The sequence below is a fragment of the Myodes glareolus genome, chromosome 20, assembly GCF_982192425.1.
Source record: "Myodes glareolus chromosome 20, mMyoGla1.1, whole genome shotgun sequence".
In the NCBI taxonomy this organism is placed as follows: Eukaryota; Metazoa; Chordata; class Mammalia; order Rodentia; family Cricetidae; genus Myodes; species Myodes glareolus.
Window position 1 is genome coordinate 46,753,119 of NC_142045.1, and position 68,686 is coordinate 46,821,804.

Below are 68,686 nucleotides of genomic sequence, written 5' to 3' on the forward strand. Positions count from 1 at the left end.
TCTGGAAGAGCAGCCAGTACTTAATCACTGAGCCATCTCACCAGGACCAGACTAACAGCTTCTCTCTACTTCTCATCCACTGAAAGCTGCAAGTGCAAAAATACACATATAATGTCATCAACGCTGCTTCCTGAGGGGAGTGTGAGGCGCTGAGTGAAGATAGTGTGGGGAAGAAGGGAGAGAGACGGTTTGCACATGCTTAGAAGTTGGCTTATGCTACCTCATCAAGAACAAATAAAGTAATTTTATTTGCTTATTTGCTCTTAAAACTTTTAAGACCAGCTGCAGCAGATTGCAGGGGAAGCTCGGGGACCCGAGAGTCGAAGGGCTTCAGTTTGAATCCTGCTCGACTATGTACCAGTTGGGCGAGTTTATTCAATTTGCTTAAGTTTCCAGTGCCTTGGGGCCCTCATAGTAAAACAGCGATGACAGAACCTGGAGAGACAGTTAAGAGGCAAAGAGCGCAGGTTGCTCTCCCAAAAGACCCAACATTAGCGCTCCCATCAGGCTGTTCACAAGCACCAGGGGTCTGAGCTCCTCTTACAGCCTGTGTGGACACTGAAACACTCTCTCTGACACACACACTGAAAAATAAAATTAGTTTTTAGAATGGTGATAATAGCTGAGTCCAGAAAGGTGAAAAGGTTGGGGAGGACCGTGTGCAACAGTGGCCCCGGCTTATGTAAAGCAAACACATTTTATAGCTGGAGATTTCAACCCTTCCATAAATTATACATAGAACCCATAGAGCTCACCCCTTTCCCAAGAATCAGGACACACGAAGGACCTGACTGGTGGCCAAGAACTGAGTATTCAGGTATTCAGCAGTCTCGCCATCAGGGCCACAGCTACTAGAGGCGTCTTTGCATCCAGTTTAGACTCGATTAGAACAGAAGTTTTATACAGCTGCAGAATTGTTGGGCTGCAGCTTTGGCTTCACAATATGTGCAGCTGCTCCCCTTCCACCTAGATCATTCCATATTCGCCTCGTTTGGATATCTTCTCCCTTTAGGAAGCTGAGAGCGAGGGCAGGTGCTCCATTACCTCTTTCCCTGGATCGTGGTCAGTGGGGTGGAGGTGGCAGAGATGGGAGGGAAGTTTGACAGTGGGCACCAGCTTCCAAAATTTCTCTGCATCAGCAAACAAATGGGAGAAGAGAGCCGTCAGCAGGCACAGGCAGGTATTGCTGCTGCTTCACTGAGCCTCTCTTGTCTCAGAAATCCTCACTGCCAGTTTCATAGCCCATCCAGCCCAGCGGTGCTGGGCGATGCCGTAGCTGATTGCTTCAGATATCCCAGGCTGGTCTCCCTGGGTGTGAACCCAGCTCTTTGCCAATTTGGAGTAACGAGACAATACAGAAAAAATTTATATATCATGTCAAAATATACATCGTATATTGTGTGGCACGCACTGCATATGTCTGAACACATGCACATGAATAGTGGAGGAGAAGACGAAGCATCGCCCTGACTTCTCCCAGGCCTCTGCTTGCCGAAGGTCTTGTGTAAGGTGGATATGCTTTTCAGGACAGAACTGGAGGTGAGCAAATAAGATGGGGCTGTGTGCTTGAAGTGGCATGGCACATGCCAGTTCAGGAAAGCGCTGGTGAGAAAGGTGCTGCAAGTGCTTGCTTTGAATTAGGAACTAAATTACCTTTAGAATTAAGGAATCGGAAGATGGATAGCCCCAGTTACTTATTTGATGAAACAGAGGAGGGCCGATGGAGCTTGTCTCAGCGTATTAGGAAAACAACCTCTGGGCTCCCGCTGACAGGACACTTTCTCCACGTGCTATTAATTAGATCGTGTTATCAGCTAACAGCAGGGAGCAGACATCCTTTGCATGTTAACTAAAGAGCACTCGCCATTTAGCTACTGGGGCTTGCTCAGTCTTTAAAACTGTCTTAATCATTAGTGAATTAGTTAAACTATAACATTATGAGATAAAAATGATGACTGGTGTCACTCGGGAACAAGTCTGAACTGGACTGGTTGTCAGATGTTCTCTGTACAGTCAGCGCTGACCGTGCGGACAGCTCAGCAACCCGGCTGCCCGTGGTTGTGCAGTATCTTGAGATCAGTGTGTTGGGGAGGTAGGGGTTAGGGGGATGGTCCCGGGGCTTCATCTTCCATCCTCAATCACCCGGAATTTTACAACATATAGTTGTAATTCGTGTATGTAGAGGTCAGAGAACAACTTTGTGGAGCGCGTTCTCCCCTTCCACCTTTCCGTGGCTCCAGGGATCAAACTCAGTACACCAGCCTTGGGTAGCAATCACTTTACCGCTGAGCTGACTTCACCAACTCCATCTCAGCATCTTGGCAGCTGGCATATTTTTCTCCTGCCACTAATAACCCATATTTAATAAAGTACACACACAAGGCTTAATTGATCTATTTTGACTTATGCTTTTAATCAATGACTACCAGTAGAAAATGTGAAGCATGTCTTACAAGACCTGAGAAGATAATTATATCATAACTTCAAAAAACATTCCAAACAGGCTGATAACCATGAGCATAATTTAAATGTAACAAAGAAAGAGTTAAACTATATACATTAAGAGAAAAGGAAAGGGATTTTATTCTATAGCAACCATTTCCTATTAATTCAGTTTCTGTTAGAACTAAACACCTTTTTCTCAGTTTAATTTAGAATGAAGTAATAGAACTTTTATTATCAACTTCATAAACTGTCTTTAAGGAGAAAATGAATTAAGGAGAAAATAGGTGTCACCATATTTACTGGTGAACTGGCTGCATGGTCAACTTGGCTCCTTTAAGTCTGGCTATCATTAGAACTAACAAGAGCAAGTCCATGAGGCCCACAGGGAACTCAGTGGCTGTGGCATCCAAGAGGAGGGCACACTCCACACATCACAATGATGAGAGCTAATGCTCCTACCCTCTGAGTCCACATAAAAAAATTACTACTCTCATTCAAACTAACTGGAAGTCAAACAGTTTAAAAAGTCAGAGTAAAGAATAAAACTATTTTCTTTTCACATAGAGGAAGGACACACCCTCTGCTCCATTTAAAGTGAGTTCTGTGCTGAGTCCCTGCTCCATCAGAATAATAAACTGAAAGTCATTTATTGTTAGTAAAGCTCCAGTGGTCCCTTTCCTACTTCAAAGATGTTTAACACAAAAAAGGCTATTGGTTTGGCTTGAAGCCCTCTGAGGAAATAGTGTGGCGGTGGAGGCAGGCTGACACTGAAGGCCTATCCTCTACAAGCCACCCTGTGCCTTGTATCCCCAGGGGCAATTTACCACTACACTGCCTCCGAGAGATCACCAGAGCACCCCACACATATGGAGTGGGGCAGAGATTGTTCTGTGGTCCCATGGGGAGGAAGAGGCACCATGCTTTGCTGATCAAAACCTACAAAGCAGTCAAAAGTCCAGAGGATCAAAGCCCAGTCAGCCAGAAGAACAGCTTTGGAAATATCGATCTACTCAAGGACTGTGGGAAAGCCAGGGTAGTGGAGGCTTAGTAGGCGACTCCTCTGAAACACGGGCAACAGTGACTTGGGTAAAAGCCTGGAAGTGAACAGCTGCTAAGGCCACTGTTACTGCTACCACCTCCTGGTATCTATGCTTGGGCAGACATCAGGGGTGGGAACTGAAAAACTGAGGGTTGGAGAGCACTGTGGACAACACAGGACACAGCAGAAAAGAGAGGACACTCAAAAACCTGCTTGTCCTCCTGGCCTTGAATGTTCTGTGCCAGGCAAAGACCTTTGGAGCATGGGTAGGGATCCTGAGAACAGCTGGTGAACAAAGATGGGGTGCAATGGGCACTGCTCCCCATGGGAGGCAACACTGGGCTGAGGACACCAGCAGTGCCACGTCTTCCGGATTGCTGAGGAGCAGGTGAAGAACGGGCCTAACATGGCTGCCCTGCAGAGGGTCTCTGGATTTGCAGAAAACACTGCACAGCAATGATAAGGTACAGCTAGAATCACAGATCACCTCTGCTCTCCAAAGAAAAATAAAGTCCACCAGCAGGGCTTTTCAGGGGCGGCTTCTGTACTGGGATCCTTGGATGGACTGTGTCTGGCCAGGTCACTGTGTGGCAGGCAGAATAGCTAACTGGCAGGTACCTTGGGAAGGCTCTGTACCCACAAGAGGTTGGGGCAAACTTTCCCAATAGGGAAACTTCTTGGCCAACATCTAAGCTCCGTGAAGAGGCTGGAGCCACAATACTCAAACTCCAATGTGCCTGACTCCTTTTCTCCTACTCCTGGTTCAGAATACCCAGGAGCAGAGATGCTAAGCTGACCTGGGAGGATCCCTGGATCCTGTTACATAACATCAAACTGGAGAAAACAAAAGGGCCTAAGGGGTTGAAAAACAAAAGAGCAGTTTACATCAGACACTGATTTTTTAAAGTCTTTTTGAGCTCAGGAAACTGGAGGCAGATACCACACAGAAAGCCCAGCTTGGCTGTCTGTCCTTTGGTCTGTCCTGAGCAGTTCTGAACATTTCATATATAAATGGGGTGGTACCACTTATGGTTGATCTCTTTCCTACAAGTTGGGCAAGTGTTAGCATTCTTAAGGGAATCACGGAGGCACTGACTACAGAAGCCGTGGCCACATCCTGTAGAAACAATGAGGCGCCCATTCTGCACAACCTCAGTATCCATCCATGCAGATTGGACAACTGACAGTACCGAGGGCCTGAGTCCTGTAGCTCCTTCATCCTTGGCGCTTAGAGGAGTGTGGGTAGTCACACACACGTCTTTGTCCTAGACAGTTCCTCATCATCACTGCTCACCACGCAGCTGTCAGCATGGTCTTGGCATAACCTCCTCCCATTTCTTCCTGGCCTTCTCCTTTCTTCAACAATCACAACAGCGTCATTGTGACTGAGGTCCACAACCAGAGGCTCCAGGGACTCACAGGTGAGGTCCACGATTTCATCACCAGCATTCACGAGTTCTGTGGGTTCTGGTTCCAAGGAAATCTCAGGGGTTGAAGTTGTTCCCCGAGTTCGCTTCTGGGTTTGTGTAGAACTTACTGTTCCACCAGGCCACTTTCTTTGAGGATTCCTCTAAGGCCATTGTATTCATTGTGCTCTCTGGCTTCAATCCACAGAAAAGGAAGTGATCTACACCAAGGTTTATGGGGAGGTGGGATGTTCTCAATCTCTCATGCCCACTGAGTGCTCATCCCGTGGCTTGGAGTCAATTAGCTGTCCAATATTTCCACGTTTCGGAGTTGGTGTGATCAGGCAGACGCCACAGTGGATGTGCTTGAGCAAGGACGTACCCCCTCCACCAGCCGCTAAGGAGACCCACTCAAGCAGGACTCCACCACCTCACAGAGACCCACTTCCGCTCTGCCGGCCCTGGCCCGCACTTCCCGAATACTATTTCATTTTAGCAATAAGAACTATACATCTATTAATAGGCAGGTTAATCACAAGAATACACAATCTCATTCCTTTCCCTCATATTTCTTTTCTGTAATACTTGCCTTGTTCATGCCTTGTGTATGCCAGACTTGTACTAAACAACTGGGTCACACCCCTAATTCCCCATATTGAGATAAATTTGTAAAACAGCTGAAGATTTGATAAATTTAATTTTGTCAAGAATTTAGGTTTCATATCAGCTGTATTTTGCAATAACCATACATACTAACACAATCCAGAAAAAAATGGCTTAACACTTTTGTCTTTGTAGACACAATAGGTTTTTTAAGTTAAAATTATAGGTATTTTTGTTGCAGTTATTCATAATAATATGCAAAATAGTTTTAAAAATTTACTCTTTTGAGACAAAAGATGCTTGGGGAAATGGAATGAAGGTGGTGATAAAATTCAATAAAGTTTACAGTGACAGCAAATATACAGAAACAGATCAGAAGTAAAGCTGATTTATGTGCATGCATTTCTCGTTTGTTTTTCAGTCACTGATGGTTATATTGCTAATGTCAGAATTCCATTGAATAGGATACAGTACTTACTTTTATATATAATTATTGTGCACATAAACCATGTGTACATGGGGGGGAATCATACCACAACTTTGTTAGCTGGCTCTCCCTTTTCACCTTCAACTGACCTCTGACAATAGAATTCAGATATTCAGATATTTGACTCATGGGGCAATTCTATTATTTTTTGTTTGTATGTTTGTTTTTTTTGTTTTTTTTCGAGACAGCATTTCTCTGAGGCTTTGGAACCTGTCCTGGAACTAGGTCTTGTAGACCAGGCTGGCCTTGAACTCACAGAGATCCGCCTGCCTCTGCCTCCCAAGTGCTGGGATCAAAGGTGTGCGCCACCACCGCCCAGCTGGCAATTCTATTCTTGAGGTGTCTTGTCAGCCCTGAGCACAGTGATTTGAATGGCAATCTATAACATGTGCTGAGAAGCTGCATCCTGTTGCTCCTGTATACATAAACTGAGGGATTGTAAAATCCACTAGAAGCCGGAAAGTTCTGTCTTACAGCTCTGTCGGTTCCACTGGCTGTTCTTATTTACAACCTTGAAGTCTTCTGGTTGGAATTTCAGTCCCATTGTGAGAGTGCAGCTGACGGCACATAGCAGCCCTGTCCTCCAGACTCTGCACAGTTCACTAGCAGCCGGGTCCTCCAGGCTCTGCACAGTTCACACGACTCTAAAAGGCTCCCTGCTCATGATGCGTGTTCAGAGAAAAAGTTACTGAATTAAGTGTATGTCAACAAAAGGAGTCACTCATTTCTCCTCCACCACTCGTAGCCTTTAAGACAAGTTTTGTTCTGACTGATGACTAAAGAACTACCAGGTGGAAGCAAAACTGGGGCTTTTATCCCTAAAATAAGAATAAGGAAAATATTTTGAGAAAAAAATACAGAGTAAACCAATATAATTTTTACTTTTTTATTAGTGTGGGTATTTTCCATGTAAACGAGAGCAGCACCAACCATTCAGAAACGTAGTTGTGGCCAAAAATAGTAGTTATCTGTAAATTTCTCACTAAAGACCAATTTCATCTTATGATAATTTTAAAAATGTACAACAAGTTAGAAATCAACACACTGTTAGAGAGATGGAGTGGCTCTCTTTCCTCCTCATATTCTCATTGCAGAGCTTTAGTGAAAATCATAAGCACATGGATCTCACATTGTCTACATGTGCAACAAGCTGGCAAAGAAATAGTTGATGCATTTTATAATTTTTAGGAATTATCAACAAGGTTTGATTTTATGCAGTGACTGCAATCCATATATATATATGTATATATATATATATATATGACATTTAAACACAATATGTAGTATTTTACTTTGTATTTACTATTACCCAAAGAAATAATGTTGCACATAGACCCTCTAACATAACTTAGACAAAAAATATATTTTAAAAACAAAATAAAAACTCTTACAGGCTAACTTGGAAGTATTATACTTAGATTTAGGAATTAAAGTCCATGGTATTTTATTATTGACTTGTTTTGTGGTATTTTTTTCCTTGATGTAAGAAAATAAATATTATCTTGAACTTGTGAACTCCATTTATTTGAAAGAGCACCTGGAGCTGCCTTCTATGCCGCAATCTTTATCTCGACAGCAATCTGTGGACACCAGTTCTGAGTACCAGTGCGGTCACTCCTCTATGCTAGGTCCTGTCGTTTTGTTCTTGACCCCCAGGACCCTTTGCTGAGGTAGGAACTGCTGTCGTGCCTGCCTTCAGTGGACGGGGACGTGAAAGGCATGCGAGCACGGGTCGTGCACTGTCTGTCTTAACTTGCCATTGGACATAAGCTCCCTACAGTGTGTGAACAAGGTCTCACTACAGCTAGGAATGTATGACAGAGTGGACCGTGCCCAGGAAGCCTGGGAATAGAAATTTAGACCAAACCCTTTCCTGCGTGCCTAGACAGCAGACAGTAACCAGGTGCAACAGTTACGTGGCCAGACCACGAAGTCTGGCCGTACTGCATATAAGGTGAGAGAAAATCACATTTGTGAAGATTGCAGAGCATGAAAACACCACTGTAAAAATGATACCTGGAGACTGGAGGTTCAAAATCACATCTAATTTTCCTGGAAATTAATGTAAGTGGTGCCCGCTTTGTGATTTACCATTGAAAACCGATTGATTTTTTTTTAAAAAATTATGTTAACTAGTATATTGGTCATCAATGTATAACGCTTTATTAACTTTCTATTTCCCTTTAACATTTCTTCAGCACATGCTTAAGAATGATCATTGATACTGATGATTCTGCACCCTCACATAGTATTAAATTGCATTGGCAATGAGCATTCTCGAATGTTTTTCTCAGCGTTATTCTCTAAACATAATTTAGGGTCTGTGGCGGATGCTCCACTTTATCTAAGGCCTTCAGCATCTTTTGATCTGATCATGTGCAATGGTGAATGGGTAATGCCCATCTTAGCTAGGGCACAACGTAGGGCACTTACAATTCAATGAGAAAGAAAACTTCAATATTGGAATATCTAGAATTTGGGGTTATTTAAAAATAACTAGTTATAACTTACAAGTGATCTTTGGGATTTCTTTGAAAATCTTTACTACTTTATTCCCCCAGAGAATGGGTCCAGGGACCACGGTTTGCTAGAAAGCACACTCATCTATTTAAGAATATTAAGCTCCTGTATCACTTACTGGAACTGTGAACTCTCCAGAGGCTGCCAGCGTCTGAACGAGGTAGAAAATAAGAGCCCCCGCCTCAGCACAGAGATCTTCATTTTTGTTCTGAATTCACAGCCTAGCACAAAAATCTGAGCTTCTGAAGCTTCCTTTTGACTGCCTCTTGACATTTCAAGTTGAAAAAGAAATCACCCAAATTGTCCCCAAAGGAGAGGGAAAAAAATATAGAAAGAGTTTCCTGTTGGTTTGGACTGCATGTTATACATGAATAAGTCTGACCAAGAGAAAACAAACAGAACACCAGAAAGGATTAAGCATAGTGCTACTCACCTGTAATCCCATAGCCTGGAGGCAGAGGCAGGAGGATTGCCACAAGCTGGAGAATAGCCTGGTCTACATAGGAGTTCCATATCGCAGAATACTACACAGACCTTTACTTAAACAGAGAAATGTGGGCAGGGAGAGGGAAGGAGTAAGAGAGGGAGAGAATGAAGAAAAGAAATGTGGTCAGTGATCTTTCTCACATGTCAGAAGCTTCTTTTCACTGCGTGCGTTTGGTAGCATGTCTGCAATCATGGCACTTAGGGATTAGGAGCAGGAGTTCAAGAGCCATCTTAGATTGCATGAGACCTTGACTGGACCCTTCCCCAAATGAAAGCATTAAGTGCTTTTTGTCAACATACACACATCGCTCCATCCACCTGTCCGTCCGTCCGTCCATCCATTCATCCATCCATCCATCCATCATCCATCCATGAACGATTGGTCTCCTGCATTACTTTGTTGGGAAAACAGCTCAGAGACAGTTTAGTGACCTGTGTGTCCCTAACTGTAATTAGGGACAGTATTTTCAATCTGTCCACACAGGTGAGGGCCCTTAGAATGTCCTGGCCACACTGGTTACACACAGCAGATGTTAGTGCCAACAACAGAGTAGTTTATATAGGACCTATGCATGGTAAAGACAGAGAAAGGTGAAAGGGAATGGCTGTTGCAAGCCAGGGAGCCCAGTTGGTGTTTCCAGAAAAATTAAAGAGGGGTTTTTATTAGGTCTGAAAGTCAATTCCTTTTGAGACATCATAATTTAAAAATAAATTAACAAATAGAGCAACATGCTACTCCAAATTTCCCTGTGAGACTGATATTATTTATTAGAGTTTGGAGCCGATATACATAACACCTGACTCATAACCCATTATGTGTGTCTTATAACCCCTCAGACAAAGATGCTAGTCAGCAATTAAAAAAAAAAGCATAGCACAAAGGACTGAAGCAGAGAGAAACAACATGGTTTAGATGCTAGTATTAGTGGCTAAGCTAGGCTCTGCAGCAAGGAAACCCTTGAGTGCTTAACTGCAAAATACATCAAACAAAGGAACTACACTGTTTTCTCTTAATACAGGAAGATTTTGGTAGCTATAAAAATAGTTTTTCAGCACAAATATAGTTTAACATACTCAGCTATTCTATATAAAAATACAGAAAAATAATTTTAAGTAAAACACAAACTCTAATGCAGTGAGAGAAGCTGAGGAACTGTAACAAAAATGTCAGTTTGAACAGGAGCCTTGCGGACTCCAGCCATTCACCCTCTAGCTGCAGCGGTGTGACTAAGGAAATTCCAATTTAACCATGTTTATTTAACTCTGTTGATATCAGCTGTAGCTTCAGGTTTCTTAGTCACGCGCTTTAGAATGCAGTGATTTGTCAAAAGCACTTCCGTTTCAGGTTTAAAAAACCAACAGAGCTGGGTAGAAACCCGTCTTCCCCGTAGAGCATCAAAATAGCAGCCCCTTTGGTTTACTTATTTAGGAGTTTTAGCGTCAAAAAAAAATAGATTCTCTGAGTTAAAAAAAATACTTTCTTTGGTAATATTTGTTGACATTTCCGATCAGAGTCTGTACAAATTCTTCAAAAGGTATAAAACAAAACTCTTGGGTGTAGATGTACACTCGTGAAGGAATCGGTTAACAGGGAACACATGGTTCCCTTCTTGTCTGTTCCTGGGCTTGCACGTCATCCTCAGGCGGTCTCTGAAGCCCCCAGGAATTCCATTTGTACAGCCGCTTTGGCGGGTGGGGCCGAACTACTCTTCTTCCGGAATTCTGCAGAGATTTCCTTTGGTTTCTGGAACTTTAAAAAATGTAAACAAGGTGAAGGCCAGGACGATCCCAGCGAAGAGGAAGAACACATAAGGCCCGCAGAAGTCCTGCAAGGAGAGCAAACAGTGGTGGTTAGCTGCTGGACAGTCTGCCCGGTCCTGGGGTGGGGGAAAGGCTTGCACCGTGTGGGCACTTACCGCGATGTACTGGAAGCAGAGAGCAATGAGGAAATGGCAGACCCAGTTGCTGAAGGCAGCCAGGGCCAGAGCAGTGGGGCGGGGTCCTTGGCTGAAAAATTCAGCAACCATGAACCAAGGGATTGGACCTGGTCCAATCTCAAAGAAACTGACGAAGAGGAAAATGGCTGTCATGCTCACATAACTCATCCAGGAGAACTTATCCTGAAGACAAAGAGAAAGTCGTAAGTGGGGCAGGTGACTGCTGGCTGTAGCCTCCTTGAGTCTAGCAGCTTCTGAGTTCTCTCAGGCTGAGATCAGAGGCGAGCACAGCTGTGAACCGAGACCCCTCCTTCATTTCCCGGCTGCCCGAACCCGAATAATCACACAGAAACTATATTACTTCCAACACTGGCCAATGGTTCATGCATATTTCTAGCTAGCTCTTACATCTTAAATTAAGCCATTTTTATTAATCTGTGTATTGCCACGGTGTTGTGGCTTACCGGTAAGGTTTTTCTTAGGCAGTACATGGTGTTTCTTTGACTCTGCCTACTCTCTCTCTCTCCCCCTCTATCTCTGTTTGGATTTCCCACCTGGCTTTATTCTGCTAAGCCATTGGCCTGAAATAGCTTTGTTCGTTAACCAATAAGAGCAGCACATATACGGAAGGGCATCTCCACATCACACAACTCTCTTCCTTGTGTGTTTGTTTTTCCTCAAATTCAAGTTACTCTGGTTTGAAACAAGTTGATCCAACCCAACCAAATCTTGCTTCTGAATTTGGAGTCCCTGCCCAGCCAATCCCTTGCATTAGGGCTTTTGGGGTTTTGTTTTATAGTTAATCTTTCCCTGTGACAAGCAAGAAGATTCAGAATGCATAAGTCTTCCTACCAAGATGGCCAGACAAGGTTTGACTCCCTAGGTGCAAGATGAGCATGTAGGTAGGAAGGGGGTGGGGTCAGGTACGGCCTGTGGTTACACAAGCAGGCAGCCACCCATGCAGCTGCCCCAAATCACAGGTGCCATCCTGGTACTTACATCTCTCACTCCAAGAACATAGTTCCCTTTGCTTTACATTTCCCCTCTCCCTTAGTTAGGAAGTCAGTCTCATGCACTTGCTGTGGGCAGAACTCTTTAACTTGGGAGCCAGAGATGTTTTCCTGTGGTAAAAAAAAAAAAACAAAAAAAAAACTACCAGCCCAGGTACCACACTTACCAGCAGCACAAGTCCCACAGACATGAAGATGGCACAGAAAAACATCCCAATCATTCCAGCTAGAAACAGGGACCGCTGCCCGGCCTTCTCTACAAGCAGTACCTGTGGGAGTTTACACATCGGCTCAGTGTTCTGCTGTCTTCATGCTTGCCCACTTGCCCACTAGGGAGTTTGGAATGTATGTAGTGGGGTGAAGGCAGTACTGTGGCCCCCTTTTACAGACATGCAACAGATGACGGTTGTGTGCCCTGGCACTGCTAGTCTCGGGTGACAGTGGGAATTAAACATTGGTTTCATTTGGCCATATGGATTTGAGAAGTTCAGTCTTGGTATAGACCAGAGTGTTCCCAACACTCTAGGGCCATCCCTCTGAATACAGTAGTGAGAGGCTGTACATCCCGGTGCCTCCTAAGAGAATATCTCTGCCATGAAACTGTGAAAGATCTCCATTTACCAGGGCTGGGGTGGTAGCTCAGTAGTAGATTACTTTCCTCATATGCACAGGCCCTGGACTCAACCCCAAACATCACAAAAGAAAGGAGAAGATCCTGCTGTGCTACAGAGAAAAAGGTGACCCAGTCTCTCACCTGCTGACGTAATCATTGCAAGAGTCCCTGTGCCTCAGACACCTGAGACAGCACAGCTGTTCAGGTGTCGGCCATTCTTACCCAACCTCTCAGGGCTTGGTTAAGTCAAGTTATGACGGTTTACCTGCTGCTAAGTGCATTTGATCACTGTACAGAGAATTTGGTCAGTGCACCAAATCAGTGAGCTCTGTATATCCAGGGTGTGCTTGTATGTACCTTTTGTGGGGGTGAACTGTGTATTTGGAAAGAGGTGACGTCACAGCAAGACGTTAGAGTGCTTCTTCATCCTGACCGAGGAGACCTGCCAACAGTCTTTGAGCTATGGACCTCATATGGATCATCATTTTCTGACTAGTCTGACCCATGGGATCTTGTCAACACTGCACACATACACACACACACACACACACACACACACACGAGTCTGACCCATAGGATCTTGTCAACACTACACACACACACGAGTGTGACCCTTGGGATCTTGTCAACACTGCATACACACATACACATACACATACACTAGAGTATAACCCATGGGATCTTGTCAACACTGCACACACACACACACACACACAGACAGACACACACACAGACACACATACACATACACACGATTCTGGTCCATGGGATCTTGTCAACACTGGACACATACATACACACACACACACACACACACACAGTTTCCCATCTTGGTGAGTAAACCGGCTGTGCTCATCCAGCTGAGTAAGCCAACAGCAAACCAGCACCAGTAGCATGCAGCGCTCTGGGCCCGCAGACATCTGTGGAGCACTTGTCTCTGCCTGCAGTAAAAGCCCTTTTCATCTCAGAGGCCCTCAGATCAGTGTTTTAGATCACTCTAGAAATGGTGACAAGCCAAGAGCCTACATCTAATTACTAAGAAGAAAGCAAGAAAAATGTTCCTATGTGTTTCTTAAAAATTGTTTTATTTTACATGTGTGGTGCTTTATATGTGCTTTTATGTCTGTGTACCACATTCCTACAGTGCTTACAGGTGTGGGGGGCATCATATCCCTGGGAACTGGAGTTAGAGGTGATTGTGAGCTGCCATGTGGGTGCTGGGAATTGAACTCAGGCCCTCTGGAAAAGCAGTCTGTGCTTTAACCACTGAGCCATCTCTTCTCTTATACATTTGATTCTTTCAAAGCAGGAGGAATGATACATGATGCTAACCTAGCATTATCAGGGTCTGAGAGAACAGGAACATTCCCACAGGATTATCCGCACCTTCTGCCAATGAAAAGTGCTAACTGGATAATAAAAACTAAAAACATGTGTGCTGGATATTGAGTTACATTCTCCCCCGGAAGCTATGGCACTCCAATGCACATGACCAGCGGAGAACCATGGCCAACCACTGGGACATCTGCTGGATCACCGTCCTCGTCTCTGCCCCAGTCTGTACATCCCTCAGGCCCGTCTGTCTTGCTGGAGCTAGGCAGCCACTGCTTTGCTCCAAGAGCCATCCTGCCTCAACCTCCCCATTTTTTCTTCCTGTTTTGTTCTTTTCTCAAGCTCATAAGCACCCCTCCATCAGCTTATCACTATGGATGAAAGCCATAGCCATAGAGCCTGGACATCATTCAGAGTACTATTGGGAGCGTCTCTGTTTCTCAAGTACTCAGGAAAAATGGGTTAGATGATCTATGTTGTTCCTGGGAAACAAAGCCACGAGTGCTCATTCTTTCTGCACGCATCAGTATGGACATTGTTTTCAAGTTCAGGGACACAAAACCAGTGTCCTTTGCTGTGTTTTGATATGGTTTGGTTTGCTGCAGTGTCTCGCTGTGGAGCCTTGCTGTACTTGGACTTGAGATCCACCTTCCTTTTCCTGCTGAATGCTAGGATCACAGATGTCTGCCACCGTTAGTATTTGGGAGACCTACATAAAAACTGCAATGCTTTCTTTAATTGTGGCGTTCTGATGAAGTGATTAGAACTGATTTCCTTTGTGTCAGTCATCTATTTTAAGACTTTTGTTAAAAAAAAGAACAAACTCAAAACGCTCCATATTCAAAACAATTAAGGTGCAAGTTATATTTATAATTTACAATAATTATCAATTAAACTGCTCCTCCATTCAAATTAGTTTGGGTATGAGGGAAGAAATAAAATTCTGCACAGTTTTTGTTATTTTTTTCCTCAGGATTTGGGTTAAACAACTTGATGCTTAATATGGCAAATGCTCTTTTAAGTAATGAATTTTAATAATATGTCCATTTTGTAAAAAGTACCATTTTCAGGAGACAGAAGGACTAAGAGTGCCTTGGATTGAGGCCCAGGAATGGCCGTTAGGGACTGAAGCAGCCTTTGGCTTGCACGGGGCTGTCTCTGAAGTGGAGTCTGTAGACAGGGCATTCTGTGTAGTTCACACTCTTTTGCCTCTCCATGATCTAGCACTGGGTAATGAGGTCTGGGGATTCAGGATGTAATTTATTGACCACCCCAAGATAATAGTTAAAGTCCATGTACAGAGGAAAAAACAAGTGAACAAAATAAGCTGAGTATAGTATTATGACCAGCATTAAAACTTAAAAGCATTTGAACATGTCGTATTCAAAGGTAAGAATCAGTGGAGTTTGTCTCGTTTTGAGCAGATTTCATTAGTTGAGAAGCCTTTGTACTACTACTTACTAGGTCACAATATTAAACTAGTCCTTGGCTTTAAGAAAGTAAATAACTTCTCTTTTGGAGTTGATAACACAATGAAATTCCATATTTTATGTCATTTCTACCCAGACTCCCATTACACATATCGGAAGCATCACCAGGAGCCGTTTATTTGTGTTCTGCCCAGGGACCTAACATCACAGGAATCTGCCAAGTTTGTTCAATTCTGTTTGCAAGCTTAGCTATCTATTAGCTCGTTCAGTGTTTTCCCTAGGATACCAGGATGAAACACCTCCACCAGGCAAGGAGAAGCTGGGGAATGTGCCCAGTGTTGCTGCAATGACAAGCTATCAGCCGACCCTGAGGTGTTTAAATAGAGAAGAACAGAATGCAGTCTCGTAGAGAAGGAAAGTCTTGCCAGTGAGTTATTAATTCACCAAATGAAAGAATTACCGGCACCGCCCAGAGTGGAAGGGCCGGTGACTCACCAGCTCAGCCCGCCTCATCTTAGAGCAGTAGCCGGTGTGTGCACAGGACTTTCTCCACCACTCACTTATCTGTGCACACACAGGGCACGTGGACGAAGCTGCGGATGCTTTTAATCATAGGCCACCATCCCACCTGCACTCCCGGGCCAAGGAGCGGGCAGAGTGCTCCTCTGGGTAGTGACTTACAGAGACAGCAGTGAAGATCAGGTTGATGGCACCAATGCCAATGGTGGCGTACACAGGCTGGCTGATCCCAGCTGTCTGGAAAATGCTGGTTGAGTAATAAAATATCTGCAAGATCAGAACAGGCCAGCCGTAAGGGGAGATTCCCCATGAGGCCCCAAAACCAAAATATATAGCTGTTTATTTTTAGTTTTTGTGGATCCATGGTCCCTAGAATCCCGTAAGGTTTACCTAGCCCTCTCCTCAGACAAGTCTTCCTTCAGCATTTAAAGTTCCCGGTTGCTTAAGAGTTCTTGGCTTTCGCTGAGAACTCACTCCATTGCTTCATTCCCTTTATTTGTTTATTTTCTAAACTTTTTGTTAATATATAACCTTATAACAGGTACACCAAGTGAATAGCTCCTGTGTGTTAAAAACTGATTACAACCGTGTAAAGAGAGCCTGGGTTGAGGACTAACTCGTTTCCGGCTCTGCAGAACCCCTCTATCCCTGTATGCATCGTCCTCCCAGAGCTGCTCACCTAACATCTGATATGATAGCTGAATTTGCCAAGCCCTGTACTTGATGTTACTGTATCATGCATATTCTCTTGTTCCGGCTTCTTTTCCTAAACGTTGTCTCCACGAGAATCCTTGTTGCCCTGTGCATTTGGACACTTCATTGTCACTACTGTGTGGCATTCTGATATACCTGCATTACTATACTTCAGTTACTTCTACTGATTTTTAGAATATTTATGAATGGTGTTGCTGGGTATATACTTTTTGTTTTTGTTTTTTTTTTGAGACAACATCTCTCTATGTAGCCCTGGCTGACCTAGAACTCACTGTATAGACCAGCTAGCCTCAAACTTACGAAGATCTGTCTGCCTCTGCCTCCCAGGTGCTGGAATAAAGGTGTGCGCCACCACTCCTGGCAGGCATACTCTCTAGCGATTATTTTGGTGGAGTATGTGAATATTTATGCCCAGAATTTGAATCACTGGATCAAGTGTCTGTTATAAATTCCGCTTTGGCATAGATGCTGCCTAACAGTTACCAAAAAGAAATAAAAGTTTTATATTTTCATCAGTGTGTAGAACAGTTCTAGTTGTCATTGCAACTAAACTACTATCTGTCTGTCTGTCTGTCTGTCTATCATCTATCCATCTATCTATCTTTTATCTATCTATCTATCTATCTATCTATCTATCTATCTATAATCTATCTATCATCTATCTATCAATATATAACTTGAATCTATCTGTCTGTCTGTCTATCATCTATCTATACATCTATCTCTATTCTTTATATGCATGCTGGGTCTCTGAACTCAATGATCTGCCAGACCTATTTCCTTCTTCTTAGTAGACCCAAAGTTCTCTTGAATGCTGACATTTTAAAATATTAAGCTAACTTCTAAAAATCATTGAAGCAAATCAAGGGAAATAAATTACTACCGAGTATATATTTGAATATTTGATGTCAGTTTTTACAAATGTCTTCTGGTGACTTAAGCCTAAATTTCTTTCTTTCTCAGCTCACTTTACCTCACATACCCTCCATTTCCTGTGCTTAAAGGGTTAGAGCTAGGGGTTCTGAGAGAGGACAAAGGGAGAGTTGGATGTCAGGCCTGACCATGGTCCAACAGAGCCAAGGCTTTGCCCATGGCTACAACATGTCCTTCTGTGTTCATCGGTATCCACTGTCTCTGTCAACACTTCTCTCTCCTCACCTTTTCTCTGGTGTCAGGTCATATCTGCAGCAAGGGACTAAGGCAACACAGCCATCACTGTAAAAGGGAAGCAAGTCTGACCTTGGAGTTTGGCCACAGGTCTTTTGACAGGCTTCCCTGTGGCGGCATTAAAGTTCCTGTGGCCCATGTGTAGAGCAGGGTCTCGGTTTAGCAAAGCTTTGTCTTTAATGTATGTGGTGTGTGTGTGTGTGTGTGTGTGTGTGTGTGTGTGTGTGTGTGTGTGTGTGTGCGTGTGCGTATGTGTGCGTGCGTGCTTGGACTGAACGGCTCTAGAGAGTTCGCACACTTAAGACACTAGTATTTCACACATACTTGGGGCTGAGGCCAGCTTGAGGAAAGCATGTTGTGTGCTTGTGTCTGAGGCAAAGCCCTAGCACCCAGGTGGGCCTGTACCTTCGTCTTTGTTAGCCTGAGAGAAACTGGGAGTCTGTTTGGAAAGCATGATGAGCTTCATATACTTGGAAAAGTTTCCTTGCCCTCTCTTTCTAGATGGAAGAACATACTTCACAGTCATCAAGAGAACAGCTCTTGAGGGGTCAAATTAGAAAGTTAAAGTAAGCAACGTTGATAGAAAATTCCCTGCGTAGCATTCCTGTTGTGGGAGTCATGAGAAGTTCCCGGTTGGGAGAAAAGTCATAGCAACACAATCCGTGCCCAGATAGCTCCTGATCTCTTATTTCCTGTGGCGTTTGTGAGTCAGTGAGCTGTGTCTGGTTCCAGGACGACACATCTGGAGACTATAAGAAAACTCTGCTGCTGCCCTGTGGAGGAGAGGACGACTGAGGGAGGGAGCCTAGAGCGCACGGTGACCCTGCTGCCTCCATCAGCTTCCCTCAGCGACTGCAGCCATGCTTGCCTTCCTGTGCCTGACAAGCTGCCTTACTCATGCTAGTACGCTAATGACCAAATGTGTCATTAGTATTGCTAATGACAATAGTGGCACGCCCTCCTGATCTCCCTGTTGACATTAGTGCTGGCCTTCACTCCTGTGTGTGTCTAAGTCTGAGTTAGTAATACTGTCTGTAGCAAGGGCAGATAGCTTTTTATAATCTTTTTAAAGCTTCTTTTATATTAAGTTAATAACTGTATTACCTCGATCGGAACCTTAGCCGTGAAATTGTGAACTCCTGGAAATGCTGTCAATCAGGCTCAGTGCTTTATCAGACCTACAACATTATGACGGTCATATCAGGAAGATTAATGACAAATAAACATTCCCTTCCCTCAGAATCCTGTGTGCGTTGACAAAGCTTATCTAACATTGATGCTCTTTTGAAACCTGGCATTTGACGGTGGTATTAGGAAAAGCTACAATTATAGTGCATCTTGGAGTACTGAAAATGCAGCCCTGTGAACCAAATTTCCAATGCAGCAAGATAAAGAATGGTGAAGAAATAGGAGGTTGGGGAGGTGTCCTGGCCGGGCGTGGGGTGGAGTGGGACGCAGGTGCGTTTGTGCAAATGTGTGGGGGTGTGTGCGTGCGTGAATATGTGTGTGTGCCTGTGTATGTATGTATGTGTGCGCGCGCGCGTGTATGCATGGGTGTGTGTGTGTATGTGTGTGTGTGTGAGAGAGAGAGAGAGAGGGAAACAAAGAGAGAAGGAGAGAGAAACAAAGAGAGAGAGAGAGAGAGAGAGAGAGAGAGAGAGAGAGTTTTCTGGTGACAAAGAGAGAAGAGGTTTATTTCCTCATCAGCTCACAATCCTGTGTGTTTCTTACTAGCAGAAAGTGGTCTCATCTTATCTAAGAATAGAAAGTCTCTGTGTCATTATCGCTTGCCGCTTGCCGCTAGTCTCCAGTGGCAAGTGCTGAGGGAGGGCAGATGGCACTGGCCTTTGGATTCCTGAGTTCGGCGCACGGGACCCGTGCATAGCAGCTGGGTCTGTGCCCAAATGAATGCAGCCTGGCCCCCACTGGCCAGAGTCTTAAAGAGCTCTAAAAAGTCCCACGTTGGGCACCAAGTGAAGGGCGTGGTCAATCGGCAGTTAGAATTAACCAGACCAGCTCACAGATAAATAATATATTTAATAATTTCACAAACACAGAAAACTCACACAACCGAGATCCAGGGAGCACACACACGCAGCTGGGAGCAAGAGAGAGCAAGGAGCAGCCACTTCACTTCCCCATCAGAGACCCATACACAAGATAGGGATCAGAGCCTAGGATGGGTTCTTGTAAGGATGCTTAAACACAAAGATGAATGGAACCAGCCCCCTTGTTGGCAAAGGTGAGGGCGGCTGTATGTGGTGCTCCTCTAAGAGGTGACAAACCAATTGCGGTCAGGACGAAGATGGGAACGCTCCTTCGGTTTCGGGTGATGACTCTGGTAACAACAACAGAATCATAGGTGATGGGGAGTCTGGTGAAAAACCCCCCACATTTTAACGCCAGTTAGTATTGCATAACTAATAATCATACTCATACCGCATCCCATCCTGAAAGAGGATTTGAAAACAAATATAACATAGACCTATGGTCCCAAGCCTGCTCCTCGGTGTTGGGATGCTGATAGAGGTTTTAATCTCTACCCCACAGTGATGTGGGGAGAATGTATCACTCAAGAGCCTGATTTGTTATACTGCTGGACACAATATGACTGTTTGATCCTCTGCTTGTGTTTTTGCCCCGTTTTTCTTTGTATTGTGGAATGGCACTTTGGAGGGCGATAGTCTTAATTGTTCTTCCAGGATCTGCAAGCTGAGTAACTGCTGGGATGGTTCTGATGGAGCCTTGATCATTTGAGTGCCTGCTGTGATTCCTCTGCCAGGGCTGGTGTCTCAAGAACGGTCAGGAGATCATCCTTTATGGACAGCGGCAAGACTTTGGATAACAGCTGCAATTGTTGCTGCTATTGCTGTCGCTGCCACTGCGGCTATGCTTGCTGGGGTTGCCGTTTCCCAGACAGCTGTGACCGCAGAGACTGTGGATCAGCTGTCTGGAAGGGTTAGCGAGTCCCTGCAGGCACGGAGTGCTCTGGACTCTCATATGGGACTTGGACTTTTAAATTTAAATCAACAAACTGCGCTTTTGCAAGAACAGGTAGATTCCCTTTGGCTCCTGCAACAAGTGTCTTGTACGTTACACCTGCTAATGTTGTAAATGCTTCTGATATGTTTGAACAGTTGAATGCGTGTTTGGATGGCCCTTGGAATTCCTCCTTTTTGAATTTTACCCTGCAGACAGCTCATCATATTGTTAATATGAATAGCACACAGGTTCCTGCTGTGTCTGGATCCAGTCAGTGGAATGCCATAGTCCAGCTTGGGGGCTGGGTCCAGCAATTGTCTGCAATGCTCTCACTGCGCTGATATTGCTGATATTGGGGTTATCTGTTTTTGGATTCTCTGCCGCTTTATGTGGCAATCCCACATACAGTACACTGTCACTCAACAAGTGTTGCTCGGGTTGTCTTCGGGTAATCAGGAAGCGCCCCAAGTCTGGCTGCAGAAGTCATGAGGGATCCCTATGATGGGCAACTGTCCTGGTATAGAAAGCTCGCCTAAGACAGGGGTTAAGACCTCCCATAGAGAGGTTAGAGTACCTATCTGGGGGAGTCCTAAGACAGGGGCTCTCATGCTTTTAAAGTAAAAAGGGGGGAATTGCTGGGTCCCTTGAGGACAGGCCTTCGCACCCCCACTGGATCTGTTTTGTACTCTTGTGGTTGGTTGGTTGGAAACAGGAACAAGGACAGGAACAATCTGTCGTTTTCAGCAATGTTTCTAAGGCTGTTTGCCCCTAAGATATGTGAGTTGGGATGATGAGCTTCCTGCTTTTGCTAGCTCCGCCTCCCCTGCTGAGGGCTATATATGCCGTGTGAAAAAGTGGAATAAAGGCTTGTGTGCAGAACCTGAAGTAGTGCTGTGCGTTAATCCCGACGTCCCTCGCTCAGAACAACTACAGTTGCCGTGCTGGCGCGGCAAGTATGAAAGCTTCTTTTAGTTACATGAGCGATTTCTAAGAAAAGCATATTATCAGGAACAGGTGTTTGACATAACACATCCTTTGTCCCTGGGAACGTAAACCTCAGACAAGTGGTCTCATCTTATCTAAGAATAGAAAGTTTCTGTTTCATTATCGCTTTCATGGCCTTCCCCAAGCTCCTCTTTCTAACCCTTTCTTTATCTCATCTAGTGACCAAATATGCCTGACGGCTCTCTGCGCCTGCCAAATATACTTTCTTGTACCTTCTTATGCAGCAGACACCATGCGGGGTCGGGATCTAGCAAGCCTATCCATAAAGTTCAAAGTATATTATACCACTCTTTGTTCATCAACATTAACCCATCTATTCCCTTGCTCATCATACACCCCAGTGTATGGCAAGGGTTCTGCTGTAGTCTTATACATTCCCACACTGTGCTTCCCTATCCCAGAGCTGTTCCTGAAGAGATAATCCTTGTCTTGTAGATATAAAGAATATCGTCATTATAAAAGAGATGGTGCAAAGCCCATATCCTACATAGCCAGCTAATGGAGAAACCCGTCTATGCCTCAACGGGTGGCCTATACCGGGCCGTCTGCCATTGACCTCCAAGAAGCCTAGTCCCATAGGATACGCAGCTCCCGTCCGGCATAGTGACGTATGTCATGTCACACAGACGACACTGGAGTTGGTGTGGCAATCCCCCAATCATTCCTGAGACCCGAGACCAGGTCCTGAGACCTCTTCACAGTGTCAAGCACCTACCTGGCTTGGTCTTAATCGCCCTCTTCTGATGTTTCCGACAAGAGTCTCATAATGAGTTCATGCACCTTTATAAGAGCATCGGAGTAGGGCGAGTTGACGATTAGGTGCCTCTTGACACTTTCCAGGGCGGACAGGCCTCTTGGTGTTTGAAAGTCCCCGGGAAAGAGGCTCGTCCACGTGTCCAGGAGGGTGCAGATGGCCCTGGTGGAAAGGGACAGACAGGACACTTAGTGGCCTGGACTTTCCTTTGCCATCCCGCCCAAGACGCCGTGCATGTGAGACTGCAAAGGAGGGGATATCCAACCCGTAGCCATACGAGGACAATGAGCAGGACTGAGAGGGCCATGGGAGCAGGGAGCTCCATGCGCCCCATGCTCAGGCTCTAATGGAGCACAGCTGAGCGAGCCTTCATGCCATGGACTGAGATGAGGGTAGGGTCTCAGAGGGCCACCGGAGGCCACAGGCTTTCCCCATATCCCCACTTGCAAGGGCCGTGCTCATGCAATTCTTTTCACCCCCCAGTCAATGCTTAGACCTCAGTATGGTAGTAGAAACGTGGAGCGTGAGCTCCAAGCATTGGCCACCCCTCACCCTTGGTACCCCAGGGAGCCCACCCTGCAGAGCCAAGGCCCGCCTTTCTCAGATTGTAAAGCTCACTTACGCTTTTATTTGCTCATCCTCCTGGCAGCCGGGGCGGAAGCATGCATACCTGGAGGAGATCAGGAAGGATGTTACCTGTGAAGTCCCAGTTCCCTACCTAAAAGACATCTGGGGGGCCTGCTGACTCCTGGAGCAGAATCAAAGTCCAGAGCCTAGAAGTTCTCTCTGCTCTCAGGTTACTAGTTCACCTGCATTCTGTAGGTGCTTCAAATATGTCTGTGCAGTATGTCTACCCGGACATCTCAGTGGACACAGCTTCCCTCGGATTATCCTCCACGGGTCTCCACTCAAGACCCATCTCTATCGGGTGCTCCAATATGAATTCTAGAACCCCCTTTCCAATGGGAGAAGCGCTTTGACCATGCTTCAGGAAAACTGGCCAAGGATAGAGAGCTTCCTGAAGGACACCCACACTCATTAGGGTCTCAGCTGTGGACACAGCAGTCCCTAGGGCCCAACCTGGAGGTAGTAATGTCTGACTACATGCTGCTGGCTTCTGACAAGACTCTAGCAACTAAGTAGGCCCAGAGAAAGGCAGAGGCTTCCCATAAAGGACAAGAGGATGTGAGGCCTCTGAGCCGGGAAGTGGGCACTCACCGCCTGAAGAGCACATCCAGCACCTGCTCCATGGTGGTATGAGCAGGGTAGGCGCTCAAGAAGGCCATCAGGCACTCCCGGTCCCCACGGCGAAGGGAGGCGATGAGCTGTTCTATTGCCTTCCCCAAATCCCCGAAGTTTAAGGACATTGGGACTGAGTCCCTCTGGTCCTCTAGCTGGTCCTGCGGGACGGAGTCTACTGGGTCCCCAGGGAAGGACTCAGTCAGGTCCCCGGGTACTGACTCCGGCTGGACCTCCAGGGTGCAGTCCATGGGGTGCGGGTGCCCGGGAATGACCTCCCCCTGGTCCTCCAGGTCCTCAGAGGCAGAGCCTGTCAGGTCCCCGGGGATGGACTCCTGACTGGCCTCCAGGGAGGAGCCAATCAGGTCCCCGGGGACGGTCTCCCTCAGGGCCTCCGGGTCTTCGGGGCTGGAGCCCATGTGGTCCTCAAGCAAGGACCCGGGCTGGTCCTCTGAGGCGGCGGCCATTGGGTCCCGGTCCTGGTCCTCGGGAGTGGAGCCCATCGGGTCCCGGTGCTGGTCCTCGGGAGTGGAGCCCATCGGATCCCGGTCCTGGTCCTCGGGAGTGGAGCCCATCGGGTCCCGGTGCTGGTCCTCGGGAGTGGAGCCCATCGGGTCCTGGTGCTGGTCCTCGGGAGTGGAGCCCATCGGATCCCGGTCCTGGTCCTCGGGAGTGGAGCCCATCGGGTCCCGGTGCTGGTCCTCGGGAGTGGAGCCCATCGGATCCCGGTGCTGGTCCTCGGGAGTGGAGCCCATCGGGTCCCGGTCCTGGTCCTCGGGAGTGGAGCCCATTGGGTCCCCGGGGATGGACTCCTGACTGGCCTCCAGGGAGGAGCCAATCAGGTCCCCGGGGACGGTCTCCCTCAGGGCCTCCGGGTCTTCGGGGCTGGAGCCCATGGGGTCCTCAAGCAAGGACCCAGGCTGGTCCTCTGAGGCGGCGGTCATTGGGTCCCGGTCCTGGTCCTCGGGAGTGGAGGCCATCGGGTCCCGGTGCTGGTCCTCGGGAGTGGAGCCCATCGGGTCCCGGTCCTGGTCCTCGGGAGTGGAGCCCATCGGGTCCCGGTCCTGGTCCTCGGGAGTGGAGCCCATTGGGTCCCCGGGGATGGACTCCTGACTGGCCTCCAGGGAGGAGCCAATCAGGTCCCCGGGGATGGTCTCCCTCAGGGCCTCCGGGTCTTCGGGGCTGGAGCCCATGGGGTCCTCAAGCAAGGACCCGGGCTGGTCCTCTGAGGCGGCGGCCATTGGGTCCCGGTCCTGGTCCTCGGGAGTGGAGCCCATCGGGTCCCGGTGCTGGTCCTCGGGAGTGGAGCCCATCGGATCCCGGTCCTGGTCCTCGGGAGTGGAGCCCATCGGGTCCCGGTCCTGGTCCTCGGGAGTGGAGGCCATCGGGTCCCGGTCCTGGTCCTCGGGAGTGGAGCCCATCGGATCCCGGTCCTGGTCCTCGGGAGTGGAGCCCATCGGGTCCCGGTCCTGGTCCTGGGGAGTGGAGCCCATCGGGTGTCCGGGGAATAACTCCCTCTGGGCCTCCGGGGAGGTACCCATCACGTCCCTGGGAACAGACTCCTGCTGGTCGTCTGTGGAGGAGCCCATCGGGTCCCCAGGGACTGGCCCTGGCTGGTCCTTCGGGGAGTCGCCCATAGGGACCCCGGGGAGCGACTCCAGCTGAGCCTCCAGGGAGGAGCCCATCAGGTCCCAGGCGATGGACTCCTTCTGGTCCCTGGGGGCGGACTCAGTAAGGCCCCTGGGGGCTGACTCCTCCTGCTCCTCTGCAACCTGAGGAGAGATAAGGGTGGGTGGTTCAAACTGGCACAGGACTACAATGTCATGATTAGTTATTATCATTCCACGTTTTCCTGACCCTTTCACTCTGCCAAACACCAAGTTTGAGAAAACTGAGATTTCAGAGTGGTTACCTGGCTCTGGCTGCCCTGCCTCACCTGTCTTCTCCTTTCATGGCTGCCGAATGGCCAGAGGCGCTGGAGCCACGATCTCCAGGAACCTCTAGGGCCTCTAGCTCTCCTCCTCCTCCCATTGGTGTCATCGTCGGAGTTCCCACGACTCCCACAATAACAACACCACAGGAAGCACGAAGGCATGACTACTAGTCAAGCTTGTCTAAAGACAAGTGAGCCTTCTCGGCTGTCTCTAATCAGCTGGCTGCCTGGTTGCAGGTTTCTGCATTGTTATGTCACAGTTAAGGAAGTGAGGTCACTCCTGGGGTCCTCATGCCCGAGTCCTCTCCTCACACAGGCCTTCCCCAAAAGCCTCTTAGGCCCCCTCCCTCCTCCCACGTGCACTACTTGACACAGAAAGATACAAAGGTGCTTCCCATTCCACTGCTCCTAGGGATGTCTGGGTACAGGCAGCACCTCGGCTTTCCAATCTGACCTCCTATTGTTGACCTGCATCTGAAATTCTAAACCCAATCCTAATTGCCCTAGCACACCTTAAACCCTCGCCATGTTGCCTTGCTTCTAGGCTACTTTGTGTGTGTTCTCTGTGAAATATGAGCACACATCACCTGCGTGTTGGGTTTTTAATGAGGATCTCGAGTGGGACTTTAGTTTTTTAGCAAGATTTTTTTTTTAAAAAAATCATTCTCTTTTGCTTTGTATTGTATTGTTTTGTTTTGAGACAGGATTTCTTTGGATAGCCATGGCTGTCCTGGAACTCACTTTGTAGACCAGGCTGGCCTGGAAATCTCAGAGATCCACCTGTTTCTGTTTCCTGAGTACTGGGAATGAAAGCATGCACCACAACCAGGGTCATGAGTGAGGTACTTGTATAGTTAATTATAAGCGTGTCCTTTTTTGAAAAAAAAAATTTTTTTTTTTTGATTTATGTTACAGACTCCTTCAGGTCTCTGCACCTAGGCATCGCCGATGTCTCCTCTTTTATTGTGAAAGTTTGCCAGCAAGGGAAGCGGTACAGGGAAAGACACTGGGGAAAGATCCAGCCAGGAGGCCTGGCGCCTTCAGCAGCTCCTCCCCACTTCCCATCTTCCCCAGTGACTGCTGAGCTTCACTGCTGCCCCCGTGTGGAGGAAAGGGACACAGCCGGCGAGAATGCCAGTGGAAAGTGCAGTGGGATGTTTTTAAGTACAAGTCTGAGGTGTGGGTAGGCGAGATTTCTCAGCGGTTAAGTGCACTGGCTGCCCTTCCATAGGTCGTGAGTTCAGTTCCCACCAACCCCATGGTTCCTCACAACCGTCCGGAATGAGATCTGATGCCCTCTTCTGGTCCAGCATGCAGACATACATGCAGGCTGAATACATATCCATAATAGGTAAATAAATCTTTAAAAAACATGTAAAACTAAATAAACCTTAAACTTAAAAAAATGCTAAAAAAGAAGTGCCATCACTGTTAATATCTCAAATATATACACGAATTTATACAAACCAGCAGTATCATATGAATTTGTAGTCTATTTGTGTTCAACATTGGACAATTTACATGAACATTTATTTCTGTACTTAAATTACAAGGGCTCAAAGTAATCATTCGTGCTTAGCAGGCAGAGCACGGGGCAGCTCTCCTTTACTGACAAGGCAGCGGCACATCCCTAGAGGAGGGGGCAGTGGGGCTTCAGCTGGTGCAGCCCTGTGGCTCCTTGCAAGGCTCAAGAGTATTCCCAGGCCGCCCCACATTGTTGGACGATGTTGCCTCATCAACATCCTCACACAGGGATGCTGACAGGCCCCATCCCCGCCTGGAATTGAAGGCAACCCCCTGTGGCAAACTTACCATCCCTCTCCCTGAATGCCATTCCTGTGACCATGCTGTCTAATTCATGCTGCGGGGTGCTCCTCACTTTGCCCCCAGCGTCAGGCACCGGGCCTCACTTGCCCATGGGCCTCACTTGCCCATGGTTCAGACCCTGCTCTGCTTGTGTGCAGCAGAGCTGAGCACCAGGACCTTGCTGTGCACTGCAGGGAGGTCAGAAGAACCTTGCTGACTTCAGAACCGAACTGACCATGTCTCAGAGGAAGCAGTTCTCTTCCTCGTTTTACAGGTGAGAACAGGGAGGCTCGGGGATGTTAGTGGACTGGTTGTCAATTCCGCATAACAAACCACTCAACAGTGGAGTGACTAAGGAAATTATTGTTACTGTTACTGTCAGATTACTGTTCACACTTCCACGAGGCATCACTTTCAGCCTGGCTCCACTGAGGGTTCCTTAGGCCACGCTCACGGGAGTCACTCATGAGACTATGTTTACCTGGTGAACTCCCAGGCACTCATTGTGTTGGGTCTCAGAAAGAGGCAGGCCATCCCATCTAGAGTTTTCTGGATCAGGGTAGCCCAGGAATCTTCACACAGTCACTGTGTGAAGTTCCCAGAAAGAGAACAGAGGCGTCAAAGCGTCTGCAGATCCAGTACAGGACACTGCACACCACTCCTGTGACCATGGGAGTCCCTCACTGCTCCAGCTGTTAAGAGGGGCAAAGGGGCTTGAAACTGTGATGGATTTGTAGCCTTTGTCCTGTCTTAAAAATCTTGTCCAGCAAGCAAACTCTCTAAGCTCACCGAGGAAGTGTTGGCACGCAGAATTGGGCCTGAAGAGTCTGCTTCAGTCTGTGGGTTTGACCGCAGTGGTTACTGTGGGAAAGGAAGGCCTCTTTTTCTTCAGTTCCTCATGCTTTCTGGACGCTTCTGCTCCCGCACCCAGCCCCACGGTGTGACTGCATCAGTTTTACCCGTATGCTCAGGTGCTAGTTCAGAACTTAAAGGAACGTTTCTGTGGTGAAAATCTGATGTGATCTTTTCCTTAGAAACATTCATGAACCTTTATTTATTCCTGTCTTCTGACTCCTTGGCCCTGACTGGGGAGCCAAGCATTTACACTCACGTTCACCAAACTCTACACCGACTCAGACACGTGAGCAGCTCGCATCCCACTCAAGGACACTATGTGAGTTTAAAACCCCTTCCTTCCTGTGGTATCTAGAAGCAATCAAGAATGTGCTTTTGGGAGGAGGAATTTCATTTCATTCAAAGCTAATCTAAGTGTCTCAGAGAGCTAGATTCAAGAAGCCATTTTCTTAGGAGGTTCTGAGCAACATTGTGGAAGAGTTGCTTGGGGCTGTCTTTGGAAACAGAGGGACCAAGCCTCCAAGCTAGCGCCGACCAGCTTCTTACAACAAATTATGATGAAATAAAACAAATCGAGCAAGATATAGATTTTTTGGACAGTTTAAATTGCCTGCTGGTTAATGCAGAGAACACATTATTCAAAATTCAAGTCATATTCAAAGTATATTTTCGTTATTGAAGAAATAAGTTCTCTGAATTTTGTAACATTTGAATTTTGTGACATTGTGTGTATGTGTGTATTTATAATCTGGCATTCTTTTTTTTAACTGTTTATTTATTTATTATGTATACAATATTCTGTCTGCATGTATGCCTACAGGCCAGAAGAGGGCACCAGACCTCTTTACAAATGGCTGTGAGCCACCATGGGGTTGCTGGGAATTGAACTCAGGACCTTTGGAAGAGCAGTAAATGCTCCTAACTGCTGAGCCATTTCTCCAGCCCCGACATTGTATATTTTTTAAATCTAATACTCATTTTTCTTTTAAGCACATAGAAAGTTTAGAGTAACAGATACGAAAATCTATAAAACTTTTAGAAAGAATCAATGCATGTCATCTTGCCGTAATAGTATTTGACACTTTTTAGATAGCTTATTTGGTTTTATGATGTACATAAGAATAGGATTGCAGCCGGGCTGTGGTGGTGCATGTCTTTAATCCCAGCATTGGGATAGCAGAGACAGGTGGGGATCTCTGTGAGTTCAAGGCCAGCCTGGTCTAGGAAGCGAGTCCAGGACAGGACCCAAAGATACAGAGAAATACTGTATCAAAAAAAAAGAACGAGACTGCATCTTATTGTTATCCCATCTTTTTTACTTTTCTATGGCTGTGAGGAGACACTATGCCCAAGACAACTTCCAGAAGAAAGCTCTAAACGGGACTTACAGTTTCAGAGGATGAGTCCATGATCGTCATGGCAGGGAGCACGGCAGCAGGAAACAGGCATGATGCGGGAGCAACAGTTGAGAGCTCACATCTGGAAACACATGAGGCAGAAAGAGAGCTAACAGTCACGCCTCTTCCAACAATGCCACACCTCCCAATCCTTCCCACATAGTTCTACGAACTGGAGGGAGGGTCAACTATTCAAATATTTGTGCCTATGAGAGTCATTCTCATTCAGATACATATTCCATACCTGTTCCTGTTGGCTTCTGGCCAACATATCAGAATGAAAAATGCATTTTGTCCAACTCCAACAGTCCCCCTAGTCTTTCAGTCTGAACAATCTCACAGGACTCTCTTAACTGTAATCCCCCTGTAAAATAATAACAAAAAAATCAACTACATACTTCTGATATACAATTGCAGTTATACATTACCATTCCAGAACACATGGTAAAATAATAGAGGACAGTGAGGAAATATTGGACCAAAACCCCCAAATTTCAAATCCCATAGCCCTGTGTCTACTGTCAAAGGGCTGACTTAGAAGGCTCCACCCCTTTAGCTTTGCTGGCTGCAGCACAACTCTCTCTCTCTTGGGCTGTGCATTAGTCAGGGTTCTCTAGAGAACAGAACTGATAGAACGTGTGTGTGTTTCTGTGTGCGTAGCAAGTGAATTTATTTCATCATAGATTTATGATATACCCAATTTTTCTAGGTCTCTGATATGAAGTGCTCTCTCACTGGCTAATCCCATCCTAGTGTTTATTGCAAAAATCTTCAACTATTCTAAATATTGCACTCATTTGGGCATCTTTCCCAGAGCTGATCTAATTATATAAGAGGAGCTTTAGTTTTCTGTTCATTTAAACTAAAATTTTTACCTTTTTAATGAATTGACCTGGTATTTTGACTAATGCTGCCCTAAATTTACATATTGCTTGGAAAAAACTGGCAACTTTGCAACGTCACTGGGAAATGTTAAATGGGTGTGCTGATGGGTTTTTGGGTTTGTTCTCAAGACAGAGTTTCTCTGTGTAGCTCTGGCTGTCCTGGAATGCACTCTGTAGACCAGGCTGGCCTCAAACCCACAGAGATTCCTGCTGGCTCTGACTCGCTATGATAATGATTCTTTTTTTTTTTTTAAAGATTTATTTATTACATATACAGTGTTCTGCTTGCATGTATACTTGCAGGCCAGAAGAGGGAACCAGATCTCATTACAGATGGTTGCTGGGAATTGAACTCAGGACCTCTGGAAGAGCAGTCAGTGCTCTTAACCTCTGAGCCATCTCTCCAGCCCAATGATAATGATTCTTTAAAAACTTTGCAGTTGCTACAGCCTGCAACTATGCTGAGTTCTGCTGCAAAAGAGTCTTTATCAATAGGATTAAGTTAAGGACTAGCAGCGAGGAAGTTGCCCTGGATCTTCTAGAGAGTAACTAACAAATACCACCATGAGAGGGTGACCAGAAGCAGACAAGGAGATGTGAAAGTTGTGTCAGAAGATGGGGTATGGGCCACAAACCAAGAAGAATGTAGACAACTTCTAGAAAATGAAACAGGTGTGGGAATGACTTCTCTCCTAGAGCCTCGAGAAGGAAGGCAGCTCTACTGACCCTGTTTAAACTTCTGACTTCCATAACGTAGCTGCCGATAGGGCTAAGGAGGGGATGGATCCCTATGCAGGAGTATAGAATCATCGTCTGCACACTTCATGCCTGTCTCATGTTATTCTTTACTAACAGAGGAATAAATGTTTAGAAATTGGGTAGGCAAGCTTGTCCAGAAGGGATTAAGTTACTTTTTAAAATGTAATTTCCCCTGTCAAAGATTTTGAAAAAGAGTTCCCAGTGCGGAGTCTGAACTTCATAGTTTCATGAAGTGTGTTGTGGTACCAACATGAAATGTGCCCACAGGCTCATGCGCTCCATCACTCAGTCCCTTATTACAGTAACTGTAACCTCAGTCCTCGCTACTTCACTGTTAAAATGAAGTCTTACTCACAAAGACTGGTCCTGTGTTTCCTCTTAGGTGTGGCTAGACCTGTCTCTATTTAACCAGGCTGCTCTACAATGTTAATCTCTAAAAAATATTTGTTTTAGTTGTTGCTAACAGTTTTAGTTTATTACTTATATTCTAATTTTCTGTAAAGTATCTTCTTAAACAGTTCTTACTCTGTATTAAATTTAGAAATATTTACCTTTGGGGTGCTACACTTTGCCCTCTAAACTCTAGATTACACTGAAAAGCTACTTATATATGCCTACTTACCAAGAATTAATCCTATGACAAATGTTTTCATGTGAACTGGGTCATAGATCCACACATAAACCTAGAAGAATCAAGAAACCTCAGTGCTTAAAAGTTCTGCGGTCACACTGCAGTCAAGTGTACTCCACACTGCAGCTCCTCGAAGGCACCCCAACACCTAACACCCGAAGAACGTTTTCCTTTCAAGATCAGAACTACACTCAATCATTAAAAGGCTCTCAGTTTGAGCTCTCAGTTTCTGTAAAGTACAGCATTCTTCCATTTCCGAGTTCTATTTTGAAAAAACTTTTTATCGCTTTTATTCTGATCTGTTTATATTTCTAACACTTGGGATTTCAACTCAACCCTTATTACACTGTTTCCATATTCCCTGGGAATTAGATTCACAAACATTAGTTTGGCTACTCATCACTAAATAAAACCCTATATTTTAAAAAGAGACATTTTCCAATTTTAAAAGTTCAGAGACATGGTGTTTCTTGAGTGTGGGGGTATGTGTGCACACAAACTAACCTTTTCAAGATGACAAGGGTTCAGCTTTTGTTCAGCCTGCTTCCTCCTGGACAGACCTACAATTCCTTCCTGGTACAATGGGCAATCTGCCAGTTGGTTCTGAAGACTTATGGCAGGTGTCTACCGTCTCCTACCTAACTGGTAACCGACAATGCTTACTACATTATACAGAATACAGAAAGATGTGTAGGTGCCTATGTCTTTAGGGAACTCTAAAATTCTTTACAGAGAATTGCACTATATTTTACTATACCAATCCCAGTGTCTGTGAAGCATCTGGCACACACGGATGTACTCAACGCTTAACTCAAGATATCTAAGCTCTTCCCAATGCAGAATTTAAACAGAGAGCCCTAGGAACCACTGCTTTTTACATATTTGATAATTGGTATCAGTGAATTAAGAAAGAATATGTCTTGAAATTCACATCAGTTTGGCGGCTAAGACATAGTTATTATTTTTGTAGTAGTTAAGTGACTACCATAACAGCCTCCATGCAAGGCCATCATCGCATAAATCTCACTACAAAAGATAGAATGGAACTATGCCCTTGAACAAAGCATTAGCAATGTTGAAAATTAGAAATGTTGACCAAGAGCTGCGTCTGATGAAACACTGCTGAAGAGCCAGAAACCAGTAGGTGATTCCCATGAACCATTCTCCTGCTTCTCTTTATGATAACAGAAATTCTGTGTTCTGACTGGGCAAATTAAACCCTCAGTATAAAAAGTGCATTTTGAAGACCTTATTTCAGGTGATCAGTAAATCCAAGTGTGCATTCATAAGAAGGTTTCCTGGAAAGGAATAAACATGCCTCTCCTTCCTTTTCTCTGTGGATGTAGTTTTAGGGTTGATGGTCTTTATGGATCACGAGGCACCCTGGCCAGAAGATTCTAACACAGGGAAAAAGAAAGGAGGATCTCAGGCCCGCCATGGAGCTCCATGCCTGTGCTGCTCACCCCTAGACTACACTAATGAGAAAGAGTCCAGCATGTGTTCTATACTAAGCGATCGTAATTTCGGGTTTCACATCACTCATATCCAGTCAAATCTGACTCTAACATCTTATAAAACTAGCTTAGAAAAGTGAATTTTTTGAAAGTGACTTTCATGTACTTAAATTAAGTATTAGATTTTTCTAAATTATTTCTTTTCGTAGTGATGGTATCAAATATATTTCTAAGATTTTTCTAGGAAAAACTGGAATTCTATCATACTCAAATCCAATATTCTAATCTCACCTCATCTCCATCCAGAAAAACTTGATCATCATGTGGCTCAAGTTTGACTTTTTTCTTAGTTTCCTTCTTTTTTTGGAGTTCCTGAAGTTTCCTCCTATGAACAGACAGGTGAATAGAATAAATGCTTCAGATAGCAAACAATGCAACATTAGTGAAGGGAGAAATCTGATGATTGCAACACTAATAAAAATCCTTGAGATCAGTATTTACAGATAGCCCAACAGTTACTTCATGTGGCTGTAAAAGCTTTATGATCATAGGACAATTAAAGATCACATGTACAAATGATTTTTACTTTTTTAATTTGTGTGTGGATGTTTTCCCTGCATTTTGTCTAAAACACGTGCATGCAGAGCTTTTAAGAGAGCCAGAAACAGATTCATCGCAATGCCCAGCAAAATCCCAGCAAAATTCTTCAAAGACCTCGAAAGAACGGTACTCAACCTCATTTGGAAAAGCAAAAATCCCAGGAGAGCCAAAACAATCCTGCAGAATAAAAGAACTTCTGGAGGCATCACAATCCCTGACTTTATACTCTGCTACAGAGTTACAGTATTGAACACAGCCTGGTATTGGCATAAGAACAGAAAGGAGGACCAATGGAACTGAACAGAGGACCCGGATATCAATCCACACATCTTTGAACATCTGATATTTGATAAAGAAGTAAAAAATATCAAATGGGAAAAAAGCATATTTAACATGTAGTGCTGCTATAACGGGATATCAACATGTGGAAGAATGAAAATAGACCCCTATCTATCACCATGCACAAAACTCAAGTCCAAATGGATTAAAGACCTCAACATAAAGCCAGACACACTGAACCTTACAGAAGAGAAAGTGGGAAGTACAATTGGATGCACAGGCACAGGGAACGACTTCCATTTAGAATCCCAGCAGCAGAGACACTGAGAGAAACAATAAACGGGACCTCCTGAAACTGAAAAGCTTCTGTAAAGCAAAGGACACGGCCAACAAGACAAAACAACAGCTTACAGAATGAAAAAAGATCTTCACTAAGCCCACATCAGACAGAGGTCTTATATACAAAGAACTCAAGAAATTAGACACCAAAAGATCACATAATCCAATAAATAAACGGAGTACAGACCTAAACCAGAGATCTCCCAACAGAGGAATCTTAAACGGCTGAAAGACACTTAAGGAAATGTTCAACATCCTTAGTCATCAGAGAAATGCAAATCAAAACAACTCTGAGATTACATCTTACACCTCTAAGAATGGCCAAGATCAAAAACACTGATGACAACTTATGCTGGAGAGGTTGTGGGGAAAGGGAACACTTCTGCATTGCTGGTGGGAACGCAAGCTGGTACAACCCCTTTGGATGTCAGTGTGGCGATTTCTCAGAAAATTGGGAAACAACCTTCCTCAAGACCCAGCAATACCACTTTTGGGTGTATAACCAAAAGATGCTCAATCGTGCCACAAGGACATGTGCTCAACTACGTTCATAGCAGTTTAATTTGTCATAGCCAGAACCTGGAAACAACCTAAATATCCCTCGATCAAAGAATGGATAAGGAAAATGTGGTACATTTACACAATGGAGTACTATACGGCAGAAAAAAATAACATCTTGAATTTTGCAGGAAAATGGATGGATCTACAAAACATTGTTTTGAGTGAGGAAACTCAGACACAGAAAGACAATTATCACATGTACTCACTCATAGGTGGTTTGTAAACATAAAGAAAAGAAAGCCAGCATACAAACCACAATCCCAGAGAACTTAGACAACAATGCGGACACTAAGAGAGACTTAAATAGATCTACATGCAAAGTAGAAAGTATAAAAAGACAAGATCTCCTGAGTAAATTGGGAGGGTAGGGACCTTGGGGAGGATTGAAGGAGGAGGGGAGAGCCAGGGAGGGGATCAGAGAAAAATAAAGAGCTCAATAAATATCAATAAAATAAAATAAAAAATTAAAAAGAGAGAGAGAGACATCCCCGGAACTGGAGTTAACAGAGGTTATGAGCCGCCACGTGGCTGTTGGAAACTGACTGTGGGTCCCCTGAACAACAGTGCGCCATCCCTCCAGCCCCCACAGTGACTTTTAAAGTTTTAATTTAACTTCAGGAAGCTTACCTTTTTGGACTCTTCCTTTTCACCATCTTTCTTTTTCTCTTTTTCCTTTGTTGCCCTTTCTTCTTTTGAATTTTCTTTCTTGTTCTTTTTATCTTCTTCTTTCCCACTTTCAGAAATTTTCCTTCTTCTTTTTCTTTTTTTATGTCTTTATCACACTTCATTTCCATTACTTTCAGAGCCCGATGAAAAAACTGTTTCTTTAAAAGTCTGTGGGAAAAGTGACAGTTCTAGAATTACAACTCCCATGAATTACAAAGACACAAACTTTTTAAAAAAGCAACTATATCAAGACCCAAATAAAATGAGCAAGGAAGATATGAACTGGCAACTCATAAATGAAATTATCATCAGTAAGACTATGGAAAAAAATACAATCAAGTAGGACAAGCATACAAAAGAGTATGAGGAATTCCACAAAAGAAAAAATGCCAATCATTCTCTGAAAAGCAGTCAAAACTGTCATTTGAACTAACACAAGTGACGTTACTGCTTTGAGACTTACCCGCAGAGTCTCTATGAAGTCTCAGTGACAGTAATTACGACTCATTCTCAATGTTATGCCTCTAACACAAGAGTCAAAGGGAACATAGTTTATTGAAGAAATGTCAACACGGGAAACTGTGTTCCTGACTTCTGGGGCACCTACACTCTCTCTTGCTTGATTGGGTTTCCTTGTGATACCCAATTAATTCTAGCTCATGGGCATCCTACACAGCAAATGTCAAGATCTCCTCATTTGGCCTAGTCTTGTTCAGAAGCAGATACTTGAATGCAATTGTGAAACTGCTCCAACTGCCCCCCCCAATAAATGTTATTTATATCTGTTTGGTAATGTATAAATAAACAAGAATTTGAAATGAATCTTTAATGATTACTACCTGTAAATACCAAGGGGAATTTAAAAGCAGCAGGTTAAGGAGTTACTCAAGTAAGGAGAAGAATGTTCTTTTACTTCAGAATGTCTTGAAAAATTATTATTGAAGATATATTCTATTTTGCTTATATAGCCACTCAATATTTAATGGGAAATATATAATTTTTATGGGAACACCAAAATTTTATTAGATTATAGATGCCCACATATTAAAACTTCTGCTCAAAATAGTAATGTGATTAACTATAAAGTAATATTACAGCAATTTAGAATTGTCTCTATATCATTAGTTTGTGTCTTTAGATTTCAATTTACTCTGTGGAAAAAAACTTTCTCACTCACCTACCAAAAAAAATCCTCAATAAGAAGTTGCAGAAGGGCACAGACCTAGCAGGGCTGCTGCTTCTGCTGCTCGTCCAGCATGGCTGCCCACACACAGCAAAGCCAAGCATGTAACCACTGCCTAATAAAGGCACTTCCCAGCAAGCCCCCGGCCAACATTTGCTCAAATGGAGAGAAACTAAGAGCAATGCCACTAAAATCAGGACCAAGACAAGGCTATGCATTCTCTCAACACTTACTCGACATAGTACTTAAGTTTCAGCTAAAGAAATACAACAACTGGAGGAGACCAAGGGGGATGAAAACAGGAAAGGAAAAAGTCAAAGGATCCTATAGCTGATAAGCACTTTCAGCAAAGCAGCCAGATACAAATTAATTCATAAAAACCAGTAGCCCTCTTATATACAAATAATAAATGGACTGAGAAAGAAGATGGGGAAAACAACACCTTTCCCAATAGTCATAAATAATACAAAGTATCTTGGGGTAATTCGAACCAAACAAATGAAAGACTTATATGATAAAAAAAAATTTAAGACTCTAAAAACGATATCAGAAGATAGAAAGTTCACCCATGCTCATGGATCAGTAGGATTAAATAGTAAAAATGGTGGAAAATTCACCGTCGCCATTGTCAGAGCAATTTATGACTTTGTTCTTTTCTTAATAATGTGTATTAAGGAGCAAAAAAGCACAAATTTGTACTGCCAGGGGCAAATATAGGCAGGACAAGGAGGTACAACCACAACAACTTCAATACAAACTGTAATACAGTAACTATCCACCTTAAACCGTAATAATAAATTTCAAAAGCCTAGGAATAGCATAATTAGAAACTGCTGTTGTCTTGACACTATGGTGTAAAGACCTATGTGAAGTTGGAATATGTCTCTAATTCCCTTCTGTACCCTGTTCAAAATTACTGTTACGCCAGCCAAATTCGAAACTTGCTGAGTGTTAGTATCTCTCCCAGAGTATTTTTAAAAGGTTTAAACTTTAACTTATATAGTTCAAAAGACCCGTGGGTTAATTAATCAGTAAAACTTTCCAAGTAGATATAAAATGAAAAAAGAAAAAGCCATCTTGAGCTAGGAACAGAAAGACAGAGTGAGGCAACTTGGGACTGGTTTATTAACAATTTAGCACATGCCATCAACTTATTATGCCTTTGGGTTTCTGGGTGAGCTCGTGAGGAGCTGGTCACATCGATATTTACCCCTTATCAACAAAGAACACACAACTGGGAGGGAAGTGCGGGGAAGAGATGCACAGATGACGTCCATCCCTACAGGCTGAGGGGGATGGTGTGCAGGGAGGAGGTTGCAGAGCTGGCACAGGAAAGGTGCCACCAGCTCATCGCAGCACCGACCGGGCTGGGTTTGTTTACACCGCATCGCCTGGAGGAAAGCCTTCTAGCCTCAAGTAGGCTGTGCGGTTAAAAGAACTCCTGAGAGGCAGGGGAGGGCCAACGCCACCTAACGTCTGCACCGGGAGCCCGCAGGCCGGGCCGGGGGCAGGGGACCGGGAGCGCAAAGCAGCGGCTCGGCCCTCGGGTCCGCCTCCGCCGCCTACCACCCCAGCCACCGTGGCCTTCATTTCGGCAGCACCAGGAAAAACGGGGAAGGGACGGGAGGCAAGGGACCGCCGCTGCCGCCGCAGGAACGCGGGACCCGGAGCGGGGTTCCGAGCTTCGCTCCTCCTCCCTCCCTTCCTTCCACGCCGCTCCGCAGACCCCGCGGCCGAGCGGCCGCCAGCACTGCCCCGCCGCAGGCCTGTCCCCGCGCCGCAACCCCGCCGAGACATCCTGCCGCCGCCCGCCCGCTCGGACGTCTTCCCCGCTCCCTCCGCCTCCCGGGGCGCCCAGGTCCCCGATTCACGGCTCCGCCGAGCTACCTGGATCCGCTTCTCCTGCCGCTTGTATCCTCGGCCGCTCCCGCCTGGTTCCTTCTGACCCGGAGCATGGACGGCCAGGAGGCGGCGTAAAGCTCGCGAGAGCGCGGCGGCTCGCGGCCCGGTACGTAGTCCGCCGCGGGCTCCGGGCTGCGGGAGGCTCCGGCGGCTGTGGGCTCCGTGCTCGCCCCGGGCGGCGGAGGCAGTGGCGGAGTGGGTCCGGGGACGGCAGGCTGCGACGAGCCTGGGCTCTCAGCCCCGCCTGGGCGTCCGAGTCGCCTGGCAGGGTCCCGGGCCCCCGCCCTCGGAGTCCCCGGCGCCGGGGCGAGGCGGTTCCGGAGGACACTGGACCTCGGGGTCGCACGGAGTCCCCTGTGGTAGGCGCTTCCTGTCCCAGCGAGCCCCTTCGCGCCTCTCTCAGTCTCCTGAGGTTCCACGGAGAAGATGAACGACGAAGGCGGAGTCAGCTAGAAGTGCTTTTACAGAAGCGTGGTTGGGGCCCTCAGTCCCCAGTGCTTTCTCAGTGTGAGGGGTTGGTTCCACCACTGACCTCCCAAAACTTGGGGTGTGTTCCCCTCCCCCAGGGGCCTGCTCAGAAGTCTTCTTCAGAATCCAGAAGGCAGGAAGAGTCCAGGGCAGTTAAGATGGAAAGAGCAAGGCTGAGTTGGGATGAAGGAGACTGCAGGCCACTTCGAGTCCGCCGTTTATTTACTAGGTACCTTGTTATTTTAGAGCCTTCTAGACCAGAGAGAAGTGCTCAAATTGATAAGCTCTTAGATACAAGTTCCCATGACACTGTGGGAATTTCAGACCGCTGTAGCTGTAGAAAGTTGGGGGAATACAGACGAGATAAAGACAATAAAGTTGAATTCTACCACTCAGGTCTGTTAACCATTTTAATTTTCTGTAGTCCTTTGTTCCCACTTTATGTGTACACCTGATGCGTGTATGTTGACTTTACCCATTTTCTCTGGCCCCAAGCATCATACAATATGGTGGTCTGCTTTTTCACTTTTACACTGTAAACACATTATTTCAAAATTCTCGACGTCTCTATTTCATATGTCTAATATAATGATTGATATGTAATTAAGGTGAATTGCAGCAACTGGTGCCTGATCCTTTTGTAAAGTAAGATTGTTAAAGGTCTCTTATTTTATTTTTTAAGAGTTCGATTCTACTCTGAAGGCAGTCATTTCTTTTCCTTCCCACTGAGATCTGTAATTTGGATCTGTGCTGTCAGGGAGCAGGAAAATTAATGACTTCTCACTAATTAGCCCACAACATAGAACATAAAATGTATTTTTGATTTGTCTAGTCCTTCCTACCCAATGATGATTCTGTTCTGTGCTGTTTTATTTGGAAGGCACTGGATTGTTTCTATAGGTCAGTTGATCTGTACATGAAAACACTATTTCATTTAGTAGAGATTGACTTCTTTCCAAATGTAAAGGGTTAGGTTATGCTTGTGTTGATCAGGGATGTCTAGATAAATATATATATATATATATATGTTATATTTAATTCAATATATAAAATATATATTAAAAGGAAATTTGTTACATCAGGTTACACAATACTGTTTGGGTTGTCCAACAGTGAATGTCTCATTCTGGGGATGATGAGAGCCCGGGTAGTGGCTCAGCCCATGAAGCTGGGTAGCTGAGCACCCCGGTCTAGTGCTGAAAACCTGGAGGGTTCCTAGAGCTGTCTTGGTGTTTGGGACATGTTAGGATCTGCAGGCATTTGCACCCTAGTAACAGTGAAGGAATTCAGCAGCAGGAAGGAGCAGCAGCAGCAGGAGGAAGCAGCAGGAAGCAGCAGCAGCAGCAGCAGCAGCAGCAGCAGCAGCAGCAGCAGCAGCAGCAGCAGCAGGGCAGATGAGCTTCCCAGTGGTAGTGAAGGAAAGCAGGCAAAAGCAAAAGCTTCTTTCTACCTCCTTTCTTGAGGTTGCCACAAAAATCTACCACTAACATTTAGGGTGGGTCTTCCCTTTTCAGATATCCCGATGAAGAAAATCCCCTATAGATGTGTCCAGTGGCTTGCCTTTCAGTTGATTCCAGATTCAGCCAAGTACAATCCCAAAACTAACCATTATGAGCTCCTTCTCAAACTATGGTTCTATTACCTTCAGAAGAGATTTAATTTATTAGCCTCATGTTCTCCTTGTTACGCACACTAGACCACAGTTGGTTTCTTCTTTCTCTCTCCCATCCAGAATATTTCATTTCTCAAGTCCAATGTCTTCTTTCAGCTAGCATTTATTTGGTATTTGACAATATTGGTTGTTCACATATTCTCCATCTTGACCTTTATGATCCGTCTTTAACCCGCCCTTCTCCCTTTTTTCCTAACCAAATCTCTGTTCATAGACATTTGCAAGCAACAGTGTACTCTCTCAAAAGTGATACTTGTGTTTCTGTTGCAGTGGTAGCCAGTAACCCCTTCTCCCAAGACAAGGTTTCTCTGTAGTTTTGAAGCCTGTCCTGGAACTAGCTCTCGTAGACCAGGCTGGCCTCAAACTCACAAGATCCACCTCCCTCTTACTCCTGATGGTGGGATTGAAGTTGTGCACCACTAACTTCCGGCTGGTAGTCAGCTTTTTAAAAAGCATTAAAAGGGTCAATTTACACGAGATAAGGAAGAATACAAAAATATGTTGATAGGGCAAAATCAGACAACAAAAGTTTGAACACTGAATACTCATTTTCTGTAGTAGTCTGAAGAAAGGGCTCCTCGCCTACCTACCTATTACCTGTCTGCCCTTATGAAACACCTATGTTGTTTGGTTTTAAAATTTCTCCACGTTAGGCAGATATCTCGTGAGATGACAAGGGGTAGGGAAATGACACAAAGGTCCTTGTCCCAGACCTTTCTGCCCTTCCTGCTTCCTAGTCCTACGAGGCAGATACACTGGGTTTTGTGTGCCAAGATGGCCCTGCAGTTTCAACTGGTCATTCTTAGTTCAAACATCCAAAATGCTTCAAAACCTTAAACATTCTGAATATTGAAATGATGCTACAAGTAGGAAAGAGCATGTCTGACTTTAATGAGTTGCAGGCCACTAGAAATAGTGTGTAACATTAATTTCTAGTTGTATCTATCACATGTATTTGAAACCTATACAGCTCATGTATATACAAAGCTTCGGTTTCCCCATAAAAATCTGAAATTCGATACAATTATGATGATGAGGATTTGGGATAAAGAATATTCAACTTGTAGAAATTTCCTCCTCCTTAATCATTTTTGATTCTCCTGTTTGCATGTTCTGGGGAATTTCAGCTACACTCTCAGCTCAATGTTGAAATCCTGCCTGGATATGTATTTCCAGGTTTCTTCCAGATGTCTATCTGCACTGGGTGTTGAACTAGAAATCCCCATGCCACAGCAGCACCTTTCCCCTTCATTATATAACTGTAATTTCAGTCACTACATCATCCACTCAGTCATGCTAGAAACCTTGAAAGTATGCCAGCCAGGCCCTACTGTTAGTCATTCACTGGTCTTGTGATTGTACGACTGAGATGTTTGGAATTCTTCCCTTCCTATCACTGTCTTCATCAGGTCTTGGTTACTCAGTGAACAATTACTGTGACAGCCTCCCAGTTGTCCTTCACTACCCTCTGTGCACCATACCGTCTTTTCCACTCTTGTTGACCACCCCCATTGCTGTGTATTGTGCACAGAACATTGTATAATGGCCAATATTTGTTCATATAACCTAAGAGTTGCAGTTCTGGGTCCCCTCTTCTACTTATGACTCACATACACTGGCTCAGTATCTGTTACGCCATCAATGATGGTAGGGCAGACTTCGTCAGAGCCATTTCTTGTCCTCCCTCTCCTTCCCCTTCCCCCGTCCCCCACCTCTCTCTCTTTCTCTCTCTCTCTCTCTCTCTCTCTCTCTCTCTCTCTCTCTCTCTCTCTCTCACACACACACACACACACACACACACTCACACACATGTTGTGGGAGTAACTTCCGCTGCCTCAACCAATAGTCGCTGAAATACGAGCCCACAGTGCAGCGGGGAGCGACTTCTGCTCCGTCAGCCAATAGCCGCTGAAATACCAGCCCACTGGGGCGTGGTATAGTTCTCTTTTAAAAAGAGAAGCAGATCCGGATCAGGCTCTCTTGTTTCCGGCTCTTGTTTCCGGTGCTTGGTTTCTGGTTCCTGCTCCCGGCTCCTGCTCCCGGCTCCTGCTCCAGCAACTAGGCTCCCTTCCTGACGGTTTATGGTGTATGTAAGTTTTACCCCCCAAAATAAATAACCCCTTAAAACATAACTGGTGTGGGATTGATTCGCTGATAATTGGCAGCCCATGTTGGGCGCCATATGTAACACGAGGGCCGGCTTGTTGGGGTATCTGTCTCGCCCAGTACCCCAACAAGCCAGCAAGTCCCAAGGAAAATCACACGGAATCTACATTAGGTTATAAACTGATTGGTCCATTAGGTCAGGCTACTTATTAGTTCTTATGACATATCTTAACCCATTATTCTGATCTATGTTAGCCATACGGCTTGGTACCTTTTCCAGCTGTCAGCTTACATACTGTCTCTTCAGTGGTCTGCACAGGAATGGCAGAGGAACTTCTCTGCTTCCCAGAATTCTCCTGTTCTCATTGCATCACCTCTACTTCCTGTCTGGTTTTCCTGCCTATACTTCCTGCCTGGCCAATCAGCGTTTTATTAAAATACATGATTGACAGAATACAGATAATTCTCCCACACCACACACACACACACACACACACACACACACACACACACACGTGCAGGCGTGGCAAGCAAGTGAGTAAGCAAGCTGAGCAAGTCAGTAAGTCAAAGTCTTTCTCTACTTCAGTTCCTGCCTACATGTGTTTCCTTGAGTCCTGCCATGGTTTTCCTTCATGAGGGACTGTAACTTGTAAGCCAAATAAGCCCTTTTCTCCCCATCTTGCTTTTGGTCAGAATGGTTCATAAAAACAACAGAGAAGCAAACCAAACAAAGAATTTGATATATGTTGTTAAAAAATTAGTGCATTAGTACTGCTGTCAAAACAAATTTAATATAAATTATAATAAGCCTAATTTTGTCTAAAAATTTAATTTGATTCTTTGAATTCTTAACAAAAATAAAGGTACATACCTATAGTCCCAGCTATCAGGACGCAGAGACAGGCAGTTCTCTGAGTTCAAAGTCAGCCTAGTCTACATAATGAGGTCTAGGACAGCCAAGGCTACACAGAAACTCTGTCACATAAAAACCAAAAAAAAAAAAAGAAAAGAAAACAAAAACACGATAAAATGGGCCATTGAAAACCTGTAATAAACACATTTTTGCAAAGATTCAGAAATACACAAATTTTTTTCTCTTCAGTGAAATAGTAATTGTTTTATTGTTTTGATTTAAAATATTTTTATTCATTTTACATACCAATTATAGTTTCCCCTCCCTCCTGCCCTCCCACCCCCCTCCACCTACTCCCCAGAGAAGGTAAGGCCTCTCCATAGGGAGCCAACTAAACTTGGCATATCAAGTTGAGGCAAGACCAAGTCCCTCTCTGCATAATGGCTGAGCAAGTTATCCCACCACAGGGAATGGGCTCCAAAAGCCAGTTCATACACCAGGGATGAATCCTGGTAACCCTGCCAGGGGCTCCACAAACAGAACAAGCCACACAACTGTCATCCACACTCAGAGGGCCTGAGTTTGGTCCCATGCAGACTCCCCAGCTGTCTGTATAGGTCCGTGAGCTCCCACTAGCTCAGATCTCTGTGGGTTTCCCCACCATGATCTTGACTCCTTGTTCATCTATTCCCTCCTCCCTCTCCTTGACTGGACTCCAGGAGCTGAGCCTAGTGCTTGACTGTGAATCTCTGCATTCTGCTTCTATCAGTTACTGTACGAAGGTTCTATGGTAACAATGAGGGTGGTCACCACTCTGATTACAAAAGTCTGGTTCAGGAACCCTTTTCACTATTGCTAGAAGCCTTAGCTGGGGTCATCCTTGTGGATTCCTGGGAATTCTCCTAGCACCAAGTTTCTCCCTAACCCCAAAATGTTTCCCTCTATCAAGTTATCTCTTTCATTGTTCTCCCCCAACCTCCCCCAACTTGGACCATCCAGTTCCCTCGTGTTCTTATCCCCCATCTCCTCCTCTCTGCCTCTCCCCAGCCCCCAGTTTACCCAGGAGCTCTTATCTATTTCCCTTTCCCAGGGCGATCCATGCATCCCTCTTAGGGTCCTCCCTGTTACCCGGCTTCTCTGGGGAAGGCATCATCTTTAACAGCAGAAGATACACAAACACCCAAGGAAAAGTGTCTGAAGATGCACAGGATTTGTATGAAGGAGCTGTAAAAGCTAATTGAGGAAAATTGGATAAAGGAAGTTGATTAAATATTTAATGCTTGCTGAATTGTCGGTGGACACAGATCCCCCAACACACACAGTCAATTTTGGGTCTGTAGAAACCACAATCAACCAGATGCCATTGGCCCCATTGAAGCCTGAATCAGCAATGAACACAGATGGTTCCCCCAGACTTTTGTACCATGTACCAAGGCCTGGGCACAGAAGAAAAGAAAAGAAACAGCTCCATGCCATCCCTTATGACTGGGTTGCACACTATTCAACCATGTGCCATCTGTGCCCCAACCAAGAGCCCTGGTGCTGGGTGGTTGGGCACCATTGTGGAAAGGGTATAGGTGAGGAGGTGGAAGAGAGAGTCCAAATGGTTTGGGGGCTTGGAAGATCCCCAGTGGCAGATCCAGAAAGGTGAGGGTTGAAAGGAATGGGCTGATGTGAAATGCCAACTAGCTACCCAAGTTCAGCAAGGTTGCTGGGCCTGGTCTATGACCAAGGACTAGGTCTAGATTCAGGATCCTGGAGCTGCTGAGGGGTGCTGAGTAGTACTCCATTGTGTAAATGTAGCACATTTTCTTTATCCACTCTTCAGTTGAGGGGCATCTAGGTTGTTTCCAGGTTCTGGCTATTATCTGCTATGAACACAGTTGAGCAAGTGTCCTTGTGGTATGATTGAGCAGCCTTTGGGTATATGCCCAAGAGTGGTAACGCTACGTGTTGAAGTAGATTGATTTCCAATTTTCTGATAAATCACCATACTGATTTCCAAAGTGGCTGTATACGTTTGCACTCCCACCAGCAGTGGAGGTATGTTCCCCTACTCCACATCCACTCCTGATGACTTAAGCTGTCATCAATGTTTTTGATCTTAACTATTCTGACTGGTGTAAGATGGTATCTCAAAGCCATTTTCATTTGCATTTCCCTGATGACTAAGGATGTTGAGAAATTCCTTAAATGTCTTTCGACCATTTGAGATTTTTCTGTTAAAGATTCTTTTTAGTTATGTACCCCATCTTTTAATTATGGGATTATTTGGTATTTTGAAGTCTCATTTCTTGAGCCTTTTTTATATACATTTTGGAGATTAGTCCTCTGTCAGATGTGGAGTTGGTGAAGATCTTTTCCCATTCTGCAGGCTGCTGTTTTGTCTTAGTGACTGTATCCTTTGCCTTTCAGAAGTTTCTCAGTTTCAGGAGGTCCCATTTATTGTCACTCTCAGTGTCTGTGCTACTGGTTCAAGGCTACTTCTCACTTTCTCTTCTATCAGGTTCAGTGTAACTGGATTTATGTTGAGGTCGTTGATTCACTTGGACCTGACTTTTGTGCAGGGTGATAGATATGGATTTATCTGCATTCTTCTACATGTTGACATCCAGTTATGCCAGCACTATCTGTTGAAGATATTTTCTTTTTTCCATTGTACAATTTTGGCTTCTTTGTCAAAAATCAGGTGTTCATATGTCTGTGGATTAATGTCAAGGTCTTCAGTTTGATTCCATTGGTCATGTGTCTGTTTTTCTGCCAGTGCCAACCTATTTTCATTACTGTAACTATAGAGTAGAGCTTGAAGTCAGGGATGGTGATACCTCAAGGAGTTCTTTTATTATATAGGATTATTTTTGCAATCCTGGATTTTTTGGTGTTTCATGTGAAGTTGAATGTTGTTTTCTCGAGTTTGTAAAGAATTATGTTTAGATTTTGATTGGGATTGCATTGCATCTGTAAATTGCTTTTGGTAAGACTGCTACTTTTACTATGTTGGTCCTACCTATCCATGAGCATGTGAGATCTTTCCATTTTCTGATATCTTCTTCAGTTTCATTCTCCAAAGACTTAAAGTTCTTGTTAGATAGGTCTTTCACTTGTTTGATTAGAGTCACCATAAGATATTTTATATTGTTTGTGGCTATTATAAAGGGAAATATATCTCTTATTTTTTCTCAGTTCATTTAACATTTGTATAAGAGAGGGATACTAATTTTGTTTTAGCTAATCTTGTATTCTGACACATTACTGAAAGTGTTTATCAGCTGTAGGAGTTCTTTGGTAGAATTTTTGGGGTCGCTTATGTATACTATCATATCATCAGCAAATAGTGAGAGTTTGACTTCTTTTCAATTTGTATCCCCATTGATCTCCTTCTGTTGTCTTATTGCTCTAAATAGAAGTTTAAGTACTATATTGAATAGATATGGAGAGAGTGGACAGCTTTGTCTTGTTCCTGATTTTAGTAGAATCATGTTGAGTTTCTCTTCATTTATTTTGATGTTGACTGTTGTCTTGGTGTGTATTGTCTTTATTGTGTTTAGGTATGTTCCTTGTATCTCTGATCTTTACATGACCTTTATCAGGAAGGGTGTTGGTTTTTTTTTTTTTGAAGGCTTTTTAGGCATCTAATGAAATGATCATGCGTTTTTTTTCTTTCAGTTTGTTTATATGGTGGATTACATTGACAGATTTTCATACGTTGAATTATCCCTGCATCTCTAGAATGAAGCCTACTTGATCATGGTGGATGAATTTTTTCATGTGTTCTTAGATTCAATTTGCCAGTATTTTATTGAGTATTTTTCATCAATGTTTGTGAGGCAGATTGGTCTGTAATTCTCTTTCCTTGTTGCTTCTTTGTTTGGTTTGGATATCAGGGTGACTGTGGCCTCATGAAAAGAATTTGGCAATATTACATTCATTTTTATTGTACAGAACAATCTGATGAGTATTGGTATTAGCTCTTCTTTGAAGTTCTGATAGACTTTTGTGCTGAAACCATCTGGCCCTGGGCTTTTTTGTGGGGGAGACTTTTAATGACTATATCTATTTCTTTAAGGGTTTAGATTTGTTTGTATCATTGATTTAATTTTGGTATGTGGTACCTATCAAGAGAGTTGTCCATTTCTTATTGATTTTTTATTTTCATGGAGTATAAGTTTTTGAAGTCAACCTAATGATTCTCTGAATTTCCCTACAGTCTGTTGTTTTGTCTTCCTTTTCCTTTCTGACTTTGTTAATTTGGATATTCTTTCTCTGTGCTTTGGTTAGTTTGGATAAGGGCTTGTCTAGGTTGTTGATTTTTTTGAAGAATCAAATCTTTGTTTTGTTTTGTTGATTTTAATATCTTTAAAAATTTGATGATATTTTCATTTATGTATAGAATTCTATTGATTTTTATGTTTTTATTCTATGGTAGTCAAGGTTAGTAAAAAAAAGAGTAACCTGCACAGGTATTTAACATGAAAGAGATGAAATTAAAGGAACTGGATGCTTTCAAAACTGAGTAGAGGTTGGAGCAATAGCCTGGGCCTGCTGAGATGACTGCCAGATGCTATGGGAAGAACACAGACAGGGGAGTGAGCGAGTTCAAGACAGCAATGCTGGCTTCAGGAAACTTCCCAAGAAGCTGTGATCCAGCTACCAGGAAGCCCAGATTGGAAATTTGCTTCTCACACTTTTGAGGTTGCTCTTTAGCCCACAAAGATAAGAAAATGGGCCCCAGGCAGAGAAATACTCAGGCTCTATGACCTTGTTAGCCAGCAGTGGTCAGTAGATATCCTCCTCATAGTGTGGATATTCTCCTGACGTCTCCAGTGCATCTAATCAGATCTGGAAGTTTAAAGGCAGCCTGCAAAATGAAGGAGGCTTTCCCCCTTCTGCCATGTGTCAGTTCCTCTATTCCCAATGTCACAATTTCTCTCTTAGAGTGATCATTCCCATCTACCTTTCTTCTCTCCTAGGGATGCCCTGGCATCTTAGAGCACACTTGCATCCTCTTGCCATATACACGTTCATGACCATGCATTTCTGATACTTTTCTTTCCACTTCCTACTTGCCATCTGGCTCAGCTAAATGAGTGTTGGTGGGAGAATGAGAAATGAAAATGTCCTCTGGCACTTTAGTCAGTGTTTTTCTTAGAAGACAGAAATAATTCTTTCACTATTGCCCAAGGCTCTGCGGTCTGTGTAACTCTTTATGGAAATTAGAGAGAACTTTTTAAAGAGGTTCCCCCAGGTTTGACTAAAAAAAAACCATTTCACTGTGTAAAATCCCTGGTTTTACAACTGATCTAGAAACCAGTTGATTTTGCTTGACTTCCCAAAGAGCAAACTTACCTGAGGACAGAGATCTGTGGAGCTCCCCGCCCATCAACTCAGCCTGCTTCCTACCCAGAAACTTAAGAGGAGAGGCAAGTTTTGGAAGTCCTAAATCACAAAACCTTCTTTGAAAAGAAAGACCAACTGATCCTCAAAGGTTAGTAGATTGTAGACCTTGTTTTCTAAGCAAACCAAACATCTACAGTAGTAAGAGGTGGCGGATGGGAGATGACCAACTGGAACAGAGTCCTTAGGAGTTGTGGGAACCAAGAAAAACAGGACATCTAGACCTGAACACCATGTGGCAAGTAACACTGTCACCTTCTGTTATTCCCAACATCCCCCCAAAGACCAACTCCATGGAACCAGATGGGTTTTTAATATTCAAGCTCGAGTTTGGACCACACCTCCAGCATGCCAGCACAGTGGGTGAGAAAGTGCAGCTCTGAGCCTGGGAGGGGCTTTTAAAGGGGAAAGGCCATAATCAGGGGAGTTCATGTCCTGTGTCTTGGGATTGGGTAAGGAGGGCATAGGGTAAGGTAATTTCTGAAACCATTGGTCAGTTTTGTGTAACATGATGGCCGGCTTGTTGGGGTATCTGTTCCCGCCCGGTACCCCACAGCTGGCAAGTCCCAGAGAAAATCAATCACACAGAGATCTCTATAAGTTATAAAGCTGATTGGCCCATTAGGTCAGGCTACTTATTAGCTCTTATAACTTATGTTACCCCATTATCCTTATCTACATTAGCCACAGGGCTCAGTACCTTTCTCAGCTGGGCAGGTTACATTCTGTCTCTTTGGTGGTCTGTGCAGGAGCGCGGAGGGAGCTTCCTGCTTTCCAGAATACTCCCAGTCTCGTTGCTCCACCTCTACTTCCTGTCTGGCTTTCCTGCCTATACTGCCTGCCTGGCCAATCAGCGTTTTATTAAAATATGATTGACAGAATACAGACAATTCTCCCGCACCAGTTTTGGGTCGCAAAAACTTAACAAAGAACTATTAATAACTGACAAGGTATCTTCAAGGACAGATGCCACCTAGGTACATCTGGACCTTATTAAATTTTATGGCCCTGCTTCCTAGTTCCTTAACTGGTCATTTTCAGGGTATCTGTTCAAATTCTGCTATGGCAGCACATTTCTGGAGTTGAGATCGGCCCCCACTCATTATATGGCTTAAGACAAACCCCCTTCTTTAAAATGGAGTTTGTAAAGTCAGGTCTTCACACGTCCATTGTCCTTACGTGATTCTGTGACTTCTGCCCTATTGCTGACGTTCAATCAGGAGTAGAGAGGAAGAAGGCAGAAAACAGGGGGTGGGTTTTGTCTAGTTACCTAAATAATTTGCTGCAGGCTATTATAGTTACCAATTAGTAATCTACCCTCCAATTAAGTTTTTAGTTATTCATGTATTTCCCTCCAGGGTCTATCTAGGAAACTGCTAAGGTACACAATGATTTTCATTCTTTTTTTAAGACTTTATTTTTATGTGTATGGGTGTTTTGCCTGCATGCATGTCTTTGTACCATGAGTGTGCCTGGAACCTGTGAAGGCCAAAAGACGGCTTTGGAGTCTCTGAACCTGGAGTTACAGATGGTTGTAGGCCACCATGTGGATGCTGGAAATTGAACATGAATCCTCTTGAAGAACATCTCTCCAGCTCTGAGTCTTATATTCTTGAATGCATGTAAGGTTGGTCCATCTGTTTTTATAGTTGGCCCATACATTAACTGCATATTAGTTGTGTGTATTTTCCACCTCCCCTGGTAAATTAGAACTCATTACATTTGAAATGTTATACCTCAGGGAAAACAGAGACGTGAAATAGTAGTTTCTATCATCTAAGTCTTTGAAGATTTTTCTTCTAATTATACATTTGTGTATGGGAGTGAATGCAGGTTCCTTGGAGGCTCCAAGGGGTATCAGGTTCCCTGGATCTGGAGTTATAGACAATTATGAGCCATGCAGTGGTATTGAGAATCAAAACTCAAATCCTCCGCAAGAGCACAAAATGTTCTTTACTGCTGACCCATTTTTCTAGCCCAATAGTTTCTTGCACGTCTTAAGGAAAGGGACTTGGGATCTTGATTCTTGCACTGGGTAAATGACAGAGTTTCTCCCCTGTATAGCTTCTTCCTCGGAATTAACAGTTTGAGGGACGGTGTACTAAGGACACGGTAGTCACAAGTATAGATCTATTCACATTGCTACCACAACAAATCAGGAATTGCTAAAGTGCCTTTATATATACTTGTTACCTTGACTTTTGGTTTTTTAGTAATAAAATAAACACTGAGAGTTCAGAATATGCTTTTTAAAATTCCATATAATTTAACATATTAATCAATGAATTAATCAAAAGAAATGATTGCTTGTCTAATTTAAGTGTAAACTTCCAAAGGAGAGAAGCAACCATCAGTCCTACTCAGCTATGATGCTTGTGAACCACCATGACCAGCATTGCACAATAACCCTAACAGTGCAATATCAGCACACATGTCTTGACTGTAACCCACGGCTCTCTAACTGGACTTAAGACTCACTCAACAAGAGGGAAATCATGACTGGCACTGGAAACCTAGCCACCTGTCCAGGGCTAGTGAAGTCGTGAATCTTGGAGAAGAATCTACAACTATCTCTTTACTAAACCAGCAGAGTTCACAACTACATTCTAAATGTTTGTCCTTAGACCCACAACAAGTGTCATCCTCATCCTTCATCAAGGAACTCTCTTTGCAACAGATGGAGACCATTACAGAAAACCACAGCCAACAAAATAGAGCCCAGTCCCCAAGGAGAGATCTGCAGTACAAATCCCAAACCTAGGACTCAGGGATCATTTGGAAAGAGGGAAAGATGGCAAGAGCTGGAGGAGTTTGCTGTGAGACTATCCCCCAGGAATGCCAGAAGCAACACCCATATAACCTCACCAACATGGCTGCCCAAACATGAGCTGAGCCAGGACAGCAATAGATACGGAAATGTGGACAGGGGAAAGCCCTTCATGCCCTAATCCAACAGAGAACTGTAGGCAGCTAAGGACTGCTGAGAGCTGGAGAAATAACCTTCCTCAGGGAAGAGCACAGCAGCTATTGTCCAACACCAAATCTCAGCCCTGAAGACATGCATACACGTAACATTATAGAGACTGAGCAGGTGGTATTGGGCATTTTGAAATTTGTGTGTGTGTGTGTGTGTGTGTATACAACAACAATTAATAAACAGACCGACCCCAACTGAGCTACTTATTAGCATAGATAGAATAATGGGAAAGAAAAAGTTCTGAAGAAGAAAAAGACATTAATATTCATTTGTAGTAAGAGTATATTTCCTTTCAAATTTTATTAAAATTTTATATTTATATATGTACAATATGTATTTATAACACGTGTATACTTCTTCGTGTGTGATTGCCGGAGCATAGACACCACGGCAAATGTGCGGAGGTCAGAAGACAGTCATCTAGGGTGTCACAGCCTGTGCTCTGCCCGTGTTTGAGACAGAGAGTCTTCTTGCAGCTTTCTGCTGCATGCGCTAAGCAGGCTGGCCTGCTGCCTCTGCTTCTCATCCTTCTAAAGGGATGTTGGGATTGCAGAAGCTTCACGACACAACCTGGTTTTATGTGGGTTCTTGGGATTTAGATTCAGATCCTATACTTGCACTACAAGCATGTCTACCCATCAAATCATTTCTCATTTACTAAAACATGCTGCCAGTCTGGTGTGGTGGTTTGTACCTTGATCCCAGGATGTAGGAGGCCAAGGTAGGAAGATATCTGATTTTCTTCCCAGCCTGGTTTACATAGTAAGTTGTAGCCAGAGCTAATTAGTGAGACCCTATGAATAATTACCATAATCATAATAAAGAATGCTGTGATTTGGAGGTTGAATTTCCTCCATGGGTCCACACGTTAAAGGCTTATTCTCTAGGGCAATAGCATTAGAAGATACTGTGGACCTGAAGACATGGAGTTAATGGGAAGTCCTTAGGTCATGGAGTCATGCTCCTCAAGGATATGGTGAGATCCATATCTCTCTGTCTCTCTCCTGTGCTTTCTGTCTTTCTCCTTCTCTTTCTCCTCCCTTGCTATGGAATAATCCTTTTGTACACTGTGAAGATGTTTTTCTCTCATTTGATTTAATAAAAAGTTGACTGACCAATAGCTGGGCAAAAAGAGGTTAGGTGGGAGAGCCAGACAGAGAGAATGCTGGGAGGAAGAAGGCAGGGGTCACAGGAGGCGCTGGGAGAAGCAAAATGAATATGCTATGCTGAAGAGAGGTACCACCATGTGGTAGAACGTAGATAAAAATATGACTTAATTTAAGATGTAAGAGCAAATTAGTAGCAAGCCTAAGCTATAAACCGAGCACTTATAATAAATGAGAAGTCTCTGTGTGGTTATTGGGAACTGGCTAGTGGGACAGAAAAGTTTGCCTATACTGGACAGTCACCCAAAGTTCTTCTTTAATGTTTGGGCATCCATCTTCAGCCTGTAGGCCCAGAGTATCCAGCAGACTTTTCCATGAAGCAGGAAAGTTGAAGATTTGTTCTGCCTTGTAATGGCAAAGTTGATCAGTTGCTTTCCTCTGTGTCCTGCAGAATGTCTGACAGTTTCTTCTGTGAAGCAAGAACCCTGAAGGAACATCCCATCTTTTGGAAAGTTTAGCAGTCACTTTTCTGTGTGTCCTGAATGTCCAGTTCGTACAGCATATCATTAAACAGTACAGGCGAGTGCAGTGTCTTGCCCAGATGGCTAGCCTTGTCACATTGAAGGCAAATTCTATAATGAGTTTCTTCAATGCCCATCAACTTCTCTAAAGTAATTGGTGCTGCCAGAAGCAGACATATCTCACTGTCTAGAAAAGTCTAGAAGCAGACATATCTCACTGTCTAGAAAAGTTTTTAAAACATTTTAAATGCCTTATTCCATAGGTCTTTGACATGTTGAAGACTATCTATCTAACTGAAATTTATCTCTGTATATCTAGAAAATATAACTAACATGACTACAAGTTTGACTATTATAGATGACTATCTATTAATCTATATAATTTTTATTTATACATTACATTTTAAAATGAGCTGCATGAACACAATACCTTAAACAAGGCAAAAATACATATACACAGTGTAACAAAAATCAATGAAAAATTTGTATCAATAAGCCAGGTGTGGTGGCACACACCTTTAATCCCAGCACTCAGGAGGCAGAGGCAGGCAGATCTCTGTGAGTTTGCGGTCAACCTAGTCTACAAGAGCTAGTTCCAGGACAGGCTCCAAAGCTACAGAGAAACCCTGTCTTAAAAAACAACAACAAAAAAATGTATCAATAGACTGAGATCCACACCAAAGCAAAATATTCATTTCCATGTCATATCTCCCCTTAAATGAAAACAAACATTTATAAAAAGTCATTTTGGAAATCTGGGCATACTTTTCTCCAAACTGCTTTATGCTGTTTGTTGGGCAAAGTACTTTTAGGGTTCACAGAGACCTTTACTTGGGGGTCTTGTTCCATCAAACCACATTAGCCTGGAAGAAATCCACAGTTTCTCATCTTCTGCAGAAACGAAAGCAGAACCTTTTTTCCCAAGTAACATATCCTTAGGGTTAAATTTTGAAGTCAAGATACCTTTATGTTGGTTTAACTTAGCAGCCCCAAATCAAACGTCTCTCTGCAGTCAAAAAATTCAAAGAAAACATAATAATATACATAATCCAGACTCTCTGTGTATATTTCCTCTTTCTGTGGCTTGTTTTTCCTTAATTCTTTAATCTATTACTGTCTGTGCTCTTTTATATTACTCTTAATGTCTCTTTAAGACTTTGTTTTACTTTTAAAAACTATTTCTTTTTATAACTGTCTATATTTTCTTTCTTCTCTCTCCCAAGCCTATGTACATTTTTAAAACACATTATGATTTGTTCATAGGTTTATTTCTATCTGAATCTGTCTTTATTGCACATCTGTAATCATTTTCTGACAAGAAGCATATTTTTTTAAATGGTAAGTGAACGATGTGTTTACGACCCACTCTGCAGCCCTGCCTGTTTTTTTCTGTCCATTCCAACATGGTGGAGGTATGTATGTTCACTGCTTCTGCAAGCCATGCTCAGTGCCCCAATGCCAGGGACACAGCAGGTCTATATTGCCATTAAGCAGCTAGTATCAACTACTCACAAACTCCATTTAAGTGCAGGGCCTCCCAAAAGAGTCAGAGCCATTTGTGCTGCCATCACAAACCAATAAGCCCTTTCTTAAAGAAACTTCACAGTTTTTACTGCTAACGCTCAGTCAGTAAACTTTTTTTTAAAAGAGCCAGCAAACACAGCCTGTCTGAAAAAAATGCAGATACCAAGAAGCTCCAAGTGACTCCCATTTTTCTGAGTCTAGAAGTGCTTTCTTTAAAAGTTTTTAGGCTTCATGCAGATGTGCATTGCTGAACATTGGGTGCCATTTTGTAACCAGAGACTGACTGCTTGTTTCCCAGCTGCTCAGACCCAAATAACCAAATAGAAACTGTATTAATTCCAACACTGCTTGGCCAATGTCTTACGTGTATTCCTAGCTAGCTCTTACATCTTAAATCAACCTATTTCTATTATTCTGTGTATCACCAGAGGGCTGTGACTTACCTGGTGAAGTTCTGGTGTCTGTCTCCTTTGGCAGCTACATGTCATCTCTTTGACTTCACCTTCTCTCTCTCTCTCTCTCTCTCTCTCTCTCTCTCTCTCTCTGTTTTGATTTTCTGCCTGGCTTACTTTGCTAAGTCATTGGCCCAAACACCTTTATTCATCAACCAAGAAACACAACACATATACTGAAGGACATCCTGTCTCAGTCCTACATCTTGACTCAGAGGCAACAGAAAGTCAATTGAAAGTTACACTGAGTGAAACGTGAAACTTGAGAACAGAGACCTCAAAGCCCATCCCCATGATGACAGTTTCCTCTAACAAGACTGCACCTACTCCAACAAAGTCTCACCTCCTAGTAGTGCCACTTTCTTTGGGGGCCATTTTCTTTCAAACAACCATACATTTCTGAACCTGAGTGGAATTCAGGGGAAGGGAGGCTCTTTGAAGGAGTCTTATGAAATCAGCCTTATGGGCAGTAACCATTATGGACAGATGACCTAGAGAACCATGGGTGTATGCGTGACTGCTCTAGACCCTACTACATTGTTTTCCAAAGGGCTGAGGGATGTGAGATGTGGTTTATAAAGAACTGACTTTTATGATCATTATAACATATAGAGATCACCTTGCCTTATTCAATCTTTCAGTCTCACTTATTGAATATTTAGGTTTTTAGATACTTTAAAGGAGTATAAAGAATTTAAAGTCTGTCACTGCTCTCGGTGGGTAGCAACTCAAAGGATGAGAGTTGACAGCACAAATTAAAAACACTGTTTTTAAAGTTACTCTGTTTTATAGCATCTACCCAGACTCAGTTCTTTTTCATATGTTAATGTTTGTGAATTTTTAAATAAAATTTGTATTATCCTAATAAAAAAAATAACCCCAGTTAATGATTTACGGTGCTAGTAACTAATACCTCCTAAGAAGTAGCCCAATTTAACTAGTAATTTGGGAAAGTTCTCACGATTGGGAACAGAGTAGACTGGGGGACAGAACACTAGCCCAACATATATGAGGTCGTGGGCTTGATCCTGAATACTGTTAAAAAGGAAAAAGACCACACAAAACAACAACAACAACAACACAAAGATATGTTTTCTGAAGAGCAAGGAAGTATTTTGAATAGTAAGTGGTGTTTTGAATACTTTTGTGGATGCCATTTTACTAAAGAATTGGTGGAAATAAAACCTAGCAATGTTTGTATCTTATGCCTTTAGTACAAGGAAAGTCATCAGGCCTGGAATAATGACTCTGTTTATACTCTTCAAGGCCTGAAAATGCTGTATCTTAGTCCTGTTTAGAACCATGCTTCAGAACTGCTGGTGGGCCTCTCATATCTATGTAGAATAATAAATAAATGTTTACTGATTCTTTCTGTTCCCTGTGCTTTGGATATTTATCTATTTTCTTGCTCAATTAAGTGAGTGGTTTTGAGAAAAACCCAGACAGCCGACTTGACCACTGAGGGACTTCTAAGTATTAAAGGACCTGAAACGTTGTTACACTGTGGTGGTGGTTTCAGTGTCAGGACCCTGAACCAATGTTAGACTGTGGCAGCAGCTTCAGTGCAACTGTGAAAGGAAAAAGAAGTGTGTAGAAGCCCAGCGATTTCAGAAGGAAAGCAGAGAGCTGCCCGAGATTGGTAAGCATGTTTGATTGCCTATGGCACACTTGAGATGAGGCTGAGGGAACGGATGAAGAAAGAATTTGTGCCTATCTGATTTTCTCTTCCTTAAATTTGAATTAGCTGCACACACACACAGACACACTCACACACAGACTATTCCTACCTACAATAAGTGCCCTGATACACATGCCTGCTGGACTGTGAGCTCTGAGAAGGTAGGATGCACTTGCCCCCTTTCATGCACTCTTGAAGTCTCTGCTGCACAGATGAATTGTAGGCCAACTATACTAAGGGTTTCCCAGCTATTTTTGAAAGTGTTGGCAAGAGACTTTCAACACTGCATGTGTTAAAAAAGGACACATTTAAATAGTTACTACAGAATATTTAGTTTAATTTTACTAAAACATTTTTAAGTTTTCACAATGGAGGGTCTTAAACCTGTTAATTAAGTATTCTGCCACTTAGCTACATGCCATCTCCAGGCCAATTACTTAATTTGATAGCTGTTTTAGGGAAAGGTATCAATAATGTTTCCCCCAGATAATTTGAAAACAAATAGAAATGTACACATTGTAGTTTGTCTTCCTACTTTCCCATCAATCTACACTAATCTACACTGAGACTATAATAATTTGTTTTATTTTTTTTTTCAGGATTAACAGGTTTCAAATGTATTTTCAAAAATCCAGAGTTCCCAATTCCCTTTAATTGTCTTCTCTATTTTAACCCCATCCATTTTCTTTTTTTTTTGCTGTGTTTTCTTTTTTTTTAAAGTAATTTTATTAAATTATAAAAGTTTCCATTTACGCCCCTCTTCCCAACACCCTCCCACTCCCCCCCCTCCCTCTCCTCCTCCCTCTTTGTCCCTAAGGTCAGTCAGGGTTTCCTGCCCTGTGGGAAGTTCAAGATCGTCCCCCCTCCCTCCAGGTCCAGGAAGGTGAGTATCCAAACAGTCTGGATCCCAAAAATCCAGTATATGCAGAGGAAACTAGTCCCAGTGACATTGTCAATGGCATCTCAGAAAGACTCCGGGCCAGCCACATTCAGAAAATCCGGCGACATTCAGAGAATCTGGTTGGATCACGTGCTCGTTCAGTCGCAGTCCAACTGCCCTTGGTAAACTCTCATTAGATCCGACCCCTTGTATCAGTGGGTGATAGCATCCCTCGCAGTCCTTCGTCATTTTCGTCGTTCTTCTGCTCCTCATTTGGACCTTGGGGGGCTCAGTCCGGTGCTCCAATGTGGGTCTCCGTCTGTATCGCCATCCATCGCCAGATGAAGGATCTATGGTGATAAGCAAAATATTCATCAGTATGGTTATGGGCCAAGGCCGGTTCAGGCACCCTCTCCTCTGTCCAGAGAACAATCTGGGGATCTCTCCTTGGACCTGGGATCCCATATATAATCAAGTTTCCTATAAACCCTAAAATGACTCCCTTAGTTGAAATATATTCTTCCCTGATCCCATATTCATCCTTCCTCCCTTCCCCCCATCCCGGTCAACCAAGCTTTCTCCATTCCTCCCCTACTCCCTTCTCTCTAACCCTCTCCCCTTCCAACAACCCTCCCACCACCCCCCCATGCACCCAAGGTTACCTGGGACTCTTGACTATTTCCTACCTCCTGGCGGATAGCTAAATAATCTTCATCAGGTTCGTCTTCATATTTAGCTTCTCTAGAATCACGAATAATAGGCTCAAAGACCTTTAAATTATGGTTAGAATCCACTTATGAGTGAATACATACCGTGTTCCTCTTTTTGGGTCTGGCTTACCTCACTCAGTAAAGCGTTTTCTATGTCCATCCATTTGCATCCAAAATTCAAGATGTCATTATTTTTTACCGCTGAGTAAAACTCTAATGTGTATATGTTCCACACCTTTTTTAACCATTCTTCTATTGAGGGGCACCTAGGCTGATTCCAGGTTCTGGCTATTACAAATAGTGCTGCTATGAACATAGTTGAACAAATGCTTTTGTAGTATGCTAGGGAATCTCTAGGGTATATTCCCAAGAGTGGAATTGCTGAATAATTTGTTTTAAACAGTGAAAAGATGTTTGAATCTCTTGTTTTATTATGGTTGATGAGAATATCTTTTTAATACAAGAAATAAAATAATCGTTTAATTAAATTTAACAATCAGTTTAGCACACTTAAAAATTCCAACTCTCAGAGTAAAAATCACTGGAGAATGGGGCAAAGATTCCAAATATATTAGAGAGATAATTGTTAAAAAGCATGCTCACCATTTAGAAGCATGTTAAAAATGATAGCCAGCAATCTTCACATGAATCATCTCCTTTACAGGTGAAATTAGCTTCTCACAGTCACACAATGACACCTCACGGCTGTTAGCAGACACATCAGAGACCTCTGGCTTTGTGTGGACTTATAGAAAGAGGGATTCATCTTCCAGAGAAAAGGTTGGACAAGTACAGTGGATGACTTCAACTTGATGTAAACAAAACTTCCTTACATTTGTAGTGAAATGCCTGTGTGCAGACTGAGAAACCTACTGCTGGAAGTGACGGGGTGCACTTGTAACCCCAGAATGCCATGTTAGAGAGAAGGATTGCAGGTTTGGAACTAGACTAGTCTACATTGCAAGACCTTGTCTTATTTCTTCTCCGTAGCTCTGGTGCTTTTAGGAGGATTTATTCAATTTCTCTGAGCAAAATATTCCATAAGTAATAACATCTTGTTTATCAAATAATTCTTCCTGTGATTGATTTTCCAACAAAGGAGGTTTTCCATTGTTGTGATTTATCTTTGACTTTATGCTTATTGAGAGTGGAGTGTGCTCAAGAGTAACACAGCATTAGAGGAGGATTTGAACATGTTTCCTAGGACCAGTGAGATGGCTCAGCAGGTTTAGAACCAGCAAAGCTGACTCACAGCCTTTGGTCTCCAAGATTCTCATGGTAGGAGGAAGGCAGGCGATTCTTGCAAGCTGCCCTCTGACTTTCACTCACACACGTTGATGAGCACACAAATGGACAGACAGACAAAAATGTCATACAATATCTAAATTGAAAAATCTGTATGGTAATTGTGGTGATTTAAATAAGAATGGCCGCCATAGGCTGCTGTGTTTGAATACTCAGTCATGAGGGAGTGGCACTCTTTGAAAAGGTTTAGGAAGCATGACCTTGTTGGAATATCATTGAGGGTAGGGTAGGCTGTGAGTTTCAAGAGCTGAAGCCAGGCCCAGTGTCACTCTCTCTTCCTGCTGCTTGTGGATCCAGATGTAGAACTCTCAACAGCTTCTCCAGCACCATGTCTGCTGCCATGCTCCCTGCCATCATGATAATGGACTAGATTTCTGAAACTGTAAGCCAGTTTCCAATAAAATGCTTGCCTTTGTAAGAGTTGCCTTGGTCATGGTATCTCTTCACAGCAATAAAACAGTGAATAATGCAATAATGTAAATGAAATTTTCAGCCTTCAAAATTATCCCTATAAGATACAGCCAGAGTGGGACCTTGGTGGGTCTCATGGCCAGTAAGGAACATGAGCAAGAAACAGGATACAGAGAGAGCTTGGGGAGTATAGAGTTTTATTTAGGAAGAGGGTATTGGGAAAGTAGGGGGGAGGAAGGGAGGGATACGAGAGAAGGGGAAGAGACAGAAAGAGAGGGGAGGGAGGGGTGTTGCAATTTATAATAAAAGTCCCACACTACTTTACCTTGTAAGCCATAGCCTTGTGGTGATACACAGAATAATAGAAGTGGGTTAATTTAAGATGTAAGGGTTAGTTAATAAGAAACCTGAGCTAATAGGTCAAGCAGTGTTGTAATTAATATAGTTTCTCTGTCATTATTCGAGTTGGGGCAGCCAGGAAACGAATGAGCAGTCTCTGTCTACAGAGGAGAGAGAAGAGGAAGGACAGAGAGAGACAGAAAGCTGCCTCGTCAGAAGAACAGCAGAGAAAGAGAGACTGGAGAGGGTCAAGATGAACTTGCCTTGGTGGGAAGAAAGAACAGGAGTGGGCGGGGCTTGTCTCCTTAAAAAGACCTCCACACCTGCTTATTGATGAAGCAGTCATAGGTCCCTAGGCTGGCTAGGTGACAGGGCAGGCCAGCATAATCCTAACAATCCCAGTCACTGAAGTAGCCCTTTTGTTAAATAGCACCCAGTAGGGGCTGGAGAGATGGCTCAGGGGTTAAGAGCACTGGCTGCTGTCTAGAGGATGGGAGACTGGTTCCCAGCATGCACATGGTGGTTGACAACCTTTCATAAGTCCAGTTTCGGGGGATCCGATGTCCTCTTCTGACCTCCGAGGGCACCAGACACGCGTGTGTGCACATAAGTACATGTGGGCAAAACATTCCTACACATAAAATTAAAATAAATAATTGTAAGTTCTTAAAATATAAAGTAGATTCTAACTAGAAAGAGAGCAGGGAGCTTCTTGGGCAGATCATTTCAGTCTCCTTTTCGATAAAGAGTTGTCAGAGTCAGGTAGACTTCCATTACTATCTCTGATTCCTTTTTTAAATGCAAGGATCTAAAATTAAGCAGAGTGCTTTTGGTGTAGACAGGGCTGGCGCATCTGAGTGTCTTCCTCCAAGCAGCACTGACACATATCTGCTCAAATCAGGCCGTCCCAGCCTGACAGATTCTTCAGCAGGAATAAGAAATTTATGATGCGGATTGAAGTTACCACACCAGAGAATCAACTGAGTGTTAGCTTTTACCTCTTTCCCCAGCATCTGCTATGCCACAGTGGGCATTTCATGGAACTTCTGGAACCTGGGACTCCTAGCAGGTAATGTGTCCAGATAGTTCTCTACACTGAGGATTAGATGAGTTAAAAAGGGAAAGAGACTCAGGTTCTGCAAGTTACATTGATCAAAACCCCAACGCTTGCTCTCCGACAGCTTATTGTCATCTTAAGCAAACTTAATACAATTTTGAAATTTGTGGGTATTTTCTCCTTTCTGATTGACCCTCGGCAAAGGGATCAAGAGATTAAGCTAGAAATTCACAGGTTTGGTGGTATGGAAGGGTTTTTAGAATTAATTTTAAAATGAACTCACAAAGGTTTAGGTCTGACAATGAGATTTCCAAACACAGACTATTTTCATTGCTCTTTCATCCTCTGTCTCCAGCCCCTCGGCCCTCGGACGCCCTCACACTCCAGTAACCCCCTGTCCACTCGCACGTCACACGTGAGACACGTCCACGGTCTGAGACTGAATCCCTCAATGTCTCTATCGGCCTTATCCTTTCTAGTGTCAAAGTCTAAAGTCACACTGATGTCAACATGTACACAGAAATGTCATAAAATAGTTTTATATTAAAAAGAAGTGTTGTTGGGGAAAAAAAGGCAGCAGAACCCAACTAATTCAGCAAGGTCTCTGTGGAAAGGATTTTGGGATCCACCATCCAGATCAAAAGTGGGTTCAGTGGTGTGCTCTCTGTGTCACTGGGTGAGATCTGTGTGTTTAGATTCTCCATGGCTGTGAAATGACTCCAAACACAACGTTTGAGAAAAGCTTGTTTGCTATGGCAGTTCTGTGGTCAGGAACCTGCAGAGCATGGCTGAGTGCCTGGACCAGGGTCTTGTGAGCTGGCTTCAGGCTGGGGCCAAGACTTATGCCATGTTCATGTACCTGAATGGCATGAGGCTGTTGGCAGGCCTCCGAGTGTCCACTGTCATGGTTAGTCACGTGGCTCTCTACGCAGGGCTGCTTGGAGATGCAAACTGGAATAGAAAGCAGACAGAAGGCATGGGAGTGCTCCCTGTGAGACCTTATGGATGTGCTCCATTAGGAAGTGATCCCTGTGAGACCTTATGGATGTGCTCCATTAGGGAGTGCTCCCTGTGAGACCTTATGGATGTGCTCCATTAGGATGGAAGTGATCCCTGTGAGACCTTATGGATGTGCTCCATTAGGGAGTGCTCCCTGTGAGACCTTATGGATGTGCTCCATTAGGAAGACCTCTTTGGCTAGCCTCACTCTAAGGGCAAGGGTTACACAGGTTATCCCTGTGAGACCTTATGGATGTGCTCCATTAGGAAGTGATCCCTGTGAGACCTTATGGTGTGCTCCATTAGGATGGGAATGCTCCCTGTAAGACCTTATGGATGTGCTCCATTAGGAAGACCTCTTCGGCTAGCCTCACTCTAAGGGCAAGGGTTACACAGGGCCAGCACACTAGACAATGGGGTTGTGAGCTTCCTGAAAGGCTTCCTGTGAGGGTTAGTTCAGGTGAGCTGTGAATTTTAAAACCAGACACTTGTTCTCATGCTTACAATTCAGAACAGTCAAATAAGACCCGTTCCTATGCCTGCAGCTAAGATCCCTCTCTGATGGAACTGCTGTCTTTTCCTCTGGGTCCTTTTAGAGCCATTCTGTCGAGTGTTAAGTGGAAAATTGGGACTCCACATGGAGCAGACACAGTCTCCTCAATAATCACCCCCTCTTGCTAGTTCCAGCCTGCTGCATACAGATGATTCCTCCTCACCCCTCCAGCAAATCCTGACTCCACCCTCTTAGGGCCTACCCCAGGCTAGACGCTGCCCATCTTGAGATAAGGTGGGTGTCTGTGGTCAGCTTCTCTTCTGCCTCCTGAGATCAGAGCCTGTGTCTCCACCAGGGCTGAGCAATAGAAAGAGTGAGGTGAAGGAGTTGCTCTTCAGTTTCTTCTCTCAGCTGCTGCGGGGTATTCCTCACAGAGGTATCAAAGACTGTAGCTTGCAAGATGTTTGTAAATTCTCATCCCTGTTAGCATTTTCTTCTAACAACAATTCTCCAGAACCTTGGTGCTTGGTTGCTTCATCTTGGCAGGAAAGAAGCCCGTTGGGTGATATCCTCCCAAGACAATGCTAGGAGCATGGGCTTCCTCTCCACGTCCCCCACTGGCCACAGGAAGCTGTCACAACGTCACTGGCAACATCTGCAACTCTAGAAAACTGGGAGTAACTTATTTGTCTTTGAGTATTTTTAATTTCTCAAACTGTCTTGCTCAGTTCTCTTAGGAATCCTTATATCCTGGGAAGAAGGAATGCTCAACACGTCACTCTAGGAATCAATATCCAAAAGAGGGGACGCATCTGCAGAACGATCAAATGCTTGCCTTGCATGGGTGGGGAGTGAAGGAATTTTCTTACAGAACGTATTTCCCACATGCTGAGATACCTTTGAAGACAAAATAATTATAATAATTAAGTCTGAATTCTTTTGATAATTAACCCTGCATTAACCATGGGGGGTGGGGGGGGGAAGGCTGAGGCAATTTCAGACACAGAGCATCTATAGAAATGAAGGAGGTCGCACTTCTGGTATGTTGTAAGCCTTGTTTGGTTTTTAGAGTCATGTGATTTTTACTGCTACTGATGGGGCCTTCCCCAGCTGGCAGATGGTACCTGGGATCTAACACTCTGCTGGCTTTCAGGGAGGAAAAACTATCACATGGGGACCCAGAAAGGAACAATAGCAAATCCAAGTCCAACAGAACTGTCTGTAAGTATGTCAGGAGAGATACTGTTATTGCTAAATGAAAAGAAATCACTGAAAAATAGTTCCACACTGTATCAGTGTTAGTTCTTAGTTCCGATGAAAAGGATCCTGTTATGGTAGATGTTGTGTTGACACTGGGTGAGCAGGGTAAACTTTCTGTCTTAGTTTTACAACTTCACTACTTTTAAAATTATTCTAAAATGAAAAGTTAAAAGAAACAAGCAAACAAAAACGCCCACAACAGAATCCTGGCAAAGACATTAGGTGTTGAGGTGTTCACAACAGAAGTCCTTTCTTTCTTTTATTTTGAGGCTGGACTTAAACTCATTGCCTTTTTGCCTCAGTGTTCATAATCCTGGAATACAGCTGGGTGCTACTGTGCTCTGCTGAATAGCTTCCATCCTGGAGATATGGCTCTGGGGCTTAGAGCACTTGTTGCTCTTCTGGAGGACCCGAGTTCAATCCTCAGACCTACATAGCAACTCACAAGTGTCTGTAAATCCAGTTCCAGGATATCTGGTGCTCTGTTCTGGTTCCCATGGGCACTAGGCACATACAGGATACCACGTGTAGAAATAGTACCTATTCACATAGAATTAAAACTAAAGAATTTCCATATCCTAAAAATTATAGGCAAACAAAAATGATAGTGGCAGGATATTCTTTCTTTTAAAAGTTGGGGGGGGTTGTGCATATGTGTGTATGTGTTCATCATGTGTGTGTGTGTTTATGTGTCCATGTATATGAGGGGGTGCGTGTGGAGGCCGGAGGTCCATGCTATCTTCCTCTGTTGCTTCCCTTCTTATATTTCAGTGAAAGCCTCTCAGTGAAGCTGTGGTGGGTTTGGTAAGTGCAGGTGGCAAGGGTGCTTCTGGGGCCCTCTGCCTTCTGCCACACTAGGGTTGCAGGTACATGCCACTGTGCCCTGGGTTTTTGTTTTCTGCCACATTAGGATTGCAGGTACATGCCACCCTGCCCAGGGTTTTTATATTCCCATCAGTGCTGAGGACCTAAATTCTGTTCTTCACGCTTATGCAGTGACACTTTACCAACCACGCCATCTCTCTGACCCTGAAAGGACATTCTGAAGTTCTAGCTCCTGATGTAAATATTTCTGACAAACACACGCAGGCCTACATAAATTAGCTGCACACTAATTGCTGGCTTTTTCTTTCATTTGAGACAGTCCACTCTTTAAAAAAGAAATTGATCTATTAGAAAAGCTTGTATGCTCTGAGCTCACAAAAGGTAAAGATTCCTTCTCTCATGAAACATGCATTCTAAAGGGTATAGAGGGAAATAACAATTAAAACTGTATGTGACCGATAGATCTGTTTATGATCGAGGCAAAAGTGTATGAGAAAAAGCGAGCAGAGAGAGACATCAGCAGTCTGGGAGGGTGGGGTGCGGCTTTAAATAAGGTGGGTAGAGCAAGCCTCGGTGAGGAGGTGCAATTGAACAAAGATGACAGTAAGAACTAAGCTTGCTAGCTCTAGACTGTAGTCCAGCACCAGGAAGGCTGAGGCAGGAGATTTTCTGTGACTTTGATTCTGGCCTGGGATATAGAGTAAGACCCTTTCTCAGAACAAAGCAGAATCAAAAACTAACAACAACAAAATAAATAAGAAAGCAAAATCAAACAAGAAAAACCTTCCAAACGATGAGGGGACAAAGAATGAGTATTAGGGGCAGGGACTTTCCAGAGCTGAGCGCCCTAGTACAGAATATGTCTGAAGGGTTCAAGGAGCCCCAGGAGCAAGTGAGCAGGTGTCTGGAGGTGCTACTGGTGGGCGGGGAAGGAAGAGCTGTGCTGCTGAACGGAGTGTGAATGCTAGACTCTCCCCTGGACTCTGAAGAAACTGGGGAGCTACCACAGGGTCTGCAGCGGAAGAGTGGCATGGTTTGCCTTAGGTATAGAGTCACATTTCATGGCACATGAGTAACTCTGGTTTGGGAAGAGCAGAAGCACGGAGAAGAACCAGAGGAATTTGGTTGTGAAGTCATTACCAACGGCTGATGGTGCTAGAGTTGGCCCAACCAGTTCTCAAGAGCCAATTGTTACCTTTTTATTCTTTTTTTAGGAAGTTTGCAAGCTAGTTGTTAAAAACATGCCATTGTTAAAACTTAAATAAGCCTAAAACTAAGTAAATTATATGACAAATGGAAGTAATAAATATTTAGAGCTTATTGCTGCTGCGGAATAATCCTCCTGTGCTCTGTAAAGATTTGCCACGCCAATTGCTATAATAAAATGCTGATTGGGCAGTAACCAGGCAGGAAGTATAGGCAGGCAGCCAAACTAAGGATGACAGGAAGAAGGGTGGACCCCGGAGTCACCAGGCAGACACAGAGGGAGCAGGAGATGAATGCACTGTGCTAATAAAGGCATCAACACGTGACAGTGTAAATAAAGAATGTGGGTTAACTTAAAATGTAAGAGCTACTTGGTAATAAGCCCGAGTTCATTGGCTCTGCTTTTTTAATTTATTAATTTAATTTATAATTTATTAATTTAAGCTTCCAAGTCAATTATTTGGGACGCAACTGCTGGGTATTTGGAAACAGGCTGGCAGGAGAAAAATATCTGTTTGCACATTGCTACTTGCTTTAAACCTAATTTATCTGTAATACTGTTTATTGCTCTCTATGTTCTTAAGGATGTTTACACCTGAGATACAACATGCCTGTAACATATGTGTACTCAGAAATGAGGTGTTGCAATGTGTCTCTTCCCCAATCTGTATCCACTGACATTGATGAATTTGTCAGTCTGTAGGGGTCATCGACACTATGAAAGCTACAGGTCAGGCCTGTTTCTCTTCATAAAGAGACAGAACTGCTAACCGCTTACCAACACACAGATGTGTACCACCGCCCTGCCACATCTAGAAGTGTGTACTACCTTTCCACATAAGCTAGCCTCACTTCCATTACATCCTCAGTTCCGGAGGGGGAAAGGCTAGAGGAGATTAAATAAGTATTCTACATATTAATATGACAACACCACAATGTGACCCATTTCTCTTGGGCTTTTATCATTGCTGTGTACTAAATTGTGTGCAGTCGCCATACCTGAGACTGAATTTTTAGTGCTGGTCCTAGTTTCAGCCCCATGGTGCCTCGAAGATGCTGCTCAGTGAGAAGAGGTAGTGTTTCTCCATCAATTGCGTGATCCTTAAATACCTGAAGAAACCCAAAAATCATTAGCCTGGTTGCCGAGTCTTGAAGTAAAGTCAGTGTCTTCTACACAGAGGGTTTGGTATTCGAGTATGTGCATACAGAAGACCACTTGAAGGTGGCATAGAGCTATATAAACTCCTCTTTATTGCTGGTTTGTCTGGGCTCTGGTGCCATGATGTCTTTAACAATATCTGGAATGCTCAATAGTTCCGTTTGTGGGACTCACTTCAACCTTGGGTAATTTTCTGAGGGCAGTATCTGCGTCTCATTTACTGTGCATCCCTGATGCAGCGTGGTGAATGTAGTCCCGGGGAAATCAGCAAATGGGAACATGATTGGCGTGAAGGGGTGGGGAAAGAGCCATCACAGATAACATGGCCCCTCATGCAGCAGATGCAGTGCCAAG

At 44.1% G+C, this 68,686-nt stretch overlaps 3 protein-coding genes and 1 pseudogene across 6 annotated transcripts in view; all 4 read right to left on the reverse strand.

The window, feature by feature from the left end:
- Nucleotides 1-4,063: 4,063 nt before the first annotated feature.
- On the reverse strand, nt 4,064-6,524 carry LOC148118824 (E3 ubiquitin-protein ligase RNF4-like; annotated as a pseudogene).
- Nucleotides 6,525-9,728: 3,204 nt separating this feature from the next.
- Nucleotides 9,729-20,152, reverse strand: LOC148118825 (solute carrier family 2, facilitated glucose transporter member 2-like). The gene is made up of 6 exons (XM_087899410.1): nt 20,148-20,152; nt 19,935-20,046; nt 15,990-16,094; nt 12,101-12,202; nt 10,903-11,106; nt 9,729-10,812 (listed from the first exon to the last, which is right to left on the reverse strand). The coding sequence occupies exons 1-6, from the start codon at nt 20,150-20,152 to the stop codon at nt 10,690-10,692; spliced, it is 651 nt and encodes a 216-aa protein (XP_087755536.1). The 3' UTR covers nt 9,729-10,689.
- On the reverse strand, nt 15,897-29,761 carry LOC148118826 (uncharacterized). 4 transcript variants are annotated; one of them, XM_087899544.1, is made up of 6 exons: nt 29,671-29,761; nt 27,434-27,615; nt 23,668-25,460; nt 23,072-23,119; nt 22,411-22,611; nt 19,726-20,046 (listed from the first exon to the last, which is right to left on the reverse strand). In XM_087899544.1, the coding sequence occupies exons 2-5, from the start codon at nt 27,434-27,436 to the stop codon at nt 22,422-22,424; spliced, it is 2,034 nt and encodes a 677-aa protein (XP_087755670.1). In that variant the 5' UTR covers nt 27,437-27,615; nt 29,671-29,761; the 3' UTR covers nt 19,726-20,046; nt 22,411-22,421. The 4 variants fall into 4 exon arrangements, with proteins under 4 accessions (XP_087755668.1, XP_087755670.1, XP_087755669.1 ...); XM_087899542.1 differs by lacking the exons at nt 19,726-20,046; nt 27,434-27,615; nt 29,671-29,761 and adding exons at nt 15,897-16,094; nt 25,625-25,783; XM_087899543.1 differs by lacking the exon at nt 27,434-27,615.
- A 34,772-nt stretch (nt 29,762-64,533) lies between these two features.
- The window catches only part of LOC146890033 (sterile alpha motif domain-containing protein 7), a 15,583-nt gene continuing 11,430 nt past the window's right edge, over nt 64,534-68,686 (reverse strand). The window contains 2 exon segments of the mRNA XM_087899403.1: nt 64,534-64,779; nt 68,173-68,283. Coding sequence (XP_087755529.1) covers nt 64,585-64,779; nt 68,173-68,283 — 306 coding nt within the window. The 3' untranslated portion in view covers nt 64,534-64,584.

Coding starts and splice junctions, on each gene's coding strand:
- LOC148118826 (XM_087899542.1), bottom strand. CDS start 25,783: ATGCCTTCGTGCTTCCTGTGGTGTTGTTATTGTGGGAGTCGTGGGAAC. Junction 25,461..25,624: donor GCCATGAAAGGAGAAGACAG/GTGAGGCAGGGC, acceptor ATCTCTCCTCAG/GTTGCAGAGGAGCAGGAGGA. Junction 23,120..23,667: donor CTGGATGTGCTCTTCAGGCG/GTGAGTGCCCAC, acceptor GATCTCCTCCAG/GTATGCATGCTTCCGCCCCG.
- LOC148118825 (XM_087899410.1), bottom strand. Junction 12,203..15,989: donor TGATCTTCACTGCTGTCTCT/GTAAGTCACTAC, acceptor AAACTCCCACAG/GTACTGCTTGTAGAGAAGGC. Junction 11,107..12,100: donor CTGTGGGACTTGTGCTGCTG/GTAAGTGTGGTA, acceptor CTTTGTCTTCAG/GATAAGTTCTCCTGGATGAG.